Here is a 72,089-nt window from a genome sequence, read left to right as displayed (position 1 = left end):
TATGAAAATTAAACTTACTGATTTTCGGATTCACTTTTTCTTTTTGAATTCGTGGAAATGCTTTTTTCGGATTCAGATTCGGAAAATCTTTCCTCTTCCGAAGAAGAATCCAGCTCGAAAATGTTCTTTTTTATTTTCTTCCCTTTTTCTTCTTTATCCAAGTTACTTGTTTTTGTTTTTGTTTTTTTTTTCTTTTTTCCTTTCTATACAGAAATCCCTAAAACATAAACAAGGACTCAATTATTTAATTATCAAGAAAACACATTAACAATCCGGTGAACCAAATGAAGCAATCCCACCGAACCGAAAAATATTCATATGGTGAAGAGTACATGACAAATATTTAATCATCAAGAAAAATATTTCTTAATGCAAAAACATTCAAATGAACAAACTAGCAATTGCAAGTAGGACAAATAAATTAATTATAACATAAAACAGAAGTTTATTTAGTTAGTAGAGTCTTTTAAAAGCTTTTGAAACCAAATTTTAGGGAGAATTTTAGTAGAGTATTTACCAATGGTTCTGTTGCTTCGCTAGAAATCCGTTCAAGCATCATTTGCTTTGTCCAATGGGCCACCCACGGTGCTGGGGAGCATCAAGTGTGAACGGGCGAGAGAACTTGGTTTCGTGAAAGTATATCAACATCAACACAAAAACACAGTCATCAACAGACTATTTCCTCCCCTTTCTCTTGTTTTCAACTCCTTTTATCAAGAAGTTGAGCACATGTTTTACCCAATTCCATTCCTGAATGTTGTCCACATGAAAGATCGGTGGCTTATGGATTCGGGAGGCCACACTTACCGTTGTGGGGAGTAAGAAGCACTTTTGTATGAAGACAACAAAAGTCCTCTTGAATTTTTTCCAGTTTTCCTCCCCTTCTACGCTCATATCCAGCACATTCCTTGTCTTTTGGATTCAGGTTGTTGTAATCAACCTTATCAGAAAAATGATTCCATACAATATTTTAATAGCAAAAATCAGTAAAAAATGCTCAATTTAATTTTCTGGACACCAATGAACCGAAAATAAGCAGTAAGGGGAAAGTGTATTACCTCCGTTGGTTATGCCCAAGGCAGCTGCTATTTTTCGACGAGTTATGTATATTTTTCCCTGAAGAGTTTTCAAGCATCCTTTCTCTTCATCAAAGCGATCAAGCAATTCTTTCAACAGGGTATTAGAGACATTCATTTTTGGGACATTTGCCAGGGTACCAAGTCCCATTTCTTCCACCATATCTTCCTTTTCTTGACTCATATCGCTGTATACTGTTGCTATTGCCTTTGTTTGGCATCTGCAATAATGAGTTTTCTACAAGTTTTGAAACAGAATGTGAGGATATATTTATAATAAAAAATAGATATTATTCGAATGAAAGCGGATAAATATATTTAATCTACTTACGTTATAGTGCGGCTTCTCCTTCATTGTTGTCATTGTCTTGTTCTGTTTTGCTATAATAAAAAATTTTGGTCAATACTTCACTTAATACATCAACAAGCATAAGCATGATAAATAATGAAACAGCTAGGAAATGATTTGCTGCATGCTATCACAATAAACTTAAACATTGAACAAAACAAAAGGAAGCCACCAAACCGAACAACATTCATTTGGTGAACCAAAATCACAAAGGCCACCGAATCGAACAACGTTCATGTGGTTAATAAATGGTGATCAACTTTCAATCAATAAGAATAGTATTCCTCTATGCAAAAGAAGTACTGAACATAGTAACAACCAATTTCAAAGCTCTAGTTAAGCTATTCACACCGATAAGAACAAGCACGCATATCTTAATCAAGTCAATTAAAATGCCATAGGCCACCTTAAGCGAAACTCATTCATGCACAGAATCAAACATTATAAATAATAAAATAGCTAGGAAATGTTTGCTGCATGCTATGACAAAAGGAACCCACCGAACCGAACAACATTCACTTGGTGAATCAAAATTACAAAAGCCATTGAACCAAACAAATCTCAAAGCCCTAGTTACACTATCCACTAAACTAAATGAAAATAACAACAAATTTCATTTCAAGGCCTAGTTATATTGTAAAAATGCATTCACAATAGTTCGATCTACTAAACGAAGCAAATCAATCCAGTAAATCTAAAATGCAACTAGGAGAAATGCGACATTGTAAGATTTCAAATGAACAGTAGTTTTCTCATACCTTTGGTAGTCTGTGTTGCTGTTTTCGTTCGTTTCTGATTGTTACTTGTGAAATCTTCTCCCGATTCATTTCCAGTAGTAGTTTCCGCAGAGAACGTGATTGAAATTTGAGTGATGTTGAGAGAGATTTGAAGAGAATGAGTTGTTTCGTGTATTGGTTTCGTGTTGAAGAAGATGTAATGTTTTTTTCATAATGAAGTACGAATGAAAAAGGAGGGGTTTCGTTCATCTCTGGCGCGTGTTTTCACTCGCCATTTAATGCGCATGATTCTATTTGACCTTGGGCCAATTTGGTTACATGGTTATATGGATGTGTAGCAGTCCTGATTGTTTTATTTAACATTTATTAATTGTTAAATAAGATAAATGTTAAATAAGATAAATTATGACTGTTTTTAGTCAATTTTTTTAATTACCAAACATTTCCATTATAAACTACTTCCCAATGATTCCTAACAAAAAAAGAAAGCTTTCATACAATTAGTTTCACACCAAATTTCACGGGCTCGCAAACAAGAATAAGATCATTCTAAATAGTAAACAATTCAATCTTTAGTAGTATACCATTAATAAGAAATTTATTAGTGCATCCAGTCAGCCAACTCCCACTAGAATTTCGCCCAATACAACTGTTGATACAAAAATTTCGACAAATAAATACATTTTGACCATGATTGAAAATGTCGATCACATTATATGTGATATGGGTCGAGAAATGGTATGTCGGACCTTTATCAAACATGTGAATCAATGCGTTAACACATGATAAAATAAAAAACATAGGTAAATACTTATGACCAAAGTAAAAAAAAAAAAAAAAAAAAAAAAAAAAAAAAAAAAAACGAAAAAAGTAAAATATTTAGTTTGAAGAATAAAATCCTTCATAATCAAGGCAAGATCCTAAACTGTAGAACTAAAAAAAAAAATTGATCGTAAAAAAAAAAGTTTCACAATTCATCATTATGATTTATAAATAGAAAAAAATTAGAAGAAGAAAAAGAGACTTCAATCTGAAACTTCATAATTACACTAAAATTTTACAAAATTTTAAGTAATTATGTTATATATATATTAAAATCAGTCACTAAAATTAGCTACTAATATAAAATATAAATTAAAAATAAACTAAACAATACATATATTTATACATAAATATATGATGACTAATTTTAGTAGCTAATTTTAATGTACAAATAAATAATATTTTTTATTCTAAGCCACACTGATGTCAAAGAAAACTGTAGAGTGTAAATACATGTGAGTGTCTAGAGTCAACTTTTAATTTATTTTTAATTTGTTTTCTTTTCTTCAAACATTTTGATTTCTTTTAATCCCAAATTTACTTTCTTATTTATTTAAAGTTTTATTTATTTTCTTGTATTTCTATTTATTATTATTTATATTATTTGATCCAATTTATATCAAATATTTCATACACGAGTAATCATTCGACACATATACTTAGTAAATTTCGAGTCGATTAGTTTTCTCTTTTAAGAGAAGTCGTATCTACTTTGCGAATTGAAATTTTCATACAAGTTTGATTCGATATCTTGTCAAAATTACCAAAAATCAAGTAAAACAACAACCAAATTCAATAAGATGACCTTTTTAAGAATACTAGTATCAAAATTAAACTTAATAGCATTTAATAAGATGACCTTTTTAAGAATACTAGTATCAAAATTAACCTTAATAGCATTCGAAAGGTCCCAAATACTAAAAATAAGGGAGACACCAATTTATTTTGAACACTCAAAATTTGGGTAAATTTATAGGTTGTGTTGGTACAAAAAAAAAATAGATTTTTTCTCGAAGGCGTTTTGACTGTTAATTGTTTCGACTATAATAGTAGTGTTTTGACTACAGAAGCCAAAATGGATAAACTGAAGTTGAAGAAAGATAGTACAAAGAGCGTCAAAATCGAAAGGTAGTTATTGTCTTTCCTTGGACATCAAAGCTTGCTACTTGACCTTTAACCTTAGTGGAGAATATGGGTGCAAATTTTGAGGAGTAAACTAAAGAAACGTGAGACTTAATGATCAAGGAAAACATGGGTGTCAAAATTTGGGGGTCAAGATTGTTCATGGTTAAGACAAGATCGTGACCGAAAAAAGGAAGAAGATAGTGGACAACATACTCTATAGTAAGTTTTTCTCCATAATTTATATAATAAAAACTCAGAAAAGTTCTGGAAGTTCAATTAATACTTCACAGTCACACAAATTTTTATAAAAATTTCCAGTTTTAGTAACACAACGGAAGAACATGAAGTACAAATGCATGTGAATGTTAAAAAGTCAATTACTTTATTTCAATTTGTTAGTGTTTAATTCATTTTTCCTTTTCAATTCTTTTTTTATTTCGTTGATTTTTCTTTACATTTTAATTCTATGTTCAGTAATTTAAATTTATCTCTGTTTGTTTATTCATTTACTTTACTTTACTCAACATAAATTTGTCATTATTAACTTCAACTCAAGTCATTTCGATATTTGTTAAGTGATTTTCAAGATAAGTCCATTTTTTTCATAAGAGTCGTATCTACTCTTCGATATTTGAAATTTTTATACAAGTTTGATTCAATATCCCGTGAAACAGTTACAAAAATCGAGTGAAACAAATTAAATGCGGATAAACATATACATCTTATCAATACTCCAAGAATCACCTACATAAAAAAGATCCTTATTTCTATCCATTCAGATTCACCAAATGGCATCAACAAAGTCCATTTTTTTTTTCATAAGAGGCGTATGTGCTCCTCGATATTTGAGATTTTGATACAAGTTCGATTCGATATCTTGTGAAATAGTTACAAAAATCGAATAAAACAAATTAAATGCGAATAAACATACACATTTTATCAATATTCCGAGAATCACCTGCATTAAAAAGATCCTTATTTCTATCCATTCAGATTCACTAAATAGCATCAACAAATAAGAATTCATAATCATGATACCATCGTTCATATTGATATACTACATGTCACTAACTAATATATTATCACTTCATTACATATGGTTAAACTTTGTTTTAACACATGGTATCAATTAGCATGCCATTTACAAAAAATATTCGATAGACTAATGTGAGTCGTAGATGTTAACTTTAAAAATTTAACTGAATAAATTAAAAATTCAAATATCAATTTAAAATACCAATATAAATATTAAGTCTTTTGTATTTTTTGTATTTATTTATATATTTGTGTATATAGATACTAATTAAAAGTAAACTTTAAAAAAGTAAGGCCAATGGGAAATTTTCTATCTTGGCCTTTCTACATTGCAAGTTTTAACATTAAAATAAACAGAGCTTTAAAAATGAATAAAAAAATTATGGAGACAATGCTGGCTTAAAAGTTAAAAGTTAAAACTAGCTACGTTTGGACGGTTTGGGTTGCAAGTGGAACTCTTTGGGACATGTCTGTGGAACTAGTCAAAAGGCTATAAAAGAGATATTATATAGAGAAGTATTGTCATATCAAGAAGATTATAGTAATAACAAAATTTCAATGAAAAGTTGGCGGGAGAAATCGTTCAACAATTTAAATAGAATTTAATCATATTTTTTAAAGAAAAAAAAATAGAAATAGTAACATATAACAACAAAAATCGAGTCACCAAAAAAATATAACAACAAAAACCACTAAAAAAGTTTCAATGAAAAATGGATAGAAACTTTTCACATGTGTCAATTACTTTATTGGCATACCAATATGACATGTACGGTTTGGTTGATGGTCATTATTTTATCGTGGTGTGTGTTTGGAAATACCAAAAATATCCTTATTTTGTAAGTTAAAATTACGTAAAGGGTTAGACTGCAGCAACATATATGTGATTATTAGACGATGACTCCCAACAACAGCTTGTTTTAGCCAAGTGTAGCCAATAATGGTGAAAGTGGCTTGAGCTAATGGTTAGAGTGGATGAACAAAATATAAAAGACAGAAATATAAAATTTTGTGTTTTTATATTTTATTTATTAATAAATTAAAATAAATTAAAAAATTTTAATTTATTTTTAAATTTTCATTAAAAATTTTGAGACAAAAAATATAATAGTAAAAAATATAATTATGAAAAATTAATAAGAATAATGAAAAAATAAAAAATAAGTTGTGTCTTTTGTTATTATTTTTGTGTCTTTTTTGTCAGGATAGACATAAAATACACTAATTCAATGTCTCTAAATACAATATTTTTATCCATGTCTCTTCTATCAAACACAATTTTATATTTGTTTTATCGATTTTTAGCAAATCGAAGGTGGTTCGATATCTATTATCTGGGAGCGAAACCTACTTATTTTTGTGAGTACCAATTTTCCTAAAGTGCGTCAAAGATCTTTCGATTGAATACAAACTTAAGAAAATTTGAAAAAATAAATAAAAGACGTTGAAAATAAATTGATTGAATTTGAAATGAATTGCATTGAATTTAAATAAAACAGTGAAATATTTTCGATTATATTAAAGAACTTTTGAAATAAAAAATAAAAATACTGGGATATAAAGTTTGAACAGAAAAAATAAATATTGCTTGAATGATAAACTTGCAAGAAAAGTAAAATTTGCAGAAAGTGTGTAAAATTTGCAGAAAGTGTAAATGAAAAGGTTGAAACAGTGGAAAGAATCCTACAGAAAAGTAACTCGAACGCAGACTCAATAAGTTGCTGGGATATAAGTGTACTTAAGTATTTTCTGAAGCAAAATTTCAACACTTATTCCTTCGATTTTTCTCCTATTTATAAGAATCTTCCACCAATTGGGTTGAAATGTAACCTCCATGTTCATTAATTCATCAGTAAACGTTTCCGCTTTTTTTACTTGACAAAAATAACCACCAGAAATAGCCTTCGAAATTTGGACCCTCTGATTTAACATTTCGAGTAGCTTGCTAAACAAACGTGACAGTTCTGACTCTTGCCCTACAATTCTAGCCATAAACTTTCTCAATGCAAACCTTTCTTTGAAGACACGTGCTTACTGACTCTCAGTGACGGACCTAGAAAAATTTAGTAGTGAGGGCAAAAATATCATGAAATTTAGGTATAGTTTTTTTTTTGGCTTTTTACAATACCCAACAAATTAAGGTTTAATCCGTCGTGAATTTGAGTTCCATTTAAAAGTCTGTAATTGACTGGCAATAAATTGCTACACATACGAGACGAAATTTGAACTCCAATACTTATTTAAGCAGGTGGCTAATTAAGCTTATCACTTGATCAATCCAAATTAATTTAGATATATTTAAAATTTTAAATTAAAACTATTATACATATTAATAAAAACTAAAAATATATACAAAATCACTTATTATAATATTTAAAATAATAAAAATATAATTTCATACACATAGTATAATATTTAAAATAACAAAAAATATATAATGATTTTTTTATTTTTAATATGATTAAATATTATTTTTTATCTATATGTTCTTAAATAATTATTTCACTTTTTATTATCTCATATTTAATTGTCAAATTTATTTATTATAGTATTTATGGTATAAATAAATTTTTTAACTAAAATAATTACGGTATATTAATATTATAGATATTATGTTTTTTTATCTTAAATAATTTTTATAAAATTACTAATAATTTAAGTTATATTTAAATTGAAAATTAAATTTTAATTTAATTATCAATTAATTAACTAATATAATAAATTTAATTATCACTATTTTTTAAGTTTATTTATTTATTTTTTACACTAAATCAAATTTAACAATGTAATTATTATTATGTATTAAATTTAATAAAATAATTTTTAACACAAAATACAAAAGAATTATTTGTATTTTATTTTGGGACAAACATAATATAACAAATAGTATATATATATATAAGTATTAATCTTAGCCACTAATAAACCATCAGTTACAATAAATAGGATGATAAAAAATAACTTTTATTATTATTATTATTATTATTATTATTATTATTATAGTGTCATATTTCTAATAGCATAAAATAAAATATACTTGTTAATTAAACTGAAATATTGCAGCATTTGTTTTTTCTTATCTATACACACGTATAATTGATAGTCATTTTAAAATATAAAAATAATCATTAAAAAATATTAATATATATTTTTTAAATTTACAGTATATTTTTTAATATGACTAAAGATCACTAAATAATATTTATCAAAACTGAATATTGATTAATTGTCCAAATTATCAAATATTTTTTTATTTTTATACTAGTTGCATATTTATTTTTGTTTGGTTTTAATATATGAAAGGGTTATTAGAAAAGCGTGACTTCAAACTTAGTCTCAGCTAACTCTAGCTAGTACTCTACAACATATTATGGCTTGAAAAAGAAAAGGCTAAAAATTTGCAATGCAAATACAAGTTGTACAAACATGGAATTTTGAACCAATTCAAATTGGAGAAAGAAAAGACCGGTTGCATATGTTTGGTGAACTTTTCAAATTGCATGCTTATGATAATTTTGCTAACTCAATCTGAACCATATAAATTATTTAATATAACTCTCAATGGCTAAAAGAATTGAAATATCAGTATGCCAAAAAAGTACAATGATATACTTGAAAACCTTCCAAATGGATAATATGCTTAAAATCCAAAAATTGACATCAATGTACCAACAAAAATACAGCAGCGGAGTGGGTGCATATTATTTTTTTATGATGGTCAGGAAGGGACCCGTGGGGGGAGGCACTGGCCTCTCAAAATTTAAAATAATAATAATAAAATATTAAGTATATAAAATTATTATATATTATATAATTTTATTTTTGTTTAAAAATATATTTAATATTTAATTTAGTATAAATAAAAATTTAATCTAAATATTAATAATTATTAATATCTAAAAAATAAGTAAAATAGTATAATAATTTTATCCAAATAAATTCGGTGACTAAAAAATTTTTTATATTAGAATATAAATTTAATGTTATAAATTTGATATTTCTAATCACGTTGAATTAAATAATTTGTATACAATTTCTGAGTTATATCAAGGGTTAACGAAAACAGAAAAATCTTTAATATATCATTTGATTAATTGTTTGATTTGTATGGTAATAAACTAATAATTTTTTCTGTTTTAATTATTACAATTAAGAGATCTTTTTCAGTTATGAATATTGTTAATAATAAATTCGAAAATAAAATAGAAAATGAATTTCTTATTAATTGTCTTTTGATTTACATTGAGAAGAAGATTGTTAAAAAATTTGACACAAATTCTATTATCGATAAATTTTATGATATGAAGAATTGATGTGTACTATTTTTATTAGTAATAAGTACACATATTTTTTATATTTCAAAATATATTCTCTATCAATATATTTTTATAATATATTTTTTATTATATAATTTATTTATATAAATCTTATTTTAACATTATATATGTTATTAGTTTTTTATAATATTTTTGAATTTGTCCTCATAATGCTAGATAGGTAAAAAATGATGTATTTTTGTGTTTCACAAGTGTATAATGCAGTGTAAAATTGCTACCATATACAAATATATAATTTTTGTGCACATCTTTTTTATATATTTTTAATATTAAAATAATTAGTAATACATGAGAAAAGATAACAATTTTTTATACCATAAAAAATATTGTCTACAATAAAATTATACAAAAAAAATTATAGAATCATAATTTATATGAATATTGAACTCACATGTAGTATATATTATTATTATTATTATTATTATTATTATTATTATTATTAGGGTTTTTTACTTAAATAAATTTTATAGAACCTAAATTTACTGGATTTTCCTGAAATGAAATATGTAATGTAATTACTCTCTTCCTATTATTATATAAATCGTCCTAGGTTGTGTAGGATTAAATACAACGTAAACCATTTCAGCCTGAAATGATTAATGCATGATCTAATAAGAGAAACAAAGGGTAAATCGTGCTAGGTCCCTAGAGTTAAAAGAAGAACGTAAATCGTTCCAGACTCGTAGGTTTAACATGTTATTGGACTAAACCTCGTTGGGCTGCCACGATTTACACACAAAGGAGACCCTACTCACCCTGGTGCGATTCACGTGTTACTTGGTAACACAAACTGGACTAGGACGATTTATGCTTGCAATGTTGTTGAGTTGATTGCATGGCAAAATTAACTACGTTAATATGTTGGATCATATAGTATATGCTTAGTATGCAATTTAGAATAATTTTGAATGAAGACGTTGTGTGCGATGGTGGGTTTAATGATTTAGGGAGTATGTAGTTTAGCATAAGACGTTAGAAATTAAGTTTTTTAATAGCTTAGTTAATACTCTTACTATAGAATGATGATTCTATAATAGGGTACTTTTATTTATAATATTTTAATTTAAATTATATCTATTTAAATTTTAACTTAAAAAATAAAAATATACTTTTTGTAATTTTAATTATTGATTTCATTGAGAAGATTAAATTAAATTAAAAAAATACTAACAAATTATAATAAAAGAGTACTAAATTTTAATACATAAATTTAAGTTTTTTCTTTAAAAAAATGTCAAAAGATATTAAAAATATTAATTTTGCATAATATAAATTTATGTTATTTTAAGTAACATAAATTTAAATTTTTATGAAATTTTTAGTATTTGTTGTTTATATAATTTTTTTAATCATTTTTATTAATGCATATTTTTTAGAATTTTTTGTCATTTTTTATTTAGCCAAAAATGAAGGGAACAGTCATCCACCTAAAAAGGTGGAACTACTCCAAAAAATGTGGTTATTGACTCTACTATAAATATACTCATACCCTTAGGTATATTTACGTTCTAACCTACTAAAAACTTGCAAAAAGTCCTTGCTAACTTAAGCATCGGAATTTCTTGTATGTACCACCTCCACCTCCTCCGAGAAACTCGGACGACGATGCTTCGCCATTAGGGTTTAGGGTTTAGTGGTTTCATGACATGAGATGTTTATTAATTATTATCCCCGGTACCCGGATGGTTATTCTAAATAGTATGGGTGATGTTCATTTTATTCATATTGGGCCAAAGATTTAACCCAGTGTACATATTGTACACTTAGACTATTGACTCCGATCCCTAACAGTACTCATAACTGAAAAAGATAAAACTAAAATATATTTAAAACATCAGAGATACTATTATAAAACTAAACTAAATGTATGTTTTACAATATGTTGTGACTATAATACAAAAAGACAACAAAAAAAATTATTTTTTGAAATTAAAATAACTAGTCTTAAAAGGTACACAATAAAAATATTTGAAAGTAAAAAAATTCACTACTAATTCTTTTTTTTTTATAGAAAAATAAGAAAAAACTTTCAATTTACCAAAAAAAATAATCTTTTGATAGAGTTCATATTTAAGAGTTTAATTATATATAAAAAAGAGTTAAAATTTAAATCAACTATATTCTTAATATTTAATTATTTTATTAGTCCTTATAATTTTATCAAATTTATAATTAAGTTATTAAATCTTTTTTTTAATTAAATCTTTATATTATTTTATATTTTATAATTCAGTCCTTTATCAGATATAAGAATGTTAGAGTTAACCATTTTTTTATATTAATTAATTAAATAGAATTTGTTCAAGATTAACCAATAATAATAACAATAGTGACGACCACAACAATAATTATAGTAACAATTATAATAGCAATACATAACGGCAATGATAGAATAATAGTGATGATGATGAAAAATTATAAATAAATCAATGGAAAAAAAGTTTATAAAAAAAATTTCAGTTCGACAAAGGTATGTGTTTTCATATTTTTAAATTTAACAAATAAATCAAAAGTAATGTAATTTTTTTATACGATGTTATATTAAGAAATAGAGAGAATTAGATAAAAATTAAAGAGAATTTAATAGAAATTCTTAAAAATAGTTTAAGAAAAAAAATTAAAGTTTTTAATTATATTAAATATATTTATATTATATATACTTTTATTTATAGTATAATTTTTAGATAAAAATTTATTTGTAATTAATTTTATGTGAAGTTAATAATTAAAAGAGAAAAGCTCTGCATACAAGCCATTAGGGCTTGTATGCTTTACAAGTTCATTAAGCAATAAACCGAAAAAACGCGCTGCTACACATACGTCCAATACATGCGCTATATAAAGATCCCGCATATATATAACTACCAAATTTAAAAGATTAGTTTCCTTCTTCCTTCTCCTTATTTTTAGATTTGCTCGTTCTTCTTCTCGCGCGTTTTTCCTCCTTCTTCTCGATCGTTCTTTTCCCCTCCTTTCTCACTGGTATGTTCTTTGTCATTTACGTTAGTTCCTCTCTCTGCAACTCCAGCTTCGTTTTCTATTTGATTTCTGAAATCAAAGTTTGAATTCGTTTTTGAAGATTATGGATGATTCAACTTCAGATTGTCAGCTGAATCAGGGCGAAATGGATTATAAATTTGAATCTAACGAAGTTCCTGAGGTTTGATTTTACATATGATTACTCTGAATTTTGTTGCAGTCATTTGAATAGCATTGTGTAGCTAAATAATTCGTGAACATTGGACTGTGAAAATAACACGTTAACATGAATCTGTGTTAGTTTTGATTAATTATCTGGAATTTATAGCAGATGCTCGGGTGTAGATCAGAACTTTTTTGGGTGTATTTTTGTGGGAAGTGTGGGTGTATTTACAGTATACTGCTTTTTCTGTTATTTTAGCTGAGTTGTTGTCGTTCGGGTGTATTATATCAGATATGATTGGGTGTGTTTTTAGTTTTTATCATGGTGTATTCTGCAGCCTGTGTATTTACAGTTTATGGCTTTTTTGTTATTTTAGTTGGGTTGTTGTCGTTCGGGTGTATTGGATTAGACATGATTGGGTGTATTTTTTGTTTTTGACATGGTGTATTCTGCAGCCTCTCTTTGTTGTTGATGGCTAGTTTGTTCCGAAGGTTGGAATGACCTTTACCACCCTTGAAGATACTGGAAAATTTTACATGAACTAGTATTTCGGAGATGTTATTTCATTTGACACCACATACAATACAAACAGGTAATAAACTATCCCTTTTTATGATTCTAAATTAATGTGTTTTATGAATCTGCCGCAGAGGTGTATATTGGATATTTTTTGGGTGTATACAAAGCATTTGTGGGTGTACGTAATGATTTTTCATTCTGCACTATGGTAATTTGTTTCAGGTATAATTTGGTTTGTGGTTCTTTTGTCGGGGTGAATCACCACGGTCAGTCAATACTTCTTGGATGCTCTTTGATGAAAAACAAAGAAATTGAATCATTCAAATGGTTATTTCAATGGCTTCATTGCATGGGAGAAAATGCTCCGAAAGGGTTTTTTGCCGATCAATGCGCATCAATGAAAAGAACTTTAGAGGCCTGTATGCCAACAACAATTCACCGTTGGTGTATTTGTCACATCATGAAGAAGATTCCAAGCAAATTAAACGGGTACAAGGGACATGCAGAAATTGAACAAGAAATGAGCGAAGTTGTTTGGAACTCTCATAGTAAAGACTCATTTGATAGGAATTGGAATGAATTTCTGCTGAATTTTGGTCTTGTGGACAACAAGTGGCTTTCAGGTAATGTTTGTTTAAAATCTGCAGCAGAGGTGTAAATTTAATTTTCTTCGGGTGTATTTATAGTCTGTGTTTGGGTGTATTCTACAGATCTCTATGAAGACCGTCATATATGGGTTCCAATCTATCTGGATCACCACTTCTGGACAGGGATGAGAAGCACGCAAAGGATCTCTATGTTATAAAATATTGTTTATTTTTTTTACAATGGTTTAAGGGTTTTGGGTATTAGGGTTTAGGGTTTTATGGTTTACGGGGTACGGGTTAGGGTTTAGGTTTTAAGTGTTTCGTGTTTAGGGTTTTAGGGATAAAGCACCAGGGGGATAGATTTTTTGGTGTATATTCAACGTTCTTTGGGTGTAAAAAATGGCAAGTTATGGATGTATATTTGGTTTGATTTTTTCCTTCATATTATAGTACCTGTAATTCATACATTTTGAATACAGCAGAGAGATTTTAATTATTGAAATAAATTTTACAATAAACTGGACTATAATTGAAAAATTTTTACAGCATGTGTTCAATTTGTTATAGGACTATATAACATTTACATTAAACAGTGTCAATATCCACAGAATCTATCTGACAATATGGACTCAATAAAAACGAGGATGGCTTGGACAGTCTTATTGCATTACTTTCCCTAATGGCTTCAGCTTTATCTAGATTCATGTCATGGAATAGAATCCTGGAAGCATATTCCACTCTAAAGTGGTCCACCTCGTCCTACAGTTAAAAAGAATATTCTATTTAATCAACCATGTTAATTGAAAAATGTAATATAGAGTTATTTACTTTTTAAACACATTTACCTAGCTGACATTTATTTCATCTAAGCACACTTACATTTCTTCCAACTTGGTTTCTGGCTGCCATTTTTTCTGAAATAAAAAATACACTAATAGATATCAGAAAGATACACCCATAGATATGAGTCAGATACACCCATAGATATCAGTCAAATATCACTCAAACATGCATTAATATACAAGGGCAAGCAGCATTACAAAGTCAGGCAATATACACCCATGGACAATCAAATATTAGAACAGTGAAACTATTGAATATATATTACAGTATATCAGTTCAGAAAAATACACCCATAGATATCAGCAAGATACACCCAAGGATATAAATAAGATACACCCATAGATATCAGTCAGATATCACCCAAATATGCATTAATATACAAGGGCAAGCAACATTACAAGGTCAAGTAATATACACCCATGGACAATCAAATATTAGAACAGTGCAACTGTTGAATATATATTACAGTATACTAGTTCAGAAAAATACACCCATATATATCAGCAAGATACACCCAAGGATATAAATAAGATACACCCATAGATATCAGTCAGATATCACTCAAACAAGCATTAATATACAAGGACAAGCAACATTACAAGGTCAAGTAATATACACCCATGGACAATCAAATATTAGAACAGTGCAACTGTTGAATATATTACAGTATATCAGTTTAGAAATATACACCCAACAAAGTATGTGATATACACCTAACAAGTTACTCTATATACACCCAGCAAATTACGCATTATATTCCAAACAATCAATTACCAGAAGAACTAGAAAAACAACTACAGTAATACCTAGAACAACTAAGAAGAACACTAGAACCTAGAACCATGAATAACAGTAAAACGTAGAATAAGTAGAATATTAAAAACTGTAAAATGAGACTTATTAGAACAAGAACAGTAAAACCTAGAAGAATGTAGAAGAACAGTAAAACCTAGTTATTCGTTTTCGAAATCTGGAAAATATAGAATATGAGTGAAATAGTAATGTAACGTACCTTGAGTATTATAACTTCGTTTTTTCTTGAGATTCTTGATCGAGAGTTCTATGTTGTGTTGATGGAATTTTCGAATCTTAGCGACGAGTTGTATATTTTCAGTATCGAATGATGCTCGAAAATGGAACGTTTGCTTTTTCTCTGAATGGCTTTGAGAAGTGGAAGAAGTGGAAGAGTCTGCCATTAAGGGACGATTTACGCAAATCGTAACTGTTTGAGTGGAGCGCGTGAATGTTACGCTCCATTCAATATAATTCAGTACGCGTGTGGAATGTTTGTGGGCTGGAGGCTTGTAATACTTGTAAGGCCTTTTTACTTGTATGTGTAGCAGGCTCCTAATTAAAAATTATTAAATAATTTAATTAATTTAACTACATTTTTAACTAATAATTTTTAGTTATTAATTTTATGTAAAATTAATTACATCTTATTTGTATCAAACTTTTAATTAAACTATAGACGCAACATTAATTTTAATATTTTTTAAAAATAAAAATATTAAGTGTTAGTGCGTTTACACATGTCTTTTTTAATTGAATCTCTTTTTTTTTACTAGGTATACAATCCTCTAACATATGCCTTTAACTTAGACCCAAAAAAAATAAATAAATAAATAAAGGGAGATCATAGAGTAGCAGCCTTCAAAGCCAAAACATTTGGCGAGTTATTCTCGTCGTTTTCATCAATAAAAAGGACATTTTAGAAATTAACTCCTCACTAAACACCAAAAATAATAAGGACAACTTATTCGTACATGACATACCGTATTTCATTAAAATAGTGTGGAATATTGGATAACTTTCCTATAATAAAATATACAATACAAGAAAACTTATTGTCAATACAAAAAAGATATATTATTCACAATTTTAAAAAATACTATAAAATCTAATAATTAAGTTTTACACTAATATTTTTTTAATATACAAGAAAATTAGCCGTATTCAGAAAGGTCTTTAACAATGTTTATTGATGTCATTTCAGGTAGTTTTGTATGTAACTTTTTCGCACGGGTCCTTTCACTGGTACATAGGAAAATTTTTTTAATATACAAGAAAATTAGCCGTATTCAGGAAGGTCTTTAACAATGTTTCTTGATGTCATTTCGTAGTTTTGTATGTAACTTTTTCTCACGGGTCCTTTCACTGGTACATAGGAAAAGGAGAGTCCATTCCATATTATGGATTTGCGAATCAAAATGTGTACTTCTATCTTTGATTTCTGAATATATTGGCCTATTTGTAAATTGTTTTGTCTTCTAGATCATGCTATATTTCACATTTACATTGTGAATTAATAACTATGGAAAAATAATTTTTAATTAGTTTATATTAGTCTAGGGTTTATTGTAATTAAAATTATTTTTTTACTCTTAATTTTTAAAAAATTTAAAATTTATAGTAAAAATTTAAATTTTAAAATTTAGAATTTAAAATATAAATAATTTTAAAATATTAGTTGATATTAACGAATAAAAATCGAGTCTTGCCTCAACTATTAAATTATTAACTCGGAGCAATTAAGGATTAGATGTTAATATATACTCATTATATTATGTTTACATCAAAATCAGCTATTAAAATTAATCATTAATATAAAATACATATTAAAAATAAATTAAACAACACATATATTTATATATAAATATATTAATAATTATTTTTAATATATAAATAATATTTTTGAATATACATACCGGGAGATTAGCACAAAGGACGAAGGGGAGTTGGGGACTGGGGGGGGGGGGGAGGGTGTTAAACGTAGCATAGATCAGACGACTTATGTATAAGCTATTTATTTTAATGTTTTAGTTAAAAATATTAAATATATAAATCGGATCTAAACTAACAATGGTTGAACAGAATGTAATCAAGTTGAAAAGGACAATGATGCTCTATAAATTGTACTGTATGCGGTGCCTGCCAAGCAATTCAATTCCCACATAATACTACACTTGAAAAGCAAAACAGAAAACACATGATCACTTCCAGCTTTTACCTTCCCTTCATCATTGCTACATGGTTTCTTCTTCTGCCAGTCTTGCCGGAAGTTGTTCACGGCACCGACACCAAAAAGGTAGGTTTGCTCCTCTTGCTGAACTCCTCCCCCCTCTTCCAGCGTTGAACTTTTTTCAATCTATATGTTGCTTTATTAGTGCTACATTGTATACTTGGGAGCACATTCTCATGGTCCCAGCCCTACATCTGTTGACCTTGATGCCGCTACAAATTCTCACTTCGATTTATTAGCTTCAGTTTTGGGAAGGTATGATTTATATTTATATTTAGCTTAAATATGGGTGGTTATCATTATTATGATAATTATGTAATTTTTTAATATTATTTAAGATTATATTTTTATTATTTTACAAATTTTTTATTTTATTTTTTAAATTAACACTATGTTTAGATCAAAGAAAATTAGAAGAAAGAAGATGTAAAGAAGAAAAATGAATAGAAAAATAATTTTTTTTTATTGGATAAGAAGAGAAAGTTGGTGAAAGAGAAAAAAAATGAAGTAGAGCCCGTATTTAAATTTTTTCCTCAATCATGTAAAAAAAAAACCGACAAAAAGTTAATAAATTATAAATTTATTTTTTGTGTAACATAGAAAAAGCAATAATAAATTATAATTTATATATAATATAGGTAATAATATTAATATAATTTTATTCGAGCAATATTAGGGGCTAGTAATTTTTGTGATTGTTAGTCATCAACTAGTCATCAATGATGATTTGATGGTGTGAGATTGGTGTAAAATTCCATCTAATGACTCACTTTTTTTGCTGGTTACATGTTGGCCAAAATTCAATAAAACTGCTGGTCCTCTATACTTTTTCATTTTATTTTATTATAATTTTTTTTTACTTTTTCTTTCATCTAAACAAAAATTTTTTTTCTATCTTCTTTTCATTTATTTTCTCTTTATCTAAATAACATTGAAAAAATTCACTTTTTTTTATGCTCTGAGAATTACTTGAAACGGTGATTTAGACTTGAACGTGAGGTCTAGACTCCTTTTGAGGTAGTGTTTGGCTTGTGCTGGTATTGGAGTACTACTGTCCGAGTTTCTCGTGAAGAGGTAGGGTAATATCTGTAAAAAACTTCGATACTTAAATTAGTAAGAGTTTTAAGCAAATTTTTAGTAGATTGGGTTCTAAATATAGTTGAGAGTGTCAATGTATTTATAGTAGAATAAATAACCAACTTTTAAAATAATCCACCTTTAAAGGTGATAAGTGAGACTGAAGCCACTGAACTCATGTCGCTATATCCAAACTCTATGAGGTCTATGAGGTCAAATAAGACTAAGAATAGATTGGTTATTCATTTTGAGTTTGACTAAATTGTAGACCAATGCATAAACATCTATTTTTTTTATTTTCTTTGTTCTTATTTTTTATCTTATATTCAAACAATACTAAAATGTATTTTCAATTATTAAAAAATATTATTTTAATTCCAATAATATTCTTTTTAAATATTATAAAAATTGTATAATCATTTTATCTATGACAAAAATACCATTAATATATCAAAATTAACTATCAATATCATATTTATATATAAATATATAAAATTTATTTTATTTTTAATATATTTATATTTTAATATATATTTTATATTAATAATTAATTTTAATATACATATAACATAATCGTATCTATTATAACTATACTCATAATAGCATGCGCTTTATCTTTAGTCATGTATGATTGGATATATGTTAGAAAGATGAAACTTTACTAAACATATCTTTTGAGTTAACTACCTTTAATCTAAATTAAAGGACAATTTATGCAAATAAAATGAAAGAGCAAAATCTTTACACAAATGCAATATTGGCAATTTTCAGATACAAATACAATAAACGTAATTATATATAATCCGCTATACTCTGTAGCGGAACTCAATTGCACGTAATCTACTACAGAGTATCGTGAATTACGTTGAGGGCTGAGTTATTCATAAACCGCTACACCCTGTAGCGGTTTATGACCAAATGGCGCTACACTCATAATCCGCTATACATTCTAGCGGATTATGAACAATGTGGATTGATGGGAAGATGCCTATATATACCAGTCTTACAGTAACAACTCGTGATGTAAAATGTACGAAGTTATACAAATACAGTGTCCATAAATAATAAGCCATAGAAATATAATAGGCACGAGGCATTAACAGTAACATGGATTAAATTTCTACATTAGGCATAAGTCATAAGTCATACAAATAGGTCGGAACCAAGATTAACACAAACACACGAAAGGAACTAACAGTAACACCCGAAAGCGTAAATTGCTACAGGAGAATAAAAAATTCAAAAAAGTTGAAGCACATAGACTAAAAATCCTACGAACTACCGGCAACGGTGGAGCCTCTCTGGAGGCAAGACCTATACGTGTGTCCAGGCTGTCTGCATAGCCCGCACCGCTTGGGTCGGTTAGGGTCAGCCTCATCCATGTTGTTCTGGATTCTAGTAGACCTCGGTCGGCCATCACGACAACGCCTCAAGTTGGGGTCCGAAATAACGGTCGAACCGTCATAAGGTGGCCAAAGTCCCTCCGGTATTGGCGACACGAAATCCATCTGGTACACCCTAAACACAATAAATGTATAGCGGATTATGAGTGTAGCGCCATTTGGTCATAAACCACTACATGGTGTAGCGATTTATGAGTAACTTAGCCCTCAACGTAATCCGCGATGCCCTGTAGCAGATTAGGTGCAATTGAGTTCCGCTACAGAATATAGCAGATTATATATAATTGCGTTTATTGTATTTGCGTCTGAAAATTATCAATGTTGTATTTGCGTAAAGATTTTACTCCTTCATTTTATTGCGTAAATTGCCCTAAATTAAAGGTTGATATGCAAGTGAACATTTATATGAGAGTAACGGAAGTAGTACCGGCAGGTGGTTATGTAAATTTAAGTTTATATATATAATCCATTAAATTCTATGAAAAGCTAAAACATGAAACGGAAAACACAAACAATTGATTATTATGTAAAAGATAATATGAGTTTATCTATTTTGTATTCTAAAAACACATATCAAAATTATAAATTAAATTTTTTAAAATATAAAAATTTATTTTTTAATATATTTATTTTATATTTATTAAAAGAAATAATTTAAAATATTTTATTAATGCTAAATTTATTATGTGCCTTTAGAATATATATTAACTAAATTAAAAAAATTAAGTAACTTTAACCATTTTTTATATATTTTTTAATTTAAACCAATACTAATGAACTCTTTATTTTAATATATTAGAAATATTAAGTCTTAATATTTTTCTAAAATGTGACAGCCATGAGAAAGCAAAAGAAGCCATTATATACTCGTATAATAAACACATAAATGGCTTTGCTGCCCTGCTTGAAGAGGAAGAAGCAGCACATATTGCAAGTGAGAATAATGCTTCTATATACTCCCAATCATATGTAGTTTAATTTTGGTTCGCTGAAGCTAATCATCTAAATTTGTATGTTTGGAATACCGGGCCAGAAAAACCAAATGTGGTGTCTGTATTCTTGACAAGAAAGCACAAATTGCACACAACTCGATCGTGGGAATTTCTTGGACTAAACAGAAATGATGGCAACTTGGCATGGAGGAAGGGAAGATTTGGTGAAAATACAATCATTGCTAACATTGACACAGGTAATTAAGCTTTTCTAATCTATCTACATCTACTGCATCCTCTGCATATTATTATAATCCAATCCGTACGGATTAATTTACATTATTATATTTTCCGAGAACAAGATTCCCCGTGACTATGGGCCATGATATATAGAATCAATTTTAAGAACAATGATGTTTTTATCATTTTTCTAGACTTCTTTTTTTTTATAATTTTTTTAATATAAAAGATAAATTTTTATGTCCTTTAGCAAATATTTTTTAAGAAAAAAAATTTAAGGGTAAGCATAATTTATTATTTTTAGTTAGTATTTTTAGTCATTAATCTAACTTTTTTAGTCTAACAATCTAATAATATATTTTTAAGTTTTAATCCACATTTTTAAATATTATCGACTAACTACTAATTAAAAATAATAAATTCTATTTTTGTTTTACATTCCTATTTTTTGATACCAAAATAAAAAATATATAAAAACATTAATACCTATATAATTCGTCTAATATTAATATTCATATATAGCTCAAGCGGCAGCATACATGTGCTAGCTTATTTCCTTGCTGGGTTAAAGCCAAAAGAAAGGACGCCCTGTAATAGTAGTAGTAGTTGTCATAGACTAGTATATAGTAACAATAATAAACTGTGTTATTGTTGACAGAGTTAATGTGTCATAATATATGTATTGCCAAAAGATGATTAGTTGAAGCTATATATATATTGATTTCGAGTTAGAAACTTGGATATAAGCAAATTAATAGTGGTACACTTTTTTTTCTAATACAATCTCTATGATATAAGATTTAGGAATGTTAAGAATTTAATTGATGTAATATTCTATCACACAGAACTTTATTTTTAGGTCATAAATCAAAAGTAAGGTATTATAATATTTAAAAATAAAATATATACATATAGTATTTAAAAGAAAATGATTTAGCTAAGAGTCCCATTGTAATACCCTATTATACAGAACTTTACGCTTAAGTCGTAAAACAGAGGTGGTGTAGTATTACGACCACTAAAATAAAATATATATATATATATATATATATATATATATATATATATAATAGCAAAAGAATTATAATATGCTAGGAGTCTTGAAGAATAGAAAAAATAAAAATCGCGAAATAAAACCGCAACGTTCAGCGAACGAGTTAACTTGCGTGCTAAGAAAACCATAACTATTAAACATAAGATAACAAAAGTAGGAATAGAGTGCCAAAGATACAAAATAACAAGCTCCTAACTCAGTCTGCGAAGTCAAGACTAGCCGGAGATTATTTACATTATATACGTACATATCCAAATCCCAAAAGTACATATACACAATCTTACCTCTCCATAAACCGCTAAGAGGATCAAAAATAACAAGTTATGCGGAGAGAAAGCTAAGTACATATATACACATCACTGTACAACAAAACTACCAAGTAACCACTCCGCTTCAAGAGTCTAGACGCCTGACGAGATGCCTCTCGATCTGCATCTGAAAAACAACAACATAGTATAAAGGTGCCACACACATAATAGATAAGGTTCTGGGAATGCCAGAGGCAATCCTAGAACACCGACACTCGGATTATAGAGCTTAAAGTATTAAACAGAAGCCATAAAAGGTGGTTTTCTAAGAATATTTAAACCTAACTTAACTTAACCTTAAATCTAAGTCCCATATTGTCATTCCTCCATACCTCCAATTCCATCATGCATTTTCACAGACAAATAAACAGATAAAGGCAAGCACAAGAATGTTATAGTTACTGCAGGTAGCAAATACACATTTAACATGGCAAGTACATATAGGCACGCCCAATTAAAGTACAAGCAAGTAATTCAAGTAATATGTATATGATGCATGCCTGTCCTATGGCTGATGAGGCTCATCTGTCGGTTATCCAGCCAACCCGACAAGTCTGAATTGTACTTAGACTGTCCCCCGACGTGCATCCCCAATAGCCTATGCATAACTTTTTCTCAAATAATCAATATTGCTCAATAGGGGTAACATTCCCGATAATTTATATAGTGTCCGGCCACACTTACGTCGTAGGGTCAACAGAGTATCGAGTTTTCAACTTAGTATATGTGGTGGCAAGCCACGGTACTTTATCCAGGGAATCTCGTATCTCAGATCATTCAAATTCATAAACCATATAAATAATTCAATTATAATTCATCAACATCCACATCATTCTCAATCGCATCTCATTCATCATCATACATCAATCATATTCAATCCTTATCCTTCATTATCACACCTCCCATTCCGTCCATCAATAGTTCCAATTCAAAACATAATTCATTCTTTTATAAATGAATCAAACTTAAAACATACTCATTTTCTTAATAACTCAAAATCAAACCATATAACCTTTGAATCTAAATCATTTTAAATAATCATATAAACAAAATTCCTAATTTTTATAAAATTTCGACAACATCTCCTCTAAAACTCGGACTTTGCCACCCTTTTCAAGTCCAAACCTGCATTCTTTTCGATTCAACACACCCTTCCTCGTCATCATAACAATCACTATAATAAATCTACCTCAGATCAACAATTATACTCATACAATATTCAAATCTAACAACCAAAATTCAACTAAGAATCATAGTTCACAAATCCTAGACTTTTAACACAAAATACCTCATTTTTCATTCAAAATTTTCATTCCAATTATTTTCAAACCTATTACTACCAATCCAAATTGCCAACAATAATCCTCAACAAGCTCCATATCTTTTCATCAATCATCATTCAACCAAACCAAAATATAGCCATATAATCAACAATTCAATCACATATCCTTTCAAGGATCGAACTAGCAACCAATATCATCTTACAAACAAAGCACCAAACCAAACCAAGCATATTCATCAACCCATTACTAAACATTAAATATACACCTGCATTCCAACTTATCCTATGGTCATCTAGCCTAAGTTTTCACAGAACATTATATATTAAATGCAAGAAACCTAAACCATACCTTAGCCGATTTCCACTTAACGACCAAAGCTATCTATTCAAAATCAAGGCAACCCCTCAAAATTCAACTACTCAGCTTCCTCCAAGTTCCAGTATTTACAATTTCAAGCTCCAATTATTTATTCACAACCTAATACACATTTATAACACATATATATCAAATTCAATACTCAAAGCTCAAATTCAATGAAAATAAAATAGAATTATCGTATTCTCACCTTACCCAAGCTTCACATAAGCAAGAGTGAACATTTTTCTGAAGCTAATTGGATCCTAAAACATCAAAAGTTAAAGAAATTCAACTTCCCTTCCTATATTTCGAAAATTGGGGGAAAAGAGTGGCTGAGAATATTTAAGGGCTTACTTATGAAATTATTCTGGTAGAAATGTAGAGCTCGAGTAGAGCTTGACATGGTGGACGCGTGGCCGCAAACGGTGCGGCGATCGAAACTCGGATCGAAAAGTTACGGCACCTTGAACTTGGAATGAGGGTTTGGACCCTTTTCTTCTTCTCCCTGGATGCAAGCTTTCAGCGTTCTGCTGAAGATGAAGAAGAGAAGAACGTGGGGTTTATTTTAAATGGCTGGCCCGGTTGGGCCCACGGCCCGGTTTGAGCCCGGTTCAACCGTTCGATCCAATCTTAAACCGTTTTTTCGAAATTAGTGTCAAAATTCTCGTTTTGATGAGTTCTATCCTAATTTAATATAATATTCGCATTTCTAATTTTCATTATTAAAAACTAATTTATTGACTAATTATCTACTAATTAATCGAGGTTTACACCCATGAAAAAAACGACAGAACAAAAATGCAACATTCTAAAAAACGTCAAAGATCGCAAGTGTCGGTGAGCAAAAATAGTCGGTGAACAAAAACGAACGAGACAAAGAAATGTATATATATAAGAATTCTAAAGGAAATACATATCAAGTCTCAAGTCTCGATCTGCGAAGTAAAGGTCGACTAGAGTATATATATATATACCCAAAAGTAAACATAAACATAAATCCTGTTTATCTAAAATTAACTTCTAAGAAGGATATACAAGAAAAATACAAAAGTGGAGAACACATATATAAAATCTAAGAGCAGAAAATAAATCCCAAAGGAAATCCTCGCTTCCCAAAAGCAGATCTTGTACGCTCATTGAGGTGCGTCACGTCCGATATCTATAAAGTAGAAACTCTAGAAAACGGGTGAGAACATTATCTTTTACAGGGTTTTCAGTAGGGTAAAAATTTCAAATAGAAACGATGTAAAGACTACACGAACCTATTAGACAATCCTAAACTCCGATCATTCAAAGTTAAGCCTTGGGTCTTTTCTAATCCAAACAGGATAAACAAACTAAGTCTCAGCCCTTATTAATAGTCTCTAATCTCGATTCTTCCTAACACTAAGCTATTAATTCTCTCAATATCAATATTATTCATTTCAGTATTAAACCCTTTCGGTTCTATAGTCTTTACAATTATTATCAACAACATTCAATCTCCAAAGGTATCAATTATCATCACTAGTCATACTAGTGCTCTCATGAATCTCAGTTCTCCCCGATACAAATCGTCATCTCTCTCTATATCATAACAGCCCACATTTCCTAATTCTATATCAGTTCTTATCAGATCTTAGCTCGAAGCAAATGGGATGAGTCACTACTGTTGCATCTACCCGGGAAACTCACATATCAATTAATACTTATTCAACATCCTCCAATCACTCAATCATTCACATTTTGTTAAAAAATAGCTCTCAGCGTCACCATTGCCAGCATGAGGGACTTGTCAATTATGCAAATACATACAAGACAGTACAAAGAATACACAGATAGAGATAACAGATAATGCAATTAGATCAAGTAGTATATAAATATAATTGACCAACTAAGCATGCCAAAAACCAAAAGCACACCCAAATAAATCATACAAATGCAAATGATGCATGTCTGTCCTATGGCCAATGAGCTCATCTGTCGGTTATACAGCCAATCCTGACACCTCCGGTAGCTAACTCGGATATGAAATACCACAACACGAAATATGTATTACTCGTCTACCCATGCTAGTGTTTCACCACAACCTGGAGTAGACATTACTCATCCACTCAGGCAGGTGCCTCAACCATAACCCGGATAAGGATTAGTCATCTATCCTCAGGCCATGATTTAGATAAGAATTACTCATCTATCCTCAAAATTATAACTCGGATGGGGATTACTTATCTATCCTCAAAATCACAATTCGGATAGGAATTACTTATCTATCCTCCAAACCATCACTCAACATTTCAAATGTCCTTAACTATACACCTGATCACCATCACCATCATCTCATTCAGTATTATCAACGCCTCATTAATTCAATTATTCACTTTGCGAATCTCCCTCAATATCAATCTAACTCCCTCTATATGATCGCTCTTATTCTGAAGCCTAAAAATTAGATATCGGACCTTAAATAGGAATTACAGAGGTGAAAAAACAAAATGAATAGACAAAAACTATTAAAAACAACATTTGTTGAAAAACAGGATAATTATGCGTATGCATGAATCCCGTTTTGTGAGTACGCGCGAAACGCGCACGAAAAAGATACATTTCTAAAAGGCAAGTTGCGCGTACGCATGGGTCATGAATACACATGACTTTACTTTTGTGCATATGCATGGTATGCGCACAATACTCGCACAAGGCTCTTTCATTCTGTAACACGTATCATGCGTACACATGGGTCATGCGTACACATGACCTCAATTTTTTGCAACTTCTGTAGAATTCAGTTTTTAACCCTAAACTTCAAACGGATATAACTTTTTCGTTAAAATTTATTTTTTGTCTGTTTTTCGAATGTTGTAAACTACTCGGGTCCAAGTTTCATTTAAGAGAAGTTTTACAAAATTTGAGGGTCCGAGAGTCAAATTACAATGCATCAAAGTTGGTTAACAAACAAATTTTCACCCAAAATTTTGCCAAGTCCACTAGTTTCAAAACTTCCACTCAATTTCAAATCAACCACACCAATTCAATACAAAACACTCCTACACATTGTCAAACACTCCTCAATTACCTATTAATCGTTCCAACACTTAAGTTATTCAATTCATTCAAACATTTCCATTTATAATTCCATGATTAATCCTTAACCAACCCAATTTACTATTATTTGGCACAATATTCAATTAGCAATTCAACATATATTTATTAATTCCTTACCCTTCCTAACCATTTGTTACACCAAATTAACGATTCCAACTTCAACCTTTATCACACACATACTCAACATCCATAATTTATAACCACATTGTCATCAATCATTCCATTCAATAATTCACACCGCTTACCTTCACTTACCTCATAGATAATTTTCTCACCCTATCACAATCTCAGGCCCAACACCCACATCAATTATCAACATAATCAATAATATCACAACTCATGTCCCATTCATTCATATAAACATTAATATTACCCATTCACCACTCAATTCACAATATCGCAACCAATTGAATCAAGCATACATTCATTCAACTAATCACAACACATTCCAATTTCAATCAAATTCTATCATCGGGACAATTAACCTACGCATTCACATAACTTTATATAATTCCTACCCGAATTCAAACTCGTACCTTAATGACGGTGGTTTTCAAACTTTTGATTTTCTTTCCTTTCCGACCAAACCAAACTCGTCCAACACCAATCAAGTCTCAATCAACAACTCCAAGTTTTCGAAATGCACCAAATCACCCAACAACTCTAATATTACTAATTTCACACACGCACACATCAACTTAGGGTTTATAGAATTAGAAAATTAAAAGGGAATAAAGCTTCGTTACCTTAACCCATTGCTCATGGGGATGAAACTCGGTAATAGCTCGTACTAGAACACCCTTAAATCATCAAAATTACAACATCTGTCAATACACAAAAGCTAAATTCGCGAAAATGAGGAGAAGGAAGAACTAGGCACGAAATTTAGAATTTCTTAGTATTTTGTTTAGATAGAATCAAAGAGAATTCTGAGACGAATGCATAGTCACAAACAACTTATCAATCGAAACTCCAAATCAAAAGTTATGAGCAAATGAAATTGAAAGTGAATAGTATCACTAGTGGTGAATGGTGTTTTTTGTGCTGAAGTGGAGTATTTATATATTGAACTTGGACTCATTTAGATTCGGTTCACTCGTTTTAGTCTGTTAACTCAATTTTAAACCATAATTTTTAAAATTAATATTTTAAATTAAATTATAAATATTTTTATTTTTTTAAATTATAAAATTTAATTTTTTAATTTTTAACTCATAATTAATTTATTAATTAATTATTCACTAATCAACCGCATTTTAGCATTAACATATTTCAATAATAATCACTACTTAACTATATATAATTAACAGGAGTTTGGCCAGAATCGAGGAGTTTCAGTGACAGGGGATATGGCCCCGTCCCATCAAAATGGCGCGGGGGTAACGTTTGTCAAATACCCAAAAGCAAGAGAAACCCTTGCAACAGGTTAGTGCCCTTCGTGCTTTCTTAATTAATTGAAGCTTTGCTTAATTATTACCAAGATCTTATGTAATTTATGCTCAATGTAACGAAATAAACGTGGATTGTATAAACAGGAAGTTAATAGGAGCAAGATTTTACAATACTGCCTTCGAGGTCTACAACGGCAAGTTAAACCCATTGCTACGCACAGCGCGCGACTTTGTGGGTCATGGGACCCACACTCTATCAACGGCTGCCGGCAATTTCGTGCCAGGTGCCAACGTATTTGGAGTTGGCAATGGAACCGCCAAAGGTGGCTCCCCAAGAGCCAGAGTTGCATCCTACAAGGTTTGTTGGTCGCTAACTGACTCAGCCAGTTGCTATGGCGCCGATGTGCTGGCTGCAATAGACCAAGCCATAAGCGACGGTGTTGACATCATCTCACTCTCCGCTGGTGGCCAGTACGTAGTCCAACCCGAAGATATCTTCACTGATGAAGTCTCCATTGGTGCCTTCCATGCAGTTTCTAGAAATGTTGTGTTCGTTGCATCTGCAGGGAATGATGGACCCACACCAGGAAGCGTTCTTAACGTGGCTCCTTGGGTATTCACAATTGCTGCTAGCACCATTGATAGGGACTTTACAAGTACCATTACTCTCGCTAACGGTCAACAAATCAAGGTATTTATTTATAATAGTAACACAAGAGTTGTATATAAATTATTTGAGTTAATAAATTGCGGTTTAATTTTTGTCTACCTAGGGTGCCAGTCTTTTCGTAAATTTGCCACAAAACCGGGCTTTTCCTCTCATTGATTCTACTGCTGGTAAATTTGCCAATGCTTCAAACCGAGATGCGTAAGTACAAGTAGCTCGCACGTTCTTTTTACTGAACGAGTTCTTACCGTTTCTAATTTGGTCATTATGGTGTTGCTTTGTGGCAGTCAATTTTGTAGGCCAGGAACACTTGACCCAGCGAAAATAACGGGGAAGATAGTGTCATGCTTTAGAGAAGGTAAAATAAAATCGGTTGCAGAGGGGCAAGAAGCGAAGAATGCAGGTGCAAAAGGAATGTTCTTGCGCAATCAACAGCAAAATGGGAATACTCTTCTTGCCGAGCCTCATGTTTTGTCAACAGTTGGCGATCATGATGTACATAAAGGCGGCTCTCCCTCTTTTCAACCAACTACAAATCCTACTTACTTTACAACTGCCACGTAAGTGTCAATACCAATCAAAGTAATATCCATATCACATATCCTCATGTATGTTAACTGTGCTTATATTGCAGGGCTCCTGCAGCCAGCTCGTCTAATGAGACACTAACGTTCTCATCAGCGACAACAGTTTATGGAATAAAGCCAGCTCCAGTTATGGCTTCCTTCTCCTCCAGGGGACCCAATAAGATTCAACCATCAATACTCAAGGTTGTCTTGTCATACTCACTTCATTTGATTCGTTATTAACTGTATATAGTATGGTCCCCTGAATCCTTGATATTGTGGTGGTTTTCATATATCAGCCGGATGTGACTGCGCCTGGAGTGAACATACTTGCATCATATTCATTATTCGCAAGTGCATCAGACCTTCTATCTGATAATCGTCGTGGGTTTAGGTTTAATGTGCTTCAAGGAACTTCTATGTCTTGTCCTCATGCCGCTGGTATAGCTGGACTTCTCCGAACCCTTCATCCTACTTGGAGTCCAGCAGCTATCAAATCTGCCATCATGACTACTGGTAATTTCCCTTATCCTTCATTCAATTTATTTTGTATACTTATCTTTGAATTTAAATCTATTTTCAACTTTTTCGTTTTTTCAAGTGATATATAAGAAGACTGATAAAGTAATTAGAGGTTGATAGAAGTAGTTGGAATCAGTTGCAGCTAGCAGTAGTGGCTGGCTGTTATTGTTAGTAACTAAAGATCACAACTTGATGAACAAGTCACAATAGCTTACGTATATATAATGATGTACATCTACTCTCTACAATTAGTTAACACAATAATGATCATCAAGTTATATTTCTAAATCTCTGTGTTCTCTCTCTGTTCTATTCACAAGTCTTCACAACCTACAGCCATTGATACCATTTTATAAAATATAAGGTGATTAGCTTATCATATGATATTTTTTGCACTGAAAAATTGTGTCAAAATTTATGCATGTCATATTATAAGTATTTTTTGTTTTAAGAAAATTACCTATTGTTATGTGTCTCCTTCAGCAACTACACAGGACAACACAAACAAGCCAATTCAAGATGCATTTAAGAACAAGCTAGCGACTCCCTTTGATTATGGATCAGGGCATGTTCAACCCAATCTTGCAATAGAGCCGGGACTTGTTTATGATCTGCACCTTAACGATTATTTGAACTTCTTATGTGCTTCTGGATACAATCAACAAGCCATTTCAGCTCTTAATTTCAACAGGACTTTCACTTGCAAAGGAACTCACAGCATTAATGACTTAAACTACCCTTCAATCACGTTGCCAAATCTTAAGTTGAGTCCGATAACAGTTACTCGTACACTCACCAATGTTGGTCCCCCAGGCACATATCATGCAACTGCCAAATTAGATGGATGCAAAATTACTATTGTGCCCAACTCATTAACTTTCACAAAGATATATGAGAAGAAAACATTTCGAATTACTATACAAGCTTCAAGTGTGATAAAGCTTTATAAGTATCAATTTGGAGAATTGTTGTGGACAGATGGAAAACACAGAGTTAGGAGTCCCATTACAGTCCAACGCCGAAGGTGATGACAAGTCTTCTCAATTTGGGTCTTAGAATATGTGAAATAATGTCTTCTTTTTGTAATAATTATTGGTACATGCGAGCTTGATATCTGATTATCTGTATGTCATGTATTTATTTTTCCGCTTAAAGAATTGTGTGTTGGTCTATGCAGTGAAAATTGTTGTACGTACTATTGTCTAATTATTAATCTAAAAGCTTAGATTAAGTTTCAGTATCCAAACATTATGCTTGAAAAATTTTGATAAGGTGAAAAAGGCGTCGAGAATTGAACAATGGTATCTATTTCATGTACTGTAATTTATATGGGTCCAAGTTAATAATTGAGTTCATTGATAGATCACTTTTTCTTTGTATACTGTTGTTATCAGAAAGTATGTTCTTTGATGGGGACTAATTGAACCGCTAATGATAACATTCCTCTATTGTTATTGAAAAGTTAATAATGACATTGCTTTACTTTTATTCATGCGTTCTAACTCAACAAGCCTATCTCCTTTGGTGGGGACAAACCACTGAACTGAGTCTCCCCCGAATTGAGATCAATCAAATAAGTGGAGTTTCCCATTCTTCATTGAGTTGTCCAATCCTGATCATAGGAAATTGGTCATCAGGTAAAGGTGCTTTTCCCATCATAAGCTCTTTAGAAACTTGATGCATGGTTGGCCGAAATTGTGGACTTTGGCTCAAGCACTCAAGTGCCCACTTTGTGATCCGCATGATTTCCCCAACAATTGAGTTCTTAGGATAAGGAGGTCTATGATCTATGACATCAACCAATAACAAATTGTATGTTATTGATGCTGTTGATGGTGACAACAATGAGTTGATCAAATCTCCTGGATGCTTTCCCATGATGATCTCCAAACTAAGAACTCCAAAACTATATACATCACATTTCTCTGTCACTTCCATAGTCTGAGCTAGCTCTACATTAATAATTCAAGTTTAAAGTCAAAACAAAAGTGTAGTAATAAACTGATATAATTTAGAAAGTACAAATAAAAGGTAAAAATAATGGACTTACCTGGAGCTCCATAACCATAGGTGACTGCAAGTGTGGTCCAATTTGAATCTGGCTTTAAAAACTTAGCAGTCCCAAAGTCAGAGACATGAGCTTCATATTCTGAGTCCAACAGAATGTTCTTGCTTGATATGTCGCGATGAACCATAGGGGGTTTGCAATCATGATGCATGTATGACAAAGCATTAGCAACTCCTTTAACCACATTCACCCTCTTCATCCAATCAAATGCACTTGCTTTTGCTTCATTGCCAAATACTTGATCCAAACTGCCACCTTCCAAGAATTCATAAACCAAAAAAGAGAACCGAGAATGCTGGCAGAATCCATATAGCTTTATGATGTTGCGGTGCCTCATTTCTGTCAATGCTTCAATTTCATTCTCAAAAGCTTTCAAATTGGACTTACCCTCTGCATCTGATTCAGTATGAAGTTTCTTCACAGCAACAACCATTCCTGAAGGCAACTCAGCCCTGTAAACGGATCCTTGCCCTCCAATTCCAATGAGATGTTTGTCATCAAAATTATTGGTAGCTTCAATGATAGTTTCAAACGCCATTTTTCCATCATGGCTCCATATGGAAAAGTGTTCTTCTACTTGTTGCACTTCTTTAGCTGAGTTGTCTTTGTTTCTAGCACTTCTACAAAGAAAGTACAATGAAACAGCCGCCACACAAAGCACAAATACTAGTACTCCAAATATAACAAGTAATACCAATAACATGACCTTGTGACTTTTACGGCTAGGACTGCTGCTTGGGCATGGCACCAAGCCAGTGACATTACCACACAAGCCTTTGTTATTTTTCAATGATTCAATCGTAGCATTCTGAAAGGCTCGGTTATTGTCTGGAAGCGGCCCTTCTAACTGGTTGTATGATATGTTGACAGAAATCAAGCTTGACATACCATTAAAACTTGATGGAATGGTGCCAGAAAGATTGTTGTGAGAGAGGTTCAACAATTTCAATTGTTTCAACTCTCCAAGCACTATTGGTATTTGTCCATGCAACATATTCCCACTAAGATCAAGAGAATACAGTGGCTGCGACGACCCGAAGTCAGAGGGGATGCTTCCCTGTAGTTTGTTGTTGCTCAAGTTCAATTCCAACAAGTTGGGTAACTGCACAACTTGTCTTGGTATACTGCCACTCAACTCATTTCCTCCAAGGTGCAAGATTTGAAGATCATGCAATAGTCCTATTTCTGCTGGAATATTTCCTGAGAAATGGTTGTCACTGATCTTGAATTCAAGCAGGCTTTTCATATTTCCCAATTCTCTTGGAATCATTCCAGTTAATTGGTTGGAGAAAAGGTGAAGTCTTCCCAACTTGGTAAGTTCACCAATTTCTGATGGTATGCCACCAGAAATGTTATTGTTGGATATTATCAAGTTTTCAAGATTTTGGCACTTCCCCCAATCTGGCGAAATTTGGCCATATAATTTATTGTCACTCAGATCAATGAATTTCAAATTAGGATAAATACCAAAGTCTTGTGTTAGGTCTCCTTCCAAATGGTTATACTCTAACCTAATTCTAGCAAGATTAGAGCAGTTCTTCAAGCTACTTGGAATTGGACCAGTAAAATGATTGTTACCAGCAATCAAGTATCCTAATGAACCACCTAAGCAAATTTGAGGTGGCAAGTGGCCGGAGAGATCATTTTCTTCTACCAAAAAGTAAACCATGTTGGTAAGGTTATTGATAACTTGTGGAATGCTACCACTGAGTTTGTTGGCAGACAATTCTAAAGAGTATAGGCTTTTCAACTTTCCAACTGTATCAGGAATAGCTCCTGATAGATTGTTTCCTTGAAGAGCAAGGGTGATCAAATTGATCAAATTACCAATGGAGCTAGGAATTTCGCCAGAAAAATTATTGTGGCGAAGCAATATCCAGGTGAGCTTTGTCATGTTTCCAATTGTGGAAGGAATGGATCCTGAAAAATGGTTCTTCTCAATTTCAAGTAACTCCAGGTTGACCAAGTTTTCTATTGAAGCAGGGATTGATCCAGAAAGTTGGTTATTATAAAGGTTTAGCCATGACAAGGTAGACATGTTCCACATGGAATCTGGGATTGGCCCAAACAAGGTGTTATTAGCAAGGTAAAGCCTATTTAAACTGCTCATGTTAGCAATTGTTGAAGGGATAGTACCAGAAAGAGTGTTTCTTGATAATTCAAGATACTCAAGCTTTGTTAACATTCCAATTTCTTGGGGAATGGAGCCAGAGAGTTGATTGTTTCCAATCCCAAGAAACACAAGTTTGTTCAGTTTACCAATCTCAGGTGGAATTAGGCCTGACAGATTGTAATTATCAGATAAATCTAGAAATGATAAGTTGGCCAAATTCGAAATGGAACCCGGGATTGATCCACTTAGATGGCACAAAGAAAGATCAAGACTCTGTAAACTGCTCAATGTCCACAACTCCTTAGGGATAGAACCATCAAAAAGATTTGAAGACATGTTCAAGCTGTTAACTTTGGACATGTTAGCAATTTGTGGTGGAATGGTTCCATGGAACAAGTTGTTGTATATGTTTATGGAAATGAGGTTGGGGAATGAAGAAATACTAAGACTGTGAAGTGTACCTTTGAGTCCAAAGTTTTCAAGATTGATGGTTGTGATTGACTTTGATTTGTCACATTGAATTCCTTTCCATCTGCATGGACTTGTGCCGTTGTTCCAAGATGATAACATAACTTGGCTTTGCTTCTCAAGTGTGGCCTTCCACTTTAAGAGTGCATCTGCTTCAATGTTTTGATCAGCTGAAGAGAGTTTTAGAATAAGGACACAAAGGAATGTTAAGACAATAGTAGTATTTTGGAACATTATTGGTGGCATGGTTCAAGACAATTAATCAGAGATTGTTGGTGCACATCATATGTTGTTGTAAGTAATTATATAAATGAATGAGTGATGCAAATTATTAGAGGAAAGTTAGTCGAGTAGCACGAGTACTAGAGATAACGTAGGAGACATGATACTTTTGAAAGTTTTGCACAAAGGCAATTCATACTTTGAAAGTTTTGCACAAAGGCAATTCACACGTAATTATGTCTTCTTTGAATAAATTGACAAATAAATCTCTAAAAATTTATATTTTTAATAGATTAATTTAAAAAAAAATATTAATAAAGTCCTTTAGTATAATAAATATAGACTAATTAGTTTAAACTAATATTTTTATCTTAATTATAAAGACTAATTTAAAGATAGTATGTTCATATCTACTATTTTAAAAAAAATTATTGATATTTTTTTAGAGACTAATCTATTCAAAGTATAAATCTTTGGAAATTTATTTATCATTTTATTCTTTTTTTATAAATTACGCATGCATTTATATATAAATAGAAATTTTAATTTTAATGTTTTAGTAAATATATTCTGATAACTTTTGATGAAAATGAACTCAAAACATAACGTTTAAATAACTGAAGCAATTATCATTAACTCCTCATTAACAATCCTTGTGATATATTATATTTCAATTAATCCACATGTTGCACAAGTTGCATTACCTTTTAGTGAAGAAAAATCTATCTAGATTTTAGCATGGGACGATATAGTGTCCCCTTTCACATAAGAAAGTGACACTTATTCAGTGATTGGCCATGGGAGAGACCAGAGAGAGAAAATTTATATAGAGCTGACTTAGAGCTGGAATAAAATGTGAAAGAGGAATAATATATTTGTTTATGGAAAATATTATTATTTTTTAATAATCATTCTTTAATCAGTTTTAAAATTTAATTTATTAATTATAATATTTTTTAATAAATTTATATTCTAAATTTACAAAAAAAAATTAAACACATTATGTAATTTTTTTTACTAATTGAGATTGTTATATTTTTTCCGTGATTCACAAATACATTCACAATTAAATAAACAACATAAATAAATTTAAAATTAGATATTGACACATTCAAATTACATTAATATTACAAATTTTAAATTAATAGAAGAGTAGTGAAAAAAAATTCTCAACACAAATACATCCAAAAAAAATACCACAGATAAAAAAATAACTTCTTTTTTATTTGTTCATTTTTTGTTAGAAAAAAAGAAGTTTTTTTTTAGAGACACTAAAATCATTTAAAATGTATTTCAAAATATGGTTTCGTTTTGGATGTGTCTATAATTTATTTTGTGTGTAATTTTACTATTTTAATTTGGATGTATTGTAGTCTTGTAGATATTTGATGTAGTATCTTAAATGTATTCAAGACACATTTAAAATAACAAATAACAAATATAATACTTTCAAAACACATCCAAAATTCATCCTATGTTCACACAAATTTTGTACAAAAACGTGTAGAAACACAAACACATCCACAATTAAATAAATAATATAAACACATTTAAAATTAGGTATTGGCACATCTAAATTACATAAATATTACAAATTCACATTGTTAGTATTGCAAGTATGAGGAGTGTTGAAGTTAGTCCCACATCAAAAAAAGCATGGAAGAGTGAGGAGTTTATAAGATGAGAGACCCATTAATTTAACACCTTAAGATTTTGAGTTGGATGTGGTGTCTTCTCATCTTATGTTCTCTTACTTGATTCCTCCCCGAAGTCTCTCCGGTGGTCAATGTTATTTTTTTGGCACAAAGGCTAATCAATTCTAAAAAAAATATTAAGAGCCGAATTGAGTGTTTTTTTTTTTGCCTCGTTATCCTTTCGAGATAATTATCAGAGATCGGGTGGGTATTCACTCATAAATTTTCTTAAAAGAAAAAATGAGAAAATTTTTGCCGTATGTGGCCCTTCTATGCACGTCCAACTCCTTATTTCTTTTCTCATTGTTTTTTAATTTTTTTCCCTTTTGCTTTAGTCTCTGTATATACAACTTTTCTTTTTTCTTTTTGGTATGAGTTTTGTTGTTTTTGAGGTTTGGTACTAGGGACACCATCACACCAACATCTTCTTTTTCTCTTTCAGATATCGCAGTTCATTTTTCATGATGCAAAAAAGAAAGACATATTAGGCTTTATTGAAAAAGACATTTTTGAACATTTCTAATAATTATTTTTTATGTAAAATAATTTTCAACATTTTTTTACCATTGATGAGAGTAAAAGAAATAGAGAGTACTTTACTAAAATCATTATTTTGAATAACAGTAAGAAAGTTTTTTTTTTCTTGTAGACGTAGTTCTTTTTTAAATTTAAAAAATATATATTATAAAATTATTAAAATTTATTATTTTTTATTATTTTTTTTTATCATTCTAAGTTTTTAATCTAATAATATATTTTATTTTATATTTTTAAATATTAATAATTAATTAAAGACATTTTACTTGAATAAAATAATTGAGAAAATTATTTATTCAAATGCAATAATTGCAATTTGTTTACTTGCGTGTCTTGATTCATTATTATGTAAATCGTGGTAAGTTACCACGTTTTACCATTTACACATAAATCGTGGGAGATTGGCACGGTTTATGACTAAGAAACAATGAGCATAAACCGCAGTTGGTTATCAAACCATGGTAAGTTACCACGGTTTATGAATAAACTATTTGATCATAAAAATTTACCATGGTTTGTGTTTGGAATAATATAAATACATAATTCGTGTTAAGTCATGACGGATTTCATATGTGTTGTGCCAAAATTTTTGAATATGAGAGATTGAGAGAGAATCTGAGAGAAGGTTTTGGGGTTTTGAAGCCTTTGGAAGGTAGAGCTATGGAAGACGAAGCTCGCATGTGTACCGATTAAATGGCGTTGCGCACGTGGTTGGAAACATCGATCAAGAGGTTAGTTATATTACCTTAATAATAATAATAATAATAATATCATCATCATCATCATCATCATCATCATCATCATCATCATCGTGAGTTGTTATTATTATTATTATTATTATTATTATTATTATTACTATTATTAGAGAAAATAGAAAACCAATATGAAAAATAAAAAATGTCGTGTTTCAGTTATGGATAAAGAATATATATGCTCAAGTTGTGATTGTATATTAATTTTTTTTAAATTATATTTACTGTTATTAATATTACAAGTATGCTGAGGATTACATGATATATGTCAACCACTCTGTTTTATGTTTTGATGTGTGGTAAATTAGGTTTGTCGTTAATGAATCGAAATTTTTTTAGATTTCTTGAGTATCGAAATAATTCCTTATCCACATGTTGCAGCCTACTGAGGTTATGTGAGGAGACAACAGAATATGCCTTTACACGAACGGATTATACCGTATTTGGAGACCGCGAGCTTGTATCACTTGGCTAGGCTAAATAGTCAGTGGTTCTGGGTTGATGAGCTTCTACTTAGCGTATTCCATGCGAGGTGGCGTCCTGATACTCACATCTTTCACATGCCGTTTGGGGAGTGCACTATCACTTTGCAAGATGTGGCATATCAGTTGGGTTTGCCCATCGATGGGGAGGCCGTTAGTGGGTGCCTGACTGACTTTGAAAAGCTGATGGACAACGGAAGACCAGCATGGGAGTGGTTGCAGGAGTTGTTTGGCGAGTTATTGCTGCCGAATAAAGTCAAGCAGATGACGGTTCACTTCACATGGTTCCATGAGAGGTTTTGGGTTTTCCCAGCAAATGCGAGTGAAGAGACCGTGCGTATATACACGCGTGTTTATATTCCTTACATTTTCCACGATACTTCAAGTGATTCGACTCTAAGACTCTGTACTCAACACCTCGACGAATGCTATAGTCCTTCACACTCAAAACAGCTTCATCTTTATTCTGGAATGATTGTCCAATCTGAAACTCTGTAGAAGAACCCCCAATAGTAGCACCTCCGTCTGCCTGTTGATCCAAAGCCTCCAAGTTTAGAGTGGAGGAGTGCGGAGGATACTATTGTGTGCCAGAACTTGAAGGATCATGCTGTGTATGTGGATTGGCACCTGTGTCATCATTGCTGTCCCCAATGATATCTACAGGCTCCTGGTCAGAGTCATCGTCCCATATTGCATTCTCAACTCGATCAGGTTCCCCGAACCCTTGAACATCATGAATCATGCCATGACTAGTATCCACCTCAAATGTCTGTTGTCAGACCCCACGATTCTTGAACGGTACAGAAGCAACTACCTCCGTTCGATCTAAATCAGCCGCAAAGGAAGGGGATGCAATCTGCGGAACAGTTGGTGCGGCCGCAGGATCGAACTAGAAGCACCGCCCACGGCAGTCGAGATATGAACCGGAGCTGATGCCCTAGAACTATCGACACCAACCTCCAACTTCGCAGATAGCTTGTGTATTCTAACCTCTGGAAAACTCCTAACACAATGAAACAGAACCAAAATATCTTCATCGGCCGCTATCACAAACGTATCATACTTAACACCGGTCGACACAACTGCGATGGGAATCTTATAAAATAGCTTCTTCACCCACTTGCTTCCAAATACCCCAAACTTCTGCAAGATGTTGTTCTTTACATCTGACAAAGTGCTTGATGAACTGATAAATAACTCAACGGTTCTCTGTCAGTGAACTTCACACTATATTTTTTGCTTCTTTGAATTTTCCCAGAGCAATGCACTAAGACAAGAAAACTATCTTCCTCACTTGCCATTGTGATAATGCTCCTCTTCAACAGCTTGAATCTCACTCATATATATATAAATTTTTTTTCTTCATATCCCTTCATATATAAAATAACAAGGGTTTTTGCATTTACATATCCCTTCATAAACTATGGCAATTAATAGGATTTTATGATCAAATTTCTCTCCTCATAATCCGTGGTAACCAATTGCAATTTATGCTTATTGTTTTTCAGTCATAAACCGTGTCAACTTCCCACGATTTATGTGTAAGTGATAAAACGTGGTAGTTTATCACGGTTGACATGATAATAAATCAGGACATATAAGTAAAAAAATTGCAATTGTTGTATTTGAATAAACATTTCTCTCTTTTATTTTATTCAAGTAAATTATCCATTAATTAATGATCAAAATAATAAATTTTGATCACTTCTAATATTTTCCATTGTAAAATATTGTACTATCAAACTTTTATATTAGTCACATTTGGGTTAAATAAATTGTTTATTCATGTTCGATTATCGATTTATGATCTTAGGCTTTATAAAATTTTTCTTGTATGTAGCGACAAGAAAAGCAAATTTTCAAACATTAATAATATATATCAAAATTAAAATTCTAAGAGAAAACTTTTTTCCAAATCTATGACAGTCCTAAAAGAGTTCCAACAAACAATGATGGAACTATTCTTTCAAGAAAAAAACAAAAAAGGATACTTATGGAATTCCCTTACCAACCATTAATTAAATCAAAGTATTATTGTGTTTTATTTAAAAGGTATCTTTTGTCAAAATAAGTAATTAAACTAATGAAACGTGCAATTCACAATATAATATTATTTATATAATAAAAAGATTGGAAAAGTAAATTAAAGTGGATAGACCGCCGATAGAGTGAACTTTTTTAAAGATTGAAAAACAAAAAAGAAAAAGTCGAGAATATGGCTCCTCACATCTCAAAAGCAACGTTGCATTGTGTTAAGCACTACTTCCCGAAGATGAGTGAAAAAATTTGTGTTAAAAGTGTTTGTTAAGCATCCATGGGGTATTTATCCTATAGAATGCAATATACGTAACATAACTCTCACGGATAAGTAGACAACCTGTCACATAATTCTTCATGTTATTTTGTAACGATTGTGTCATGGATAATTTGAAGTTTCACATTATTATAAGTTATATAGGCTTTTAATTTTTTAGATATGTGAGATTCTAAACTTGTATAGTGTAAAAACCTTTTGCCATGGTGACCAAGAAGGGAAGATAAATTAGAGTTTTCAAGTGTGTGTGATTGATTAGCTTTTTGACTTGAAGAAGTTAAAGATGCTAGTCTCATCCAAAAATAATAAATAAATAAATAAGAAAGAAAAAAGAAAAGAAAAGAATAAATGTTTCGGCCACAAAGCCCTTATATATATATGCAGCATGCTAGCTAGCTAGATATGCGTGGCAATCAATTCTTCGGAAACTGAACCATGAACAATTGTAATCTTTACCTTCGAATTGTTGTTTCATCATTTCTTCTTTCTTCTTTCTTGCTGGAAGCTGTCCATGGAAGTAAAAGGGTAAAATACTTATGCTTAGCTTGTTTCTTATCATTTATATGTTGATGATGATATTTCCACTTTGAAATTATTGTTTACATTCACACAGTGTTACATTGTATACATGGGAGCACATTCTCATGGCCCAAGCCCTACCTCTTTTGATATGGAAGCTGCCACAAATTCTCACTTTGATTTACTAGCTTCAGTTTTGGGAAGGTATCCAAATAAATTAAAGCATGCATGGCTTATATTTTCTATGGAAAATTACAGGTAGACAATAAAATTATTAAACAATGTAAATAATAAATATATCGGATATTTATTACATTAGGTATACGGATTATTATTCTAATATTAAGATTTAGGTGATTAATTTAGAAGTGTAATGTGTTTTAATTTGATTAATAGTTGTTCATATTATTCAAAAAAAATTATTAGTTACCTAATATTATTCATTTTCTATATATTAAAAACTATATATAGCATTAAATAAAAAAAGAAAATTGTTTGGACAGCAATGAGAAAGCGAAAGAAGTGATGATATACTCATACAATAAGCACATCAATGGGTTCTCCGCGCTACTTGAAGAGGAAGAAGCAGCACTTATTGCCAGTGAGATCGATCATCAAGTGTTTTTGTCATTAAGTAATTAATATAATTATTGTACCGTCACTGTCAACAATTAATATTTGCTTGTTGCTGTCATACAGTAAAACCAAATGTAGTGTCGGTGTTCTTGAGCAAGGAGCATAAACTTCACACAACAAGGTCATGGGAATTTCTTGGACTTCGGAGAAATGCTAAGAACACTGCATGGCAAAAGGGTAGATTTGGTGAAAATACAATCATCGCTAACATTGACACTGGTACGTGCTTATAATTAACTATATTATCCATTATTTACGTATGCACATTATTGTAATTTAATGATGGGTAGATCGATACTAGGTAGGTACGAAACGAAAGGAGACTAATCTAAATTCCATTAGCTTTTCAGAGCAACATTGTTTACCGATGATAATTACCAAATTAAACTTCTCCAATACATGAAAGTTTACAAGTGGATTGATGTGGTCGGACAACATATAAAAAGTACAGTTTTGCAGAATATGCAATAATGTGAATAATGAATTTTAGAATTGACTTAATAAAATAAAATAAAATATTTCATTCTCAAATTATTTTTTAAACTTTTACATTATAATCATTTGCATATTTAGTGAATTAAATCTCTAGTCATTGTTAACTATGTATAAATAAATCGAATCAAAAGAAATAACTATATAATTAAAATTAATAAACATAATCATCTAATCTGTATACCTATTTAATTAAACAGTCTATATATTCATTATTCACATTATTTAATATTCTCGTTGTACTGTATACCTATTCTTTTTCATCTTCGTGTCTTTGTTTCAACTTTTAAGTACTTAATGCTATCTTCACCTTGTTATTAGCTAGTAAAGCAAAATGAAAATGATGTTGTTATTTTGTAAATATATCTTTCTTTTAAATTTTTTATGGTACAAAGATAAATATAATTTTTTATTTTCTTCATTCACTTTTAATAAAAAAATATACATAAAAATAATATATAAAAAACTATCAATTAATTATATTCTAAATTTATTCTTAAAAATGACCCACCCACAAAAGCCGTGGGTACGCTTATAGCTATAGTAATTTTTAATATAATAAAATATATTAGGAGATTAATATTTTTCAATATTTTTAATTAATATTTTTTTATATTATTAAAATTTAAAATTTAATATTTAAAATTAAGTATTAAAATATTTATTAACCATCTAAATAAAAATAATAAATTTTATTGTTTATCTAACATTCTTCTCTAATAAATGTTATCATATTAAAAAAGCGAGATTCGCTTAGAATAATGTATATTATTGGGTCAATCATGTAGAAAGCTGAGTGGAGAAACATTTTTTCTTTCACAAATGTAAAAGAAACAAAATGAGAAAAAAGTGTCCTTTTATTGGCACAAAAATAAAAGATATCATCATGAGGCTGCCCATGTATGAGTAGCAAAATACCAAAATCTAATAGTGTCTTAGAAAAAAAAAAGACAGAGGCAACGGACTAACAACTAATACTAACAAGTAGTCTAATAAATTTTAATTTAAGAATAATCAACTGTGGATACTGCAAGGACATGTGAAAACATGAAGATCATATTAAGTATGATTAGATAAATTAACATATTTGCCTGAATATGTGATTTTCATGTGAAAACGTGAACGTAGAAGTATCCATTATAATTAATATATCAAAATTCTAATAATATGGGTTAACTGTGTAGGGGTATGGCCGGAATCGAGAAGCTTCAGTGACAAAGGATATGGCTCTGTCCCCTCAAAATGGCGTGGGGGTAATGTTTGTCAAATAGACAGCCTCCCTGGCTCTAGAAAAAATCCTTGCAACAGGTTAACAATTAACTTATTTGTGGTTAAGCTAAGCTAATTACACTAATAAATACATATATGATATCTACATAAAAAAATAACTTGGGTTAAAGTGATAATTTTAAAATTTAATTCTCTTATAATAAAATTTATTAACAAATTTATTTATCTAATATATATATTGAAAATTTGATTAAAAGTGATGGAATGATGAATATATCCAATAAAAATAATTTTAGAAAATTTTCAAAAAATAAAAAATTATTAAAATAAAAATATCCCATTTAAAACCTTTTGAATAATAACAAATACACAGGAAGCTTATTGGAGCAAGATACTTCAGCAATGCTTATGAAGCGAGTGTTGGGGAGCTGAACCCAAAGTTGCATACAGCGCGTGATTTCGAAGGCCACGGTACCCACACACTATCAACCGCCGGTGGTAATTTCGTGCCCGGTGCACACGTATTTGCGGTTGGAAACGGCACTGCAAAGGGAGGATCCCCAAGAGCAAGAGTTGCAGCTTATAAGGTTTGTTGGTCCATAACCGATCCTGCCAGTTGCCATGAAGCTGATGTGCTGGCAGCAATAGACCAAGCCATAGCCGACGGCGTCGATATCATCTCCCTCTCCGCCGGCGGCCGCCAAGTTGTCAGCCCAGAAGATATATTCACTGATGCTGTCTCCCTTGGAGCCTTCCATGCAATTTCTGCTAATATTTTGTTAGTTGCTTCTGCTGGGAATGATGGCCCAACTCCTGCAACTGTTGTCAATGGAGCTCCATGGATATTCACCGTTGCTGCTAGCACCCTCGATAGAGATTTCAGCAGTACCATTACCCTTGATAACGGTCAACAAATCACGGTATGTTATTACAAATTCCACTCCTTGAACTAACTTTTAGGGCCTTGAGTTTCAATCTCAAGAAGATTGATTAATTTATGCTAAAATCTCATGTGCAGTTATCTCAAAAAAGTTGATAGTTAAAAATTATTAGATAATAATTTAACAACATTTTTAATTATCAACTTTACACGAAGAGGCGAAGACAACCGTAGATGAGTTTTCATCTTATTAATTAATACATGTTTTTTGAAATTTTTAAAAAATGATATTAAATAACTAACTATTATTAGACATTTCTTCTTTTTTAGGGAGGGAGTCTTTCTGTAATGTTACAATCTAACCAAGCCTTTTCTTTGATCTCTTCTACCGATGCTAAACATGCCAATGCCACAATTCGAGATGCGTAAGTACAAAGTGAACCTGAACCGCATCGTACATAACAGCAATAATACAATTTAATTTGCTCTAAGATGTTTAAATACCTGTCTGTTCAGTCAACTTTGTAAGGCAGGAACACTTGACCCTGCAAAAGTTAAAGGCAAAGTGGTGAATTGCCTTAGAGGAGGGAATATAAAATCCGTTGGTGAGGGTTTGGAAGCTTATTCGGCAGGTGCAATGGGAATGTTGTTGCAAAATCAAAAGAAACAGGGGAAAACACTTACCAATGAGGCTCATATGTTGACTACTGTGGACTATGCACCACCACCTCCACCTCCACCTACCTCTTCTCAACCACTACGCAAGCCCAATTATGATCTCATAACTACTACGTAATTGTTAAATTATACTCATCCCATTTAATTAAATTTCTGTAATTAAGATTAACATCATGAAAGAAGCTAAGATCTGTTGTGATACATACATTGCAGAGCTCTAAGCCCGCCGACCCCGCCCACCACAGTAAGGCTCTCTCAAGCCAAAACAGTGATTGGAAGGAAACCAGCTCCAGTTATGGCTTCCTACTCCTCTAGAGGACCCAATAAGATTCAACCATCAATACTCAAGGTATATACATGTATATAAAAATATCATATATACATAAAAAATCAATTACTAAATCAGTTATTATATATGTAGCCTGATGTGACTGCACCTGGAGTAAACATACTTGCTGCCTATTCACTCTTCGCAAGTGCCTCTGGCCTCTTAGTGGATACTCGTCGTGGCTTTCAATTTAATGTGCTGCAAGGAACTTCTATGTCTTGCCCTCATGTTTCTGGTATTGCTGCACTTGTCAAAACTCTTCATCCTAATTGGAGTCCCGCAGCCATTAAATCCGCAATCATGACTACTGGTATCCAATATATCTATTCTGCACTTATCTTTCTCAAAGGCTTGTGCATGTAATATTTTCACAAGATTTTTTTTATCTTCTTTCAGCAACCACACTTGACAACATGAACAAGCCAATTCAAGATGCGTTTGACAATGAGTTAGCAACGCCTTTTGCTTATGGCTCAGGACATGTTCAACCTAACCTTGCAGTTGACCCTGGACTTGTTTATGATCTACACCTTAACGATTATTTGAACTTCTTATGTGCTTCAGGATACGACCAACAAGCTGTTTCAGCACTTAATTTCAACAACACTTTTGTTTGTAAAGGAACTCACAGTATAAATGACTTAAACTACCCTTCAATCACATTGCCAGATCTTAAATTGAGTGCGGTAACGGTTACGCGTACACTCACCAATGTGGGGCCCCCTGGAACATACAATGCAAGTGCCAGATTGGATGGATACAAAATTAATGTTGTTCCCAGTTCCTTAACTTTTACAAAAATTAATGAAAAGAAGACATATAAGGTGATTGTGCAGGCATCAAGTGTGAGTCAACTTTATAAATATCAATTTGGTGAAGTGATTTGGACAGATGGAAAGCATAGAGTTAGAAGTCCAATTGCAGTCCAACGCCGCAAGTGAACAAATCTTCTTAGAATTGGGTGTGCTTTTGTAATGATAATAATAATGGCTGCGTTGGAACACATCATTACTACTTCACCTTTCTTTGTTTAATTTGTGTGTTTTTTTTTTTTTTTTTTTACTTTTTCGGTTTTTCCCCCTCTTAAATGGTGTGTAGGCAGCTGTGAAGGTCCTTAGCTTGTATTATATATACCTCATGTATGCTTTTTTTTTAAAATAAAAGCTAAGCTTGATTAAATTAATTTTCAATATCCATATTTGCTTCAAATTCATTATTCTGACCTGCTAACTAACAACCGTCGTGTGTATCCATCCATATATAACAAATACTGGGCAGAGACACAAGAAAGTGAAAATTGTATTGTGTGTATTCTTCTTATTACTATTCTGTCTTGTTACAATATAAACACAAGAATCATCATCAATTCTTGAAGAATGGAAAATAACATGTGATGAAAATAAGAGGCAAGAAATAAAATATGGAGGAAGAATGCTGCTTATTTTGTGTGGGCCTGTTATCATATGATTTTTCTTGGGCCAATGGAGATGGTTGGTTCAATGCTCCATTTAACATCCTCCAAGCATGACCAAAAAGAAAAAAACATCCTCCAAGGAACTTCTATGTCTATTCCTCATGCCTCTGGGCTCTGGCAGTGTAGTTAGACTTCTAGAGTCCTTCGTCTTGTTATCTAGAGTCCATCATCTATTAAATCAGCTATCATAATTCCAATTTTACGGATGTCCCGACGGGGCAAAACATTTTTATATTTATGGTTTAGGCCTTGCAAGACGAAGGTGAAAAAGTCTTCTGAATTTGGATTCTGACTTATAATATGGCAGTAACTATAAGTAAGTAAATATATCAAAAAAAAAACAACAACAAATATATATCTACTTTTTGTAATAATTATTTGTTGATACAAGCTTTACAATCTGTACGACATCATGTATTCTTTTTGTTTCCCCTTCCATTATGTGTTATTGTATTCAGTGAAAATGATTGTATCATTATCTCGTTATGAATATATAAAGCTTCGGTTCTGCTAAGAAATTAATTAGGAGTATGGTTAATTAGAGCTAATTAATTTTAAAATAGGAAGTTTGTTATAAAAAAAAAAACAATTCTCACTACTCTTAATTTTTTAAATTTTAAAACTAAAAATACAAGAAATTAACTTGAGTTGGTTCATAATGTAGTTGAAAAAGATTTTTTCATAAAGCTTAGATTAAAATGGAAAAGACGTTGAAAATTGAACAATAGTATTTAAGAGCATTTTTTTATTTTTCAATTGACATTTTTTTGTTATATGATTCCAGACGATTACTTTTGAACTTTCATTCTTTCAGTTGCACCTAACCAAGGTTCACTCCCCCAGTGATTTTTCCAACCACGGTCCACAAATGTTGGACAAAAAATAATGTTTGCTTACTATATCAATTCTTATATCAGCTAGGAAATCAAAAGGAAGTTCAGTCAACTCCAGCCAATTTTTTAGTGGCTGAATCTCTAAATTTATCTTAATAAAAGTAAGTTAATTTACATGCATGTTTCTTCTGTTAAATATCGAAATGTTTTCTTTTCATATCGAATGGATGTTCTTTTATATATTTTTCGAATTTTTTTATATTACAAATGTGAATGTCTCTATTTCTTTAAAATTTTTATAATTTTTTAAAATTTTATAGATATCTAATATTTTTGCCAAAATATATCTGGATATTTTTTTTGTTTATGTTTTTTTTTTCATATTAAATAAATTTTTTATATCTCTGTAATTGTTCAAGGACAATTCGTGCTCCACCACTGCTTCCTTAAACAATTCCTGAAGCTGAACCAAGTACAAGGCAGAGACCATTTTAAGGGTATCTACGTGATGTCTTTGACACGCTCCTTCTCTATGCGCTCCTTCTCTATGGGCAAAGCTTCATATTCTTCGTTGCTTGGGAAGGCTTCGATTTGGGGTCTCCCATCTGACTCAATGGGGACCTTCAATTCTGCGACTGTGACAGAGCTAAAGAAGCTTACATGCATGGCATTCGAACTCTCATACACATTCCGACCACCTATGATGTTTTTGAAATGGGTTTCTATGATCTCATCACAAAACTGGGCTCTCTTTCAACAAACCAAGTTCCTCTTTGGATCGCAACACTAGCAACTCAGCCTTGGGTGAGGGCAGAGGCGGTCTGTCTGTCGGTGAGAGAGAGGTCTGTGTGTGTGGTTGTTGGAGGTGGGTAGATTAATACGAGAGAAAAGAGGAAAATTTTTATAGGTTTTAATTAGATTTACTTAATCTATCCGCACTGAATCGGACGAACCCGACCGATCAAGTTGGCCTGGTCGGGTTAATATAATCCGCGCGTCTATCCTATACAAATGAGCATGCTAACTATTTCCGCAATTAACCCGTGAAAAATCGGTTTACCCACACTGAACCGGACGAATCCGACCGGTCGGGTTAATATAATCCGCGCACCTCTACGTGGATTCGACCTTGGATCCATTCAATGTAGTGTACGTGAGCCATCCACTAGGTTAGTAGTTCCTATACAAATGAGCATGCTAATAATTATATATATACTAAAACCAATACCTTTTGTTTACCACATATTTATCATCTTAAAAAACTAATAATTATATCATATTAAAATAATAAAATTTAAATAATGTAAAATATTATTTTTATTCTTCAATAATAATATTGTATTTATTTATTTTTATAATTTAATTTTAATACATTGATATTATAAAATATTTTATACAGTTGTCATATTATATCCATTATTTTAAATAATCATTCATACAATTAAAATATATAAGATAATTATTTTTACTGACATAGCGTTATTAATATACTTGTGAAGACATACATTTTAAATTTTAACTTTTAATTCTAATTTATTTTTATAATTTTATATTTTTATTTAATTATGACCGAATTAACCAGATAAATCAGTGACCCACCAGTTGAAGTAGTAACCCAGTGACCTAATCGTATGACCGGATCAATTACCGATTTGTGTCTATAACTATGAATGTACCTATAGGTGATGGCTAATAGCTCTGGGTGGCTGGACAACATCAGTTAGCAGTGTTGGCTGAAGTTGGTTGATTTTTTATTTGTTTCCCAGTGGACTTGGAAATAGAAAGTTAATTAGTATTGACTTAAATACAAGAAAAAATATTAATCATCTAACTTTTATATTTTAGTATCATTCCTATTTCTGTTCTTCAAAATATACAACATAATAAGTTAAATATCTATTCTATTGTATACACACGGCTTAATTTCTTCTTGTCTTCGTAGATTTTCACCTACCTAAATTTTCATCTTTCACAGTGGTATTAAAAAATGACGACATTAAATGTATATCAGAAATGTAAAGAGACTGCTATACTAACTTGGATCAGAGAAAGTAAGCGAATACAAATTCACAAACTGTAAATAACTTGAATATATCTATACACACACAAATACACAATCTTCATAAATCATAGCATGACACAACTAATGGCCGACATCCTGATTCCTAAGGTGTTGTTCCATTGAACCATTATTTTAAAATTTAAAAGATCTTAAATACGTACTTATTAGAGGGTCTGTCTTTAATAAGCAAACACGTTTTGAGCATTTATGATGTGCGCAAATTAATATTTGAGTTCATTCTGCCGCTATTAACAATAAACTTAACATTGACATTGCTCTATTTTTATTCATGCGTTCTGACTCAACAAGCTTATCTCCTTTGGGAGGTACAAACCACTGATCTATGAGCCATCTCCATACTGGGGTAGATGGTCCAGATCAAAACATAACAAAAGAAAGTGACTTCAACTCACATATATACACATTACACACACTGACGGACAAAGCAAATAAACTTCAGATATGGGTGGATTACACATAAGATGTATATATGAACCATTAGATTTGATCATAAATGATGAATCACATAAGTGGAGTTTCCCATTCTTCATTGAGTTGTCCAATTCTGATCATAGCAAATTGGTCATCCGGGAAACGTGATTTTCCCATCATAAGCTCTTTAGAAACTTGATGCATGCTTGGTCGAGATTGTGGACTTTGGCTCAAGCATTCAAGTGCCCACTTTGTGATCCACATTATTTCCCCAACAATTGATATTTCAGGAAGGGGAGGTCTCTGATCTATGACATCAACCAATAACAAATTGTATGTTATTCTCGCTGTTGATGGTGACAACAATGAACTTATTAGGTCCGCTGGATGCTTTCCCATAAGAATTTCCAAACAAAGCACTCCAAAGCTGTATACATCACATTTCTCTGTCACTTCCATAGTCTGAGCTAGCTCTACATTCAATAATTCAAATGATACACAAGTATTGTAATAATTAATAAACTGTGATAATAATTTCCATGTAAAAATACAAGGTAAAAGTAATGGACTTACCTGGAGCTCCATAGCCATAGGTGACTGCAAGTGTTGTCCAATTTGAATCTGGGTTCAAAAACTTAGCAGTTCCAAAGTCAGAGACATGGGCTTCATAATAATCTGAGTCCAACAGAATGTTCTTGCTTGATATGTCACGGTGAACTATGGGGGGTTTGCAATCATGATGCATATATGACAAAGCATTTGCAACTCCTTTAACCACATTCACCCTCCTCTCCCAATCAAATGCAGTTGCTTGTTTTTCACTGCCAAGTGCTTGATCCAAACTGCCACCTTCCAAGAACTCAAAAACCAAAAATGAGAAGCGTGAATGCTGGCAATATCCGTATAGCTTTATGATGTTTCGGTGCTTCATTTCTGTCAGTGCTTGGATTTCATTCTCAAATGCTTTCAAATTGGACTTGTTCCCTGCATCTGATTCCTTATGAAGCTTCTTCACAGCAACAACCATACCTGAAGGCAACTCAGCCCTGTAAACGGATCCTTGCCCTCCAATTCCAATGAGATATTTGTCATCAAAATTATTGGTGGCATCAATGATAGTTTCAAATGCCATTTTTCCGTCATGGCTCCATATGGAAAAGTGTTCTTCTACTTGTTGCACTTCTTTAGCTGAGTTGTCTTTGTTTCTAGCACTTTTACAAAGAAAGTACAATGAAACAGCCACCACAGAAAGCACTAGTACTGCAAATATAACAAGTAATACCAATAACATGACCTTGTGACTTTTGTGCCTAGAACTGCTGCTTGGGCATGGCATCAAGCCAGTGACATTACCACACAAGCCGTTGTTATTTTTCAGTGACTCAATTGTTTGGAAAGCTCTAGCGTTTGGAACCGGTCCTTTTAATTGGTTGTATGATAAGTTGACAGAAATCAAGCTTGACATACTGCTACTAAAAGTGTTTGGAATTGTGCCAGAGACATTATTGTGTGAGAGGTTCAACAATTGCAACTGCTTCAGCTGTCCAAGCACCGATGGTATTGTTCCATTCAACAAATTCCCGCTAAGATCAAGAGAATAAAGAGGTTGAATTGGATCAAACTCAGAGGGGATGCTTCCATCTAGTCTGTTGTTGCTCAAGTTCAATTCCAACAAATTAGGCAACCCTACAACTTGTTTTGGAATGTTTCCTACAAGTTGATTGTTGCCTATGTCGAGATGAAGCAGGCTCTTCAAATTCCCTAGTTCTTTTGGTATCCTTCCAGTCAATTGGTTTGAAGAAAGTTGAAGCTTACCCAGTTTAGTAGCCTCTGCGATTTGTGGGGGTATACTACCGGAAATATTATTGTTGGATATGATCAAGGTATCAAGATTTGGGCACCTCCCCCAGTTAGGAGAAATTTGGCCATGAAATTTATTATCACTTAGATCAATAAATCCCAACTTTGGATATATGCCAAAATCTTGTGCTATATCTCCTTCCAATTGGTTACCTTGTAGCCTGATTCTTTGAATACTAGAGCAATTCTTCAAGCTTCTTGGTACTGGACCGGTAAAGTGATTATTATCAGCACAAAATGACTCTAGTGATCCCCCTGAGCAGATTTGGGGTGGCAAATTTCCAGTTAAATTATTTTCAGATACTAAAAAGATCATGAGGTTGGTCATGTTTGTTATGGCTGGTGGAATGCTACCTTTAAGATTGTTGAAAGACAATTCAAGCAGCGAGAGCCTCTTTAAGTTTCCAATTGTTTCGGGAATAAATCCGAAGAAATTGTTTTCTTGGAGACTAAGTTTTTTCAAGTTGATCAAATTACCTATGGAGACAGGAATTGATCCAGAAAAATGATTGACGCGCATGAACAAGTAGATGAGCTTAGTCATGTTTCCAACAGTGGAAGGAATGGACCCAGAAAGATTGTTTCCATGAAGTACAAAGCGTTCCAAATTGGCCAAGTTTTCTATGGAAGGAGGGATTGATCCAGATAGTCGATTGCCATCAAGGTATAGCCAGGACAAGTTAGACATGTTCCATATGAGGGATGGGATTGGGCCAGAGAGGGAGTTATTTGAAACAAAAAAGTGAATCAGATTGCTAAGGTTACCAATGGTAGAAGGGATAGTTCCAAAGAGAATGTTTGTGGATAAAACAAGTACCTCAAGCTTTGTCAACATTCCAATTTCGTGGGGAATGGAACCACTAAGCTTATTACCTGCCAGATCAAGATACTTGAGGCTGTTCAAATTTCCAATCTCAGGAGGAATGTGGCCAGAAAGATTGTTCTTGGCTATATCTAGGTATGATAGGTTTGTCAAATTTGCTATGGAACTGGGTATGGCTCCACTAAGATAAATACACAGGGAAAGATCAAGCCCGCGTAAACTCGTCAATGTCCACATCTCCTTAGGGATGGTACCCTCAAAAGCGTTCAAAGACAAGTTCAAAGTATTGAGTTTGGATATGTTACCAATGTGTGGTGGTATGGTTCCATAGAAGAAGTTGTTGTAGATATTAAAGGTGAGGAGGTTGGGGAGTGATGAGAAGCTGAGAGTGTGGAGTGTACCTTTCAGATTATGATTTTCCAGATTTATTGCCGTAACGGAATTGGCTCTGTCGCATGCAATGCCGTGCCATTTGCATGGATTCGTACCTGCCCACGACGACAGCACACTGGTGTTCTCAAGGCTGGCCTTCCACTTTAAGAGTGCACTTGCTTCACTCTTCTCACTTGAAGCAGCAGCAACAACATGGACACACAGGTACATGAGCATAATGCCCCTGCTGTATGTGCTACCTTCAATCTTTGGATACATTGCTAGACTTCTTTTCAATGTTAATTTTTGTAAATGGATGTTGTATTGCTGTTGTATATATATATATACAACTTCTCATATTGTTACTTGTCATTTTAATTAAGGTAGGATTCTGCTACGTGTAATATATCTATACAACTTCTCATTTTAATTAAGGTAAGATTATGCTATGTATATACCAAAATTTACTATTAAAATAAGCTACAGAATAAAATATATATTAAAATATAAATATATATTAAAAATAAATTAAATTACACATATATTTATATATAAATATATTAGTTATTAATTTTAATGTACAAATAATATTTTTGGTTAAGGTAATAGTCAATTTCTTGTTCTTCTACCAATATATCATATTTTAACAAGACACATATATAATAACTATTATTAGGGATGGATCTAGAAATATTATTATGGGGGCTAATAACATATATAATATTAAAAAATTATGTAATATAAGATGTATTACAAAAATATACCGATAGAGAATATATTTTAAAGTGCAAAAAATATGTGTATACTTTTTACTAATGAAGTACTCAATTCTTGGCATTATATGTTAAGTTCGAAGAATTAGTTGAGGTTGATTTACCCAAACCTAACATCGATTGGACGGTTTATAACACTGAAAATGAAGAAAAATTCGAGGGTATTTATCATATTATTGGTCCAGTTGAAGATGTCGACAAAGATGATATCCAAGGGAGGCGGATTGCAGTATATTACGAACGGGGCGGATTGCAGATCTATCAGAACGGCGCTCCCAGTTCCTATTAAATTCTATTTTCCTCCATTTAAAAAAAAAACACGCTCTCCTCTCCAATTATAAAATAAAAAATTCCCCTCTTTTTTTATTTTTCTTTTTTTTTTATAATTTTTTTATCTCTATCTTTAAAAAAATAAAAATAAATAAAATAAAAATGTTATAAAACACGAAAAGAAAGAAGAGGGAGAGAAAAAAATAAAAAATAATTATTTTTTGTTTTTAATAAATTTTAATTAAATAAAATTTTTTATTATTATTACAAATTTTAATATTTTTTATTAAATAATAAAACACATTAAAACTTTGCTTTGTTAACTAAATTTAACACATTTTTCAAGAGTAATTCTCAAAGACTAACAATCAATTTGAACTTTTTAGACCGAAAATTTTGAGATAATAGTACAAGGCTGCACAGCAGATACATCAGGTACATACAGGACCGCAATTCCGCATGGTCCCACCCATAAATTATTACATAGCACACAACACCATGGTAAATAGCATGAAACCGCAACGACGTTGTTTCGAATATTTTACACATGCTAGCTAGCTAGCTACTTGAAAAGAAGATATATATTTAACTTCAGTTGCGGCGTTGGACTACAATAGGACTCCTAACTGTGTGTTTTCCATCTGTCCACATCAATTCTCCGAACTGATAATTATTTTGATGAATTACACTCGATGCCTGTAGAGTAACTTGGAATGTCTTCTGTTCATTTAATTTAGTGAAAGTGAGGGAATTGGGCACAACAGTAATTTTGCATCCATCCAGTTTGGCAGTTGCATTATATGTGCCCGGGGGACCTACGTTGGTGAGTGTACGAGTAACTGTTATTGGACTCAACCTTAAATTTGGCAACGTGATTGAAGGGTAGTTCAAATCATTTATGCTGTGAGTTCCTTTACAAGTGAATGTTCTGTCGAAATTTAGTGCTGAAATGAGTTGTTGATCGTATCCAGATGCACATAAGAAGTTCAGATAATCATTGAGGTGTAGATCGTAAACAAGTCCTGGCTCTATTGCAAGATTGGGTTGAACATGTCCAGAACCATAAGCAAAGGGTGTTGCTAGCTTCTCATCAAATGCATCTCGAATCGGCTTGTCAGTGTTGTCCCGTGTGGTTGCTGAAAAAGACACGCATACTTAAGTTGGTTAATAAATCTTTGTATATGTAAAAGCATCAAATACTTTTATGTTTTTATCTATATTATCTACTATATATTCCGATAGATAAAGAAATTATCTCATTTAATTATTGTCACCCGATCCAATTTATGATTTCAGTTTTGCCATTGTATATATTTTTCAAAACACATATATACAAGGTTAGTAATAGAGTTTGTATGATGAAGGATATCGAGGAGAAAACAGAATTGTTTATTGAATTGAACTTGCCCAAGTATTTTCATGGTATTAACTACACCTGTTTTATTAACTCATATATTCTATATTGTATGTTTTATGTAATGCATATATTAATAATGCCATGAGATAATATTGTTAATAAAAGTGCAATACAATATATATTGGTTTAACCAACTGTTAAAATGACTTTTACATAGCGATGGCAACACTATCCAAATTTGTAGGTATTTACTTTGTCTCTACTCGTTTGGGACGAATAATCACCCGTCTCGCATCCGGGCAGATTTTTAGCGGGACAAGTTCTTAAGAGGGGCGGAACGAGATTGGGTTTAGATAATACTCGTTCCAGTATTTATATAATATATATAATTTTAATATATAATATGTATAATATATGTAAAATAATTAGTAAATGATTAATAATATTATATTATATTTAAATTTTTACTTTAATTTATGTTATATATGTAATGATGATTATATAAATTTTAAAATTTTATTTTATTTATTGGAGTTTAATAATTATAAGAATGGATAGGAACGAGACAAGTAGATACAAGAATAGGTTAGAGTTCAACATTTTACTACTACAAATAAAAATGAGACAAATTCTATACAAATTATTGTACAACAAAATAAAATTGAATAGTGCAAAAACTAGTCCCTACCCTCTCGTTCCCACCGTTACTTTAATTTGCCACCATTACTTTTACATGAAATAGGCTATTATACTTGGTTTATTTTTAGTATATTATTTTTTGACATTTTAAAAAGTTGGCAAGTTGACCATTACGTTAATGAAAAAATGGTGTTGTGGGTAATAATAATCTACCACTTTCAAAAAATAGCTTGGAGCTACTTTTTCTTTTTCAAGATAATGAACTTTCAGTTTCATAGCTTAAAAGGAGGTTGTTAGGATACAGACTAAGTAATACCAAAAAGGGGATTTTCACCTAAAAAGGAGTAAAAGTAACAAATTAAATAATTTAAAAAAAGGACTAAAATTTCACTAATATCACTTTTAAATCATAAATATCATAACATTAGAAATAATATTTTTATTTCAATTCTACTAATTTAGTATCCAAAAAATACAGTCGTTAACAAAAAAGTCTATAAAAGATGTTATCGACAAAATAACTCTGAATGATTTGAAAATGAGACAAAAATAACTAATAATTATTATATTTTTTATAAGTGACAAAAAAAAATTATATTTAACAAATAACTTGTCTATTTTATCTAAATTTTTGTAGTAACATTTGAATAAATATTTAGAAGGTGCACAAAAAAATCAGAACAAAAGTTGATTTCTAAATATTTATTTTTATCTTTCTAAAAATATAATTATTCACAATAAAAAAAAAAGTTTAACAAAAAATCACATAACATAAAATTACCAAATTTTAAGAATAAAAAAGATCTCATTTTTCTAATAATAAATGATAATTGTAAAAATTTGTATCAACATCTGATCTCTAAAGTCATTTTTTAGAATATATATTTAATATATAATTTTTATCGCGTTTTTAAATCTTTTCGGGACTTATTTGTTGTTAGAATCTTTTGAATTTTTTTTTTGGATTTTGCTAAGTAGACAATGACTTTTGTGAACCGTGTGAACAATAATGAACTCTAGAATTGATCTAGTAAAGTAAAAAAATATTCCACCTCAAATTCTCTCTTGAATTCTAACATTAGGATAATCATTCACACATCTAGTGAATTGAACATTCGACATATTCATTATTCACATTGTTTAATATTCTTGTTGTCTTCCTATATTTTTTCTTTTTTGTATCAGCAACGTAAATTTTTAGTACTATTTTGTTAATTTACTCTTTTTATATTGAGAAAGTATAAGAAGTCAATTGAATATTTGTACAATATGTACAATGGGGTTTAGAAATGTTCTATTTAATATTAGAGATATAACCATTAGTGTTACATTTTCTTATCCGCTTAAGTTTTTGAAATGAGTGATTTCATCACATAATAAAACATCAAACTAAATAATAAGACATCTGTCATTTTTCAACCATAACATAACTAAAATGTAATAAATAGATCCGTATGCAATTAGGATAGACATCAGAATGTGCTTGCATTAAATTTCATATTGGATCAAAGGAGCTATTGTTCATATCAATTAGCTATTAGTTATGCTTCATTAGTTCCAAACTTGGGCACTTAAAAAGAAGATCATGGCATTGCCCACATCTATTCTCTGTCTGTTATATTAGGCTTAAGCTTTTATATTTCTCTGTCTGTTATATTTCTGTCTTATACTGTCTAAGCTCTAAATACAAGTATAAAACCTTAGGAAAACACACTATCAAGCATAATTTTACTGTGTACGTACCACTAATGGTAATCATGTAAGGCGTGATACTGTAGTCAAATTAAAAAATTATTTAAGGTGATAATTAAGGAGATATACGTTACCAGTAGTCATAATTGCTGATTTAATAGCTGCAGGACTCCAATTTGGATGACGAGTTTTGAGAAGTCCAGCAATACCAGCAACATGGGGGCAAGACATAGAAGTTCCTTGCATTACATTGAATGGAAATCCCCGACGATTGTCTGTCAATAAGTTAGATACACTTGCAAATAGAGAATAGGCAGCCAGTATGCTCACTCCAGGTGCAGTCACATCAGGCTAAAACCAAAACCAGTATCAATAATATATGCATTATTTTAGATTAAATAAAAAAACAAAGTATTATTACTTGTAGTAAACCTTAAGTATGGATGGCTGAATTTCATTGGGCCCTCTTGAGGAGAACGCAGCCATAACTGGAGCTGGCTTTCTTCCAAAGACTGTTTTAGCCGGAGACAGTCTTATTGTGCTGGTAGTAGGCGTTACGGGACCCCTGGAATAAAAATATAGTTAGCGTACTTGCTTGTGGCTACGGGAAATTATTACTTAATATTAAATTATTATCACTCTAATATTGCGGATAATAATGATAGAGGAGTGTACCAGTAATTTTTGTAATTTATAATCATCAAATAATCATAATAGTATTTTTAATAATGTGAAATTTCATTCAACAGTGTGAAATTACTTATTTTTCTTTTACTGATTACATGTTAATCAGAATTTAACAATAGATTTTTCCATAATGATAATAAAGGGACGGAACTAGGGTGAATAATTTACGTGGCAGTTATGACATGTCTTGCATCTGGAGATCCACCTTCTTCTCCACTTTCGGTGTTCACACCTGAGAAAACCTGGGGCTCAGCAAGAACTGTATTCCCCTGTTTCTTTTGGTTGCGCACGATGATTCCCTTTGCACCAGCTCTTAGAGCTTCCTCACCCTCAGACACTGATTTTATGCTATTTTCTCTATAGCATTCTACTATTTTGCCCCTCACTTTTGCTGGATCAAGTGTTCCTCTTCTACAAAATTGGCTGCACAAGAAACAACACGCATGCAGACATATATATAGGACCAATAATTAACAAACAAACCTTAAGATATAGCTTCTACTTACGCATCTGTAACGGACGCATTGGCGAGTCTACCATCAGTAGAGAGTAACAGACGGAAGGCCTGGTTTGGCGGCAAGTCTATGAAAAGACTGCCTCCCTAGAAAGAATCGGGAAAACATATATAATAAGCTTTTAAAATATATTTTTTAATTTAGATGCGTAATATATATATATATATATATATATATATATATATACCGTGACTTGTCGGTTGTCAGAGAAAGTAACGGTACTGCTAAAGTCCCTATCAATGGTGCTAGCAGCAACTGTAAAGACCCATGGAGCCACATTGACAACAGTTCCATGTGCGGGTCCATCATTTCCTGCTGAGGCAACTAATAGTATGTTGGTAGCGGTGGCATGGAAGGCCCCTATGGATACCACATCGGAGAATATATCGTCAGGGTGGACTACATGCTGGCCGCCAGCAAGAGAGAGGGAGATGATATCAACACCATCACTTATGGCTTGGTCTATTGCCGCCAAAATGTCCGCACCATAGCAATCGGCCGAATCAGTTAGAGACCAACACACTTTGTATACTGCAACTCTGGCTCTTGGAGATCCACCCTTTGCAGTTCCATTCCCAACCGCAAATACATGTGCCCCTGAAACAAAATTCCCACCTGCAATTGCTAGTGTGTGGGTACCGTGGCCTACAAAGTCACGTGCTGTACGTAGCTTTGAGTTAAGCTTCCCGTTATAAGCCTCAAAACCATCGGCAAAGAATCTTGCTCCAATTAGCTTCCTGTTGCAAACATTTTTTCGGAAACCGGCAACTTTGTTTATCTCACACACATTTTCTCCACGCCATTTTGGTGGAACGGGGCCATATCCCTTGTCACTGAAACTCCTCGATTCCGGCCAAACTCCTGCTCAAGGCGAAATCACAGTGTAAAACAATTTGGATATGTTGTGTGTTAGTTAGTTAGTTAGTTACACTTGCGCACACTTACCTGTGTCAATGTTAGCAATGATTGTATTTTCACCGAATCTTCCCTTTTGCCATGCTGAGTTCCCTCCATTTCTGTTTAGTCCGAGAAATTCCCACGACCGGGTCGTATGCAATTTGTGCTCTTTGCTCAAGAACACAGACACCACACTCGGGTTTTCTGTGCCCGGGAAACATTGGGTTAACTTATAATTTTAAAGATTTAGATAATATGTGTCATAAAAACACAAATTAATATCATTAAAAAATGCAAAGTTTAATTTTTAATATATTTATTATGTATTTATTAAAATAAAAAATTTAAAAATTTCTATTAATAATAACCTTAGCATGTGTTCTATATATATTTAAACCCTAATTTTAGTCTGAGATTGTATTATCGGTTAAATAATTATTGCATAGCAGGTTAGCGGAAAAAAAAACGAATAAAAACACTATGATATTATATTAGCAGATATTATGATAATAACGACGAAATCATTCTCACTTGCAATATGTGCTGCTTCTTCCTTCTCAAGCATCGCTGCAAAGCCATTGATGTGCTTATTATACGAGTATACCATGGCTTCTTTGGCTTTCTCATGGCTGTGACAAATTAAATCAATTTCGTCATGTGAACTCATTTGGAATTTTTTTTTTTTGGCATCAAGTAAAGAAAAAAAATGAAAGAGAAATTGTGAGGCCATTTTAGTATAGATACAAAAAATATATATAAATAACATTTATTGTAAGAATTAATGAGTATTCTTACAACAAAATACCCAATTTTTATTAACGTTTGTTAATTGCTGTCAGTAAGAATAAGTGTTGAATACAAATATTATTAAAAATATTTCTTTTCAAATAATAGTTATCACTCTTCAAAAGTACTTTACTTAAATAATTATTTTCTTTGACCATAAAAATTGATTATTTTTCTTTTGTAGTACATGTATCAAAAAATTACTTATAGTTCATATATTTATTCTAAATATAAAATTCAGAAGTATCTCAGTTAGTGTTATTAAATATTCCTTTTTATTTATAGTTTATTAACTATTTTTTTATTTTGAAATTTATGTAATTCAAAAAAATAAAAGAATGAAGTAAAGGAAATGGGAAAAGAAAGTTCGTGGGATGGGATTTATAATTCAACGATATTTATGTGTATAAGAGAGTAACTAACGAGGTTATTTTGAATCATAAAGACAATTAAATGAGGATCAATTTCAAATGACATAAAACCTATATAGACCAATAAATGTAAAACACATAAAATAACTGTTAAAAGATATTGCTGACAAAAATAATTCTTAAAAAAGAGATGATAGGTAACTAATGGTTTTTTTAAACAATATGAATAATTATCAATCAAATAAAAATATACTATATTTTTAAATTATCCACATAAATCTTAATATTAGAATAACCATCTGCACACTTGGTAAAATGAACATTCGATATATCCATTGTTTACATTGTTTAGTATTTTCATTGTCCACCTATACTTTTTCTTCTTAAAAATATATCAATAAATAAAATTTTGAATGAATTAAAAATTTAACAAAAAAAATCAATAAATACTATATTTTTAATAAATGATAACATATTTAACAAGCGATTTATATATTTCATTTGAATTTATGTCAATTAACTATTTAAAAAGTATACACAAAATATTAGAATAAATTTTATGTTTAAAATTTTTTTTATCAAAAGAATTTGGTCATTCACAATAATTTTAAAAAAAAATATTTGTTTGACATAAAATTATTAAATTTTAAAGATAAAAAAATTTTATTTTTCTAATAATTTATACAAAAAAATTGCATCAAATCTGATCTTTAAAATCTTTTTTAAAATATATATTAAAAAATATTTAAGGGTCAACATTTTTTAATATTTTTTGTTATTATTTGACTGATTCAAATATTAAATTATTTTTAATAAATAAATTTTATTAGTTCATATGTATAAAATTTAAAAAAAAATTGAGCGCAAACTATATTAAATTATGTGTATAAATTTTAATAAATATAAATATAAAATATATACTTTTATGTAAAAAACTTATAAATTATTAAAATACTAACTAAAAATAATAATATTTATTGGTCATATATTATTGATGTATATTTAATGGTGTCTACTTTCATACACAATGTCAGTGTATAGAGAGAGCAAGAATGAATGATAAGTTTTATGCATTTCATCACCTTTTTTTTTTTTATAAAATATAATTTTATCACCAATGTGATGCCAACACTTTGTATGCTATGTATATATTTGTTCTGTATGTAAGTATTGCTCATATTTGTCGTTCATATTTCTTTCAAGTTACTTTTGTTAGTAATATAAATTTTTAGGTACTATTTTAGTAATTTATTATCCTATAATTTTTTTAGGAGGACTATATCATTCACTTCAAAACTAAAATTATTTATACCTTTCGAGAACTGAAGATAGCAAATCGTAATGAGAATATGTGGCAGCTTCAAAGTCTGCTGAAGTGGGGCTTGGACCATGAGTATGTGCTCCCAAGTATACAATGTAGCACTGTAAAACAGAGAGCGAGAGAAGATCATCAATTGTGAAATGCGATCCAGTAAAGCCAGGACCATAGAAAATTAGAAAGCAATGTGGGGAAGTTCAGGAAAACAGCGAGCAAAAAAATCAAGGCCAAAATTTCGAAGTATGAGAATTCTTCGAAATTACTATGCATTAAGCAATAAATTAAAAGAAACAGCTTGCCTTTTTGCTGCCATGAACAGCTTCCGGCAAGAGAACGAAAAGAAGAAATGTTGAAACTATAAGTTTAAGGTAAAACCTCAAGTTGCCCATGTTTGCACAAGTAGTCATTGGAAATTGCTTGGCAAGTATGATTATATATAGCATACGGGGTCTCCTACTCTATCTCCTGTCCTTACATAGCTACTACTTTAGTACTTTTGGGTTGTTTTAAGTTTATTTTAAAAAAGGCTCAATTTTAATTTATTAAAGCCTTAAAGGAAAAATTCATATTAAAAAAATATATATTTTTAATGATATATAAAGTAACAGAGTTCAAAAGTTTATTAATAATATATTTACTAATATCAAGAGTAGAGTTGTTTACTTGGTTCGTTCTGATAGGTAGGGTGAATATAAAAGAAAGGCTAAGTCGACTTGGGATTATTAGCCACGAGGATAATGTCTGTGTGTTATGTAATACTAAGGTGGAACATGTACACCATTTATTTTTAGGCTGTGGTTTCGCTTGACAGGTGTATTGTGGAGCGCTTGGTTATTGATGTTACGTCGACAGTGGTCCATTCCGGATTCGATGAAAGAATACTTTCTGTGTTGGACTGAGGAATCAAGAAGAAAGGTGGGTCAAGAGCAACGATTAAGGTGCTTCTGCACAATCATTTGGAACATTTAGTTGGAAAGAAATAGAAGAATCTTTTAGAATAAAAATAAGAGGGTGGAAGAAATAATTAGTATGACCGTGGTGAGCTCCAATGAATAAAAAGGCGTGGATCTCTTTAGTTGTTGATGGCTATGCCGGAAATGACAAGGATTTTTGTGTGCTTTTATGTACTCTCTTTACGTGTTTGTTGTTTTTATTATTCTGTTTGCTTCACTGCTTATGTTGAGCACTTTACTTTAAAATAAAAATTAAAAAGGAAAACCACATGAAACAAATTATTCGGTGGTCGTAAGTAATTTTTATATGAAGATACTAGTTAATATCTATATTGATATATGTTATATATGTTTAGAGGTGAACGTGGATCAAATAATATTCGTGATCTATAATATATATTTATTCATATTAAATCCATAATTTATAGATATCATTTAATCCGCATAATCATCAGATCTAATAATATTAAATCTGCACTTTAATAAGATGGAATTATAAAGTTTGTATTTATATATGTTGATTCAATCCGTACATTCACACACTAAATAAATAAATAAATAATATATAGCTAAGTTTAGAAATCCTAATTCTAAAAATTTACTCCTCTGTTTCGGCGGTGTGCATCTTCCTCACTTCCATGATTCCATCTCTCTTTTCGCTTCTCAAACCTCGCTTTTGGTTATCAGTAAACACCACCAATGAACACCTTCTTCCGCTGGTTGCCTTCTTCATTGTCGCCTCGCTGTCTTGCCACTGACCAACATTCTCTGTTGCCTCCTCGTTCTTGACCACTAGTCGCGCTAGGAAGCTCATCACCTCGATCATTCTTCATCGCGTTGCTCTTGAAAAAAATCAAGAATTGATACTTTAATAAAAACCAGAACAGAACAATAAATGAATGAATACTAAATTACTTGTATTAGACGAAATGTGTAGTATTGTATATGCATGTATACATGCAGCCCTAGAGCTAGGACAGCAGGTTGTACAACCACAGCTTGAGGAAATTCTTCTCCAATGGATCAGCTGCAACGTTCAGATTTGTAGGGTGCAAAGATTCAATTTTTGGAAACCACACTCCTTATATAAAGAGGGATATATTCAGCCAGATTTTGAAATTAAGAAAGAGAGCACTCAGTTGCATCACTCACAGCATACCATATTCTTATTTTCCTTCATTATTCTTTGATTGAATATCATATTTTTTGTTTTTATCTTTCTATAAATTAAAAGAAAAGAACAATATATGAGGCATTTGAAAAAAGCAAGTGAGAAAAGGTAAGAGAGATAAATTTTTTTAAAAAAAAGTCATTTATATATTTTTTATGTAATTTTGTTTTCTGAGATATGATGAATCTGGATGATTCTTCATTTCCTTTTGCTAAATTAGAAAAACACTTAGTGTGAAAGTTAGATTAGGTGAACTTAGTGTTAAAAAGCTTAGTGAAAAGCTTAGATGATTTTTAGGTGGATTAGGTGAAATTCTTTGAAATTGCATGTGCTTATAATTGTTTTAAAATTATAGTAAAATTTTATCATTATTGTATTGAAAACCGAATGTTAATTAATTATATTGCACTACATAACTAAATCAGGACATATAACTGAAAATTCTTATGATTTTTCTTTTCCCAGCCGAAACAACAATTTAGAAAGTATTCTAGATTCAATCTTTTTTTTAGATCATTTAAAATCTTTACCCTTAATAAATAGAAAGAAATGAAGCGCCTCGTCTAATCGTTCTTATTTTGGACGATGGAGAGGAAAAATGACAATTACACGCAAATATATCTTTCAAATTAAACTACACTCTTAAAGATAACAAATAAAAAGCACTTGAAGAAAAGTCATAGACCTGGGTTAGGAAATGAAAAGTGTGAAGAAAAGAAAAAGAAAAGAGAAAGCACATTACAGTTTAAAAAAGAAAAAGTTATGATGGATAATGGGGGAAAAATAGCGAGAGACAAAGTATACACCTTTTTTAACTTGGCATCCGAATATCCAATTTTCCTCATGCCTATTGTATGCTAAATGCTATATGTTAATATGTCATATATGTTCCGAGAGATTTTTCACAAAAAGGGATCCATTAATTTATATGTTAATCAACATTAATCAATTAGTTAAAATATTATTTTAGAAACTCATTTTTTCAAGCTTAGATACTTAGCGTACCAAAATCTGAAACATGAGCTGAGCTTCATATTCTGATGAACTATGAAGGCAAAAGAATCATGATGCATGGAAGACAAAGAATTTGCCACGCCATTAATTTACAACATTCATCCTCCTCTCCCAATCAAATGCAACTGCATGTCTCTCATTGCTCAGTATCTGATTGAAGCTTCCACCGCGTACCTTCTAGCTAGTATATGTGCAATAAATGTCAGCTAATATTATTGATAAAAAATATCACCATCTATTCTTTCTCGTAATAAAAAGTAATGGCGGCCCCTAACATTTTTCTTACAAAAAATATTCACCATAGTTATTGCAGAACATGTCACCCGTTGAATTCTCTAAAAGGAGCGAGCCACTCATTTTCTTTTTTAATTTTCACACATAATTATATAACGGTGAAAATTCACATCCTAACTATTCTTATCTGAAATTAATAATTAAGAATTATTAGGTATTTGATATTTGATATGTTTAATTAAATTATCATTTAATAATTTTTAATTATTAACTTTACATGAAAACAATTATATTATAAACTTTATACGAAGACTATCATATGTAAAGATATATATAATACTTCATTACCAACCATCAATCCATTATACATATATAATTGATAAAGATATAATCATTAATGTTGTTTTCTTTTATCAGATTAAATTTTTAAAATGTGTAATTTTATACATGTTATATCAAAGTTTTATATCCAAAAAATTTAGAGTTCAATTCTTTGTGAACATTAAACTTAAAAAGTTAATATAAAATAAATAAAAGAAAACAAAATCTTTGCCAAAAATTAAGGCAAACCCAAAAAAAAAAAATTTACTTAAAAAAGAGTATTAGAGATATAATAATTTATATTATCCCTTTCTATAAACTTAAACTTTAAAATGAGTAATTTCATAAATTATACATAATATTCAAGTGTTAGATATTGTTCATACCCTGACCCAATAATAAAGGCCCAGGATCAAGCAAAAGACCTAATCCAGAGGGTTGGGCCTCACCAGTACCAATCTTCATCCTATGAAGTCGGTACTCACCACGACTTGTTCTAAGGAAGTCGGGCACGAGATTAGCTGGCGGATAAACACTCATTCAAATGAGTAACTGCCCCTAGAATCTCTCTAACCACTTCCACGAGCCATATCTTAACCTCCCTAAGATAATGGGACGGTTAACACCCTAAAAATATGGCACTACTCCAACAGTGGTTATTGGTTCACCGCTATAAATACACTGACACCCCTCAAGTATCTCTAAGTCCAATACTCTCTAGACCTGCTCCCACTCTTGCTAACTTAGGCATCGGAGTGTCTTTGCAGGTACCACCCCCATCTCCTTGCACAAACAAGTCGGACGGAGCCTCCCGAGTTGCAGATCCATTCGGAATCCTCCTCCTTCACACATTTGGGCCAACCAATTCCATTCAGCCCATCAATCTCCGGTTACCCACCGTAACATTGGCGCCGTTGCCGGGGACCCGGGAGATCAACCACTGATGGCGGACAGATCCCACGAAGAAGGTTATGTGGAGACAGATTCTGAACAAGAGAATCTGGACACAGGCAATAACGATGTGGACTTCACCCTCCAACAGGAAATTAATGATCAACACAGGGAAGGTACCTCCGGAGTAAAAAACCCGAAGGTAAACTCTTCAGAAGGGCGCGAATCAGAGAAAGAGGGACCACCCCATGTAACTGAACTCATGGGATTAGTCCACAGTTGCCTGGAACAGTTAGAACAAGAACGGGAGCGACAAAAGGAAACTGAAAAGAACCTAAAAGAGGAGATGGAACGACGAAAAGAGTTAGAAAGAAAACTCTTAACGTTAGAATCCTCCCTCAAAGGTCGCAACTCCCGTGGATCCCGACCTGTACAACAAAGAAGACGCAAGCTCGGCCCAGAACGAGCCCTAATAGTAGAAGAACAAGTGCAGGCACTCCTGGAAGCTGGCTTCATCAGAGAAGTCAAGTACCCAACATGGCTAGCCAATGTAGTGCTAGTCAAAAAATAGAATGGCAAATGGAGAATGTGTGTCGACTATACCGACTTAAATAAGGCATGTCCCAAGGACCCTTATCCACTGCCAAGTATTGATACCCTAGTGGACTCCAGCTCGGAGTATCAATACTTATCATTTATGGACGCCTACTCGGGATATAATCAAATCCCAATGTATGAGCCAGACCAGGAGAAAACATCATTCATCACATCCAGAGCTAATTTCTGCTACGTGGTCATGCCATTCGGATTGAAGAATGCAGGAGCCACATATCAAAGGTTGATGAATAAAGTGTTTTCCTCTCACCTTGGGAGTCTAATGGAAGTATACGTCGACGATATGCTGGTAAAGACCAAGAAAGAAGTCGACCTCCTGTCAGACCTCTCACAAGTCTTTGATACCATAAGGCTGCACGGGATGAGACTAAATCCCGCAAAGTGCGCCTTTGCGGTGGAGGCAGGAAAATTTCTAGGATTCATGCTAACACAAAGAGGGATCGAAGCCAATCCCGATAAGTGTAGAGCCATCCTAAAGATGAAAAGCCCGACTTGTTTGAGAGAAGTACAGCAGCTGAATGGCCGACTTGCAGCCCTCTCCAGATTTTTGGCAGGATCGGCACTAAAATCCCTTCCACTGTTCTCCTTATTGAGAAAGGGATGTCAGTTTGAATGGACTCCTGAATGCGAGGAGGCGTTCCAGGAGTTCAAAAAGTTTTTAAGCCAACCTCCTATTCTGACCCGACCAGTATCTGGAAAAGACCTCGTCTTGTACTTATCCGTAGCGGACAAGGCTGTCTCATCAGCCCTGATAAGAGAAGATGAGGTCGGACAACATCCAGTTTATTTCATTAGTAAAGTTCTACAAGGCCTTGAGCTAAGATACCACAAACTAGAAAAGTTTGCCTACTCCTTAGTAATAGCCTCACGAAGGCTACGATCTTACTTTCAGGCTCACACAATAAGAGTCCGTACGAACCAACCCATGAAGCAAATCCTCCAAAAGACGGATGTTGTAGGGAGAATGGTTCAATGGGCAATAGAGCTCTCCGAGTTCGACTTAAGATATGAAACTCGGACGGCGATCAAAGCCCAATGCCTCGCCGACTTCATTGCAGAATACGCAGGGGATCAGGAGGAAAAACCAACTACATGGGAACTCTATGTAGACGGATCCTCCAACAAAACAGGAAGCGGCGCAGGCATAATATTGGTAGATGAAATAGGAACCCAGATAGAGGTTTCCCTAAAATTTGAATTTCCAGCTTCAAATAATCAGGCAGAATATGAAGCCTTGATTGCTGGATTAAAGCTGGCAGAAGAAGTCGGTGCTACAAAGGTGATGATATACAGCGACTCACAAGTGGTGACCTCCCAGATAAGCGGAGAGTATCAGGCAAATGACCCAAATATGAAGAGGTACTTGGAGAAAATTCTGGAGCACCTTGGGCGCTTTGCAGAAACCAAGGTTAAACACATAACTCGGGATCTGAACAGCAGAGCGGACACCCTATCCAAGTTAGCAAGTACCAAGCCAGGAGGGAGCAACAGAAGCCTGATCCAAGAAACCTTCCAGGAACCCTCAGTAGTAAAAATAGAAGACAAACAAGAAGTACTTGAGTTAGTCGGTTTAAACCTCGGATGGATGAACCCCTTGGTCGAATACATGAAATTCGACATCCTCCCTAAATAGGAGAAAGAGGCTAAAAAGATCCGAAGGGAAGCACAACACTACACCTTGGTGAGAAATATTCTCTACAGAAGGGGGATATCAACACCATTATTAAAGTGTGTACTGACCTCAAGAACTGCCGAGGTATTGGAGGAAGTACATAGTGGGATCTGCGAAAACCATCTCGGAGCAAGGTCACTAGCCAGGAAAGTAATCTGAGCTGGATTCTACTGGCCGACCTTGCAGAAAGATGCCACAGAATTTTTGAAAAAGTGTCAACCATGTCAGATGCATGCAAATTTCCACGTGGCTCCACCAGAAGAGCTCATCAGTATCACTTCTCCATGGCTCTTTGCAAAATGGGGAATGGATTTGTTAGGCCCTTTTCCCCAAGCGCCAGGACAAGTCAAATACCTGATCGTGGGAATAGATTACTTCACAAAGTGGATAGAAGCAGAACCATTGGCCACCATCACCGCTCAAAGAAGTCAGAGGTTCCTCTACAAAAATATCATCACAAGATATGGGATACCTTATTCCATTACTACAGATAATGGAACCCAATTCACCGATTCTACCTTCAGAAGCTTAGTAGCCAGTATGAAAATCAAACACCAGTTCACCTCGGTGGAGCACCCGCAAGCCAATGGGCAAGCCGAGACAGCCAACAAAGTCATACTGGCAGGGCTGAAGAAAAGATTACAAGAAGCAAAAGGAGCTTGGGCTGAAGAGCTCCCCCAAGTGCTATGGGCTTACAGGACAACGCCCCAATCCGCCACTGGAGAAACGCCCTTCCGACTAGTCTATGGCGTAGAAGCAATGATACCAATAGAAATCAATGAACAAAGTCCAATGGTAATTCTCCATGACGAGATCGAAAACATACAGGGGCACAAAGAGGAGCTCGACTTGCTCCCCGAAGTCCGAGAAGATGCCCAGATAAGAGAAGCAGCATTGAAGCAAAGGATGACTACAAGGTACAACAAAAAAGTCATTCGAAGAACATTTGCCCCGAATGACTTGGTCTTAATCAGAAACGACATTAGAGTCAACAAATCAGGAGAAGGAAAACTCGCTGCTAATTGGAAGGGACCATACAAAGTCAATGAAGTTTTAGGAAAAGGTTATTATAAAGTAACCGACCTAAACGGCACTGAGTTCCCAAGGTCGTGGCATGCTTGTAATATGAAAAGGTACTACAGTTAAAAAGCGAACTCTACTCCCTGATGTACTCTTTTCCCAACTTCATGATTTTTTCCCAAAATCAAAGGGTTTTTTTCTGGAGAAGGGTTTTTAACGAGGCATCATAATAGAGGCTAAGGGAAAAAAGGCTATTAAAAACCCTTAGTAGCAAGAAGGTACCTCCCCAATCAATAAAGATCTTTTTTCATTTACAATATCTCTTACAAACTCCTTTCTATTTTCTAAGTCTTTCTACGAAACGCGCCGACTTAAGCTCGACAAAACGTGAAAATCCCATGAACCGACCTAGATGGTCGTCAGGATAAAACGACGAGGTACAAGTCGGTGTAATGAGGTTATAAAAGTTGATCGTAAAGAACTCGGGAACATCCCGACTCATAAGTCGAAAGGGAAAAACCGAGTAGAAAAGAAAACGAATCGCAAAAATAACCTAAGTCATAAGAACTCAATAAAACAAAGTTAAGTATAAGGGATAACAAAAAAGAGATTAAAGGCTGTCAAAAAGTCCTTAAACAAAATGGCTCAGAAAAACAGACAAGCCAAAGAGAAAGGTTTTCAGAAAAATATCAAGGGGACTTCGAAAAATCAGAAAAGCATACATGCATAAGGTAACTTAAACCCTTATCCAAAAAGGGTATTTATTTTGTTAAGTTAAAACCCTTATTAAAAAGGGTACTTTTAAAATTTTTTGTTTACGGCCTTAAAAGGCCAAAAGAAATCGTCCAAACGCCACCAACAAACAAAGAGTTTAAAAAAGGGGGGACTCACAGGCCGAGCCCCCATATAGCCATAAAAAAGTTATTTCTGCAGAGGAGTAGACGGATCACAACCACCAGAGTCAGGAAGAGCGCCACCAGGATCAGGAAGAGAGGCAACCACGGGAGAAGAAGAGGAAGTCGAAGGAACAACAGAAGAACTCGGAGCGTCCTTGGAACGAGGAGGGGACTCAATAATCCTCTGCCCCCGAGTCTTCAATTCTGACTCGGAAACGATTACGGGGGCAGGAGGATCCACAATAGCACC

The 72,089-nt window shown here is 32.1% G+C and overlaps 5 protein-coding genes across 6 annotated transcripts; 2 read left to right on the top strand and 3 right to left on the bottom strand.

Moving 5' to 3' along the window:
* Nucleotides 1–17,515: 17,515 nt before the first annotated feature.
* LOC130976301 (subtilisin-like protease Glyma18g48580) lies at nucleotides 17,516–31,715 on the top strand. The gene is made up of 11 exons (XM_057901128.1): nucleotides 17,516–17,660; nucleotides 17,740–17,849; nucleotides 20,911–21,008; nucleotides 21,108–21,263; nucleotides 28,643–28,757; nucleotides 28,868–29,414; nucleotides 29,497–29,591; nucleotides 29,678–29,950; nucleotides 30,025–30,160; nucleotides 30,256–30,472; nucleotides 30,962–31,715. Exons 1-11 carry the CDS (start codon nucleotides 17,562–17,564, stop codon nucleotides 31,504–31,506), a joined length of 2,391 nt encoding a protein of 796 aa, XP_057757111.1. The 5' UTR covers nucleotides 17,516–17,561; the 3' UTR covers nucleotides 31,507–31,715.
* An 86-nt stretch (nucleotides 31,716–31,801) lies between these two features.
* On the bottom strand, nucleotides 31,802–35,377 carry LOC130976300 (MDIS1-interacting receptor like kinase 2-like). Of its 2 annotated transcripts, XM_057901127.1 has the most exons (3): nucleotides 35,121–35,159; nucleotides 32,529–35,002; nucleotides 31,802–32,430 (listed from the first exon to the last, which is right to left on the bottom strand). In XM_057901127.1, the coding sequence occupies exons 2-3, from the start codon at nucleotides 34,993–34,995 to the stop codon at nucleotides 32,048–32,050; spliced, it is 2,850 nt and encodes a 949-aa protein (XP_057757110.1). In that variant the 5' UTR covers nucleotides 34,996–35,002; nucleotides 35,121–35,159; the 3' UTR covers nucleotides 31,802–32,047. The 2 variants fall into 2 exon arrangements, with proteins under 2 accessions (XP_057757110.1, XP_057757109.1); XM_057901126.1 differs by having other exon boundaries at nucleotides 32,529–35,377.
* A 6,161-nt stretch (nucleotides 35,378–41,538) lies between these two features.
* On the top strand, nucleotides 41,539–46,950 carry LOC130976243 (subtilisin-like protease Glyma18g48580). The gene is made up of 11 exons (XM_057901048.1): nucleotides 41,539–41,653; nucleotides 41,742–41,851; nucleotides 42,151–42,248; nucleotides 42,347–42,502; nucleotides 43,960–44,083; nucleotides 44,379–44,925; nucleotides 45,216–45,310; nucleotides 45,402–45,677; nucleotides 45,777–45,912; nucleotides 45,985–46,201; nucleotides 46,288–46,950. The coding sequence occupies exons 1-11, from the start codon at nucleotides 41,564–41,566 to the stop codon at nucleotides 46,830–46,832; spliced, it is 2,394 nt and encodes a 797-aa protein (XP_057757031.1). The 5' UTR covers nucleotides 41,539–41,563; the 3' UTR covers nucleotides 46,833–46,950.
* Nucleotides 46,951–50,508: 3,558 nt separating this feature from the next.
* Nucleotides 50,509–53,984, bottom strand: LOC130972887 (MDIS1-interacting receptor like kinase 2-like). Its single transcript, XM_057897216.1, has 2 exons — nucleotides 51,266–53,984; nucleotides 50,509–51,165 (listed from the first exon to the last, which is right to left on the bottom strand). Exons 1-2 carry the CDS (start codon nucleotides 53,982–53,984, stop codon nucleotides 50,783–50,785), a joined length of 3,102 nt encoding a protein of 1,033 aa, XP_057753199.1. The 3' UTR covers nucleotides 50,509–50,782.
* A 1,280-nt stretch (nucleotides 53,985–55,264) lies between these two features.
* Nucleotides 55,265–63,441, bottom strand: LOC130975753 (subtilisin-like protease Glyma18g48580). The gene is made up of 10 exons (XM_057900494.1): nucleotides 63,352–63,441; nucleotides 63,047–63,156; nucleotides 61,109–61,206; nucleotides 60,626–60,781; nucleotides 59,868–60,541; nucleotides 59,672–59,766; nucleotides 59,334–59,588; nucleotides 58,911–59,043; nucleotides 58,613–58,829; nucleotides 55,265–55,926 (listed from the first exon to the last, which is right to left on the bottom strand). The coding sequence occupies exons 1-10, from the start codon at nucleotides 63,439–63,441 to the stop codon at nucleotides 55,382–55,384; spliced, it is 2,373 nt and encodes a 790-aa protein (XP_057756477.1). The 3' UTR covers nucleotides 55,265–55,381.
* Between the last annotated feature and the right edge of the window lie 8,648 nt (nucleotides 63,442–72,089).

Source organism: Arachis stenosperma, chromosome 4 (assembly GCF_014773155.1).
Source record: "Arachis stenosperma cultivar V10309 chromosome 4, arast.V10309.gnm1.PFL2, whole genome shotgun sequence".
In the NCBI taxonomy this organism is placed as follows: Eukaryota; Viridiplantae; Streptophyta; class Magnoliopsida; order Fabales; family Fabaceae; genus Arachis; species Arachis stenosperma.
The sequence above is the reverse complement of the archived record's forward strand: the minus strand, read 5'-3'. Positions and strand labels throughout refer to the sequence as shown.

Bases quoted from the DNA above. Each gene is read 5' to 3' on its own strand.
- LOC130976301 (XM_057901128.1), top strand. From the start codon at position 17,562: ATGATCACTTCCAGCTTTTACCTTCCCTTCATCATTGCTACATGGTTT. The intron at 21,009-21,107 runs GTGAGAATAATG...ATACCGGGCCAG, and splicing joins AGAAGCAGCACATATTGCAA to AAAAACCAAATGTGGTGTCT. The intron at 21,264-28,642 runs GTAATTAAGCTT...TATAATTAACAG, and splicing joins CATTGCTAACATTGACACAG to GAGTTTGGCCAGAATCGAGG.
- LOC130976300 (XM_057901126.1), bottom strand. From the start codon at position 35,373: ATGCCACCAATAATGTTCCAAAATACTACTATTGTCTTAACATTCCTT. The intron at 32,431-32,528 runs GTAAGTCCATTA...TTATTAATGTAG, and splicing joins CTATGGTTATGGAGCTCCAG to AGCTAGCTCAGACTATGGAA.
- LOC130975753 (XM_057900494.1), bottom strand. From the start codon at position 63,441: ATGGGCAACTTGAGGTTTTACCTTAAACTTATAGTTTCAACATTTCTT. The intron at 60,782-61,108 runs GTGAGAATGATT...TCCCGGGCACAG, and splicing joins AGAAGCAGCACATATTGCAA to AAAACCCGAGTGTGGTGTCT. The intron at 60,542-60,625 runs GTAAGTGTGCGC...CGCCTTGAGCAG, and splicing joins CATTGCTAACATTGACACAG to GAGTTTGGCCGGAATCGAGG.
- LOC130976243 (XM_057901048.1), top strand. From the start codon at position 41,564: ATGAACAATTGTAATCTTTACCTTCGAATTGTTGTTTCATCATTTCTT. The intron at 44,084-44,378 runs GTTAACAATTAA...ACAAATACACAG, and splicing joins AGAAAAAATCCTTGCAACAG to GAAGCTTATTGGAGCAAGAT. The intron at 45,311-45,401 runs GTAAGTACAAAG...CTGTCTGTTCAG, and splicing joins AATGCCACAATTCGAGATGC to TCAACTTTGTAAGGCAGGAA.
- LOC130972887 (XM_057897216.1), bottom strand. From the start codon at position 53,984: ATGCTCATGTACCTGTGTGTCCATGTTGTTGCTGCTGCTTCAAGTGAG. The intron at 51,166-51,265 runs GTAAGTCCATTA...TATTGAATGTAG, and splicing joins CTATGGCTATGGAGCTCCAG to AGCTAGCTCAGACTATGGAA.